The following is a 72089-nucleotide window of genomic DNA, read 5'->3' as shown; positions in this document are numbered from 1 at the left end:
CAGCCTGGTGAGAGTGGAAGTCTGGGCTCTCTTCTTGGTCTTTGCTGGCACAAATGGGATGAGGTAGAATTTTATTTTTGTGGGGCTTAGCTGGAGTAGAGCAGTTATTACTTAGTTTTTAGTCTTGCTAGGCTACTCTTTTCATAGTCTCATTTGCTTGAGCTATTTTGTTTATACCCATTATTATTTTCAAGTTGTTGACTTCTCTAGCTCCAAGTCTAGGATATATAGTATAGTATAAAAGGAAAACCCAGGGAATGTATCCAAAAGTGTATCTTGAATTAGTATAATTGTCTTATGTGTTTTATGGGTTTTTTCACCTTATTGTCTGGCTGTTAATCTGTATTTATGATAAGTAACTTGATACGGATTTATAAAATAAATGAGGGCTAGACAGGGTGGCACATGCCTATAATGCCAGTCTGGAGGCTGAGGCAGGAGGATCACCAGGCATTTGAGGCCAACCTGGACTGCATAGTGAGACCCTGTCCCAAAAAATAAACAAATAAAAATAAACTAAATGAAAGAAAGAATGAATGAATCTGATGCTGGTAAAACAATTTTTTAAAAAAGGAGTGGAGGAGAAGGGAGAAAAGATTTGAGGTGTGTTATGTACGTGTACCAATTCCCCACAATGAATATAATCATCATGTACTGCAAACATAATCATATGTAGGTATGAAGATTTTAAAATTTTTTAATCAAAAAGAAAAATAAAACCCAGGGAACTCACCACTCTGTCATTATTTGAGTCTTGAGGTCCCTAGCTGATCTGTCATACTTAGAGAGAGGAATAGGGAAAATTATATCTACTCTGTTTTGTTGAAAGTGAGAATTAAGTACTGATCTTACAAATTTTAAGACATCTTGAATCATTAGGAATTCTCTAGCCCATTACTGAGTTCTTTCTTCCCCTACTCCTACCGGTTCAGTGATGCCCAAAAGACTCCTTGTGTATCTTTTTTTATGAGTACATTTCATCCCTGGCATAATTCTCACAGACTAACTGACCATGAGTAAGAGGATGCGGGGGGGGGGGGCAGCACAAACAATGAAAGGGAAGCACAAGTGTGCTTTTATGCTTTTCTGGGAGTGAAAACTTTTTTCCAGAATATATAAGGAACTTCAAAGCCTTAACAGAAAATCAAGTAATCCAATATTTAAATAGATAAGTGATCTGAGTAGACACTACTCAAAAGAAAAAAATATAAATGGTCTACAAATACATGAAAAAAAAATTATTTCCTATCAGGGAATTGCACATCAAAAATACAATGAGATACCATGTCTCAGCAGCAGAATGGCTATTATATTTTTTTAAATGCTGGCAAGAATGTAGAGTAGCTAGCCTCTTTCCTTGCAGGACCCCATGAGTAAGCTGTGGTGGCATGGAAGCACCTCTGGGGCTATGGAGACCCTCTAACCAGGGGAAGCCCTGGAGTTGAGCCTGGCCAGTGCCCACAGCCACGGAGTGCACAAGAAAAAGCAGAAGAAGCACAAAAAGAAACACAAGAAGAAACACCATCAGGAAGAGGAAACCGGGCCAACACAGCCATCTCCTGCCAAGCCCCAGCTCAAACTCAAAATCAAGCTGGGTGGGCAGGTCCTAGGCACCAAGAGTGTCCCTACCTTCACTGTGATTCCTGAGGGCCCTCGCTCACCCTCTCCCCTGATGGTTGTGGATAATGAAGAGGATCCTATGGAAGGAGTTCCCCTGGAGCAGTACCGGGCCTGGCTGGATGAAGACAGTAATCTCTCCCCTTCCCCACTTCGGGACCTGTCAGGGGGGATAGGGGACCAGGAGGAAGAGAAGGAACAGAGATGGCTAGATGCGCTGGAGAAAGGGGAGCTACATGACAATGGAGACCTCAAGGAGATCAATGAGCGGCTACTCACTGCTCGACAGCAAGCCCCGCTCCAGAAGACAAGGAGTCGGCCTTCCCCCATGCTGCCTCTCCCTGTCCCTGCGGGCTGCCTGGCCCCAGCCCTCACAGAGGAGATGCTGCTAAAGCTCGAGGAGCGGGCGCGGAAGCAGCGGCTGCAGGCAGCGAGGCGGGCAGAAGAACACAAGAACCAAATTATGGAGCGCCTTACCAAGTCTGCTGCGCCCAGTGGGCGCGGGGGCTGGGAAGCTGCGCGGGGCGAGCGGAGGGGAGGGCGGCCCGCGGCTCCGACCCCCATGGTGCACTACTGCAGTGGGGCACAAGGTTCCGCTCTTTCTTTCCCACCCGGCGTCCCCGCCCCCTCAGCAGTGTCGCAGAGGCCAGCCCCATCAGGTCCTCCCCGGCACTGCTCTGTCGGGGGGGCCCCCACCCGCGCTGCTACGCCTGCTCCCGCACGGGCCAGGCACTCTGCAGCCTTCAGTGTTACCGCATCGACCTGCAGGTGCGGCTAGGGGGCCCTGAGGGCCCTGGATCCCCGCTTTTAGCAACTTAAGCCCCTTATTAAACCTGGACACTTGTGTTCAAAAAAAAAAAAAAAAAAAGAATGTAGAGTAAAAGGAACTTTTATACACCATTGTCAGGAATGTAAATTAATGCAGCCATGATGGAGAACAGTATAATGGTACTTCAAAAAGTAAATATCGAATTACCATGTAATCCAGCTATCCCTCTTCTGAGTATATATCCTAATGAATTAAAACAACAGACCAAAGAGAAGCCTGCACCCGTATTTACTGCAGCACTATTCACAATAGCTAACATATGGAATCAACCCAGATGCCCATCAACAAATGAACAGATAAAGAAAGTGTGATGTATAGATGTAATACAATATTATTCAACCACAAAGAAGACTGAAATCTCGTCATTTGCAGCAAAATGGATGAGGACATTATATTAAGTGAAATTAACCAGACGCGGAAAAGTACCACAGGTTCTCCCTCATATGTGGAAGCTAAAACGTGTTTACCTGAAAGTAAAATAGTGGTTACTAAATATTGGGAAGGCTATATCAGAAAGATGGTTAAAAAGAGAGTACATACTATATGCATGTATGGAAATATCATACTGAACTCAATACATATAAATAAAAATTCATTAAAAGTCAATATCACAGTAAGGCAAGTCACATGATTTTTTGTTTTCCAATGCATATAAAAGTCATGTTTATACTATATGTACTATATTTAATGTGCATTATGTCTAAAAAAATGTATACATCTTTATTTAAAAATACTTTCTGTGTTGGCCAGGCTGACTCAAGCAATGCTACTTCTTCAGCCTCCTGAGTTTCTGAGACTTCCTGCATGTGCCAACATATCCAGCTGGAGTTAGTATTTTTTAAAGGTACTTTCATCTCTTACCTGAAATAAATAACTCTTTACAGCAAATCATGCACTAGGTATTCTCATCATTTTACTTTGCAAAGGCAGGTGGCCAAAGACATCAAACTTCTACAGGCTAAGAGAAGGCATTAAAGGGCCAGCTGTTTGTCCTCTTTTTTAGTTAAGCAGAGATTTTCCCAGAACTTCCCACCAACAGACATCTACGTGCAAATCACTGCCACAACAACAATATCACAAAGCATTTGTGCCACTGTAAGGAAATATGAAAAGCTAGTGAGTAAAATGGATGACAATAAGTAGAAGTTTGGAACTAGGTGCTGGGTCCACCATCCTGCAGGCTAGCCACAATCCATGACTATAATCCTGGTACCTCTTTCCTATACTGGATGATCCAAAATCCAGGGAGCCTACTTCATTTTTTAAAGTCATATTCAATATGCTTTGGTATTTGGAGACTTTATAAATGAATAATAAGTTTAAAGAAAATTAAGCTTAACCTCTTCTTAGGGTCTCAGAATCTGCAAAAGATGTAATGTTCTTTCATAGACTATGGTGTAAAGAAGGCATACGTTTCAAGATGTTAAAAAAACCACTGTATTAAGAAGTTAAGCAATATTGAGATATGCTACCCAATACCCTGAATGTTACAAGAAGCTCAAGGGCTGCATACAAAGATGAGCTGATTTCCTCTTTGTGAACTTTGTCTTATTTACTGAAGTGAGTTCTCTGGGTCTGTCTAGAGTCAAGCTGCAAGGAATCAGAGATTGTTTGGTGGTGGTGTTATCTGTTCAAAAATAAAGGGAGGGCTTGGGATGTAGCTCAGTGGTAGAGTGCTTGCCTAGAATGTGTGAGGTCCTGGGTTTGATCCCCAGAACAGAAAGAAAGAAAAAAAAGTAAAGGGAGACACACAGGGTAGGGAGAAAGAAGATACATACTGCCAACCACAGCCAGGGCTAAGTGCCTCAGTTAGCAGTGTTTTCCTTCAGGGTCACCTGGCACACAGAGTAGCCAAGCTCATGTAGTTTCAGGAAAAGATGCTCTACTCCACATGATTGCTAATTGCCCAAGGAGCAAAGCACAATAGAAATAGCAGGCAGATATGAAACTCCAAATGTTGATGATAACTATATTTAACCTTTCCTAAAGGAACATAAAAGAAGCTTTAATACTTCGGTGGAGGGAACCCCAATATGTGAAAAAGAAACAGTAATTGCTGACAGAGTCATTTTCCAACTAAAGGAACAGTGCCAGAATCAATTTCTAATAGGAGGGAAGGATAATGAGAGTGTATTGTGGATTACAGTCACATTCTACATCTTTAAGAGCTTCTCTGGACAGACTGTAAATTACCCTGACCTTAAAGAAAATGTTCACACCAAGGCTTTGGTTTTTATGAACATTCCACCTGGATGGTCTGACTCGGCTTTAGATAAAATAAGGAATGAGCCAAAAAACCAACTGAGCCACTCAGAGCCAAGGGTCAGGCCTGGTTTGATGATTGATTCTGACTGTTTTCTTGCTGCCCATATACCTAGAGAGAAAAGAGCATTATTTCTATAAATGATAACCAAACCTAGGGCCAATTTGGAATAACTACTTGCTTCCCTGCCCTCACTTTGGCTATCATTAAAGTCAATGTGACCTTTAGGGCTTTCCTTTACATTTCGAAGTCACTGTTAAGAGCACCATAGGGCCTTTCTGTGTGTAGACAGGTTATTGGAAGCTAGGACGAGCTCTAGGTTGAAAGCAATGGACAACTTAAACCTAAACGTGTGTGTCAGAAGTATGTTGGTTGGTGAACAAGGCACAGCCATGATCCTGCCACAGGATCTATTTGCTCTGCATAGCACCTTGGCAGGTGAGTATAAGTGCCCCGGGGTTCTCTCCACTGGCAGTGCTGCACTTCACTGCCATGGCATAACCTCCATGCTGTGACTGTGATGGAAATTCTCACCAGGTGACCACCTCTCCAGATTCAGCTCAGATATGAGCACATCATAGGTTGTATTGAGACCTCATAGCCACACTCAAGTCACTGGGGGGTTGAAGAGCCCTCCAAAACAGGTAGGGTATGTTGGACAGCCAAAGCAACACAATGCACTCTAGTAAGTTAGAATGTCAGTATCCCTTTGACATCCAAATTTCTAGATACATAATACTATGTATATATTTGAAGAGAAATTAGTGCTTCCTGAAAATCAGTCAATAAATATTTATAGTCAGGGTTCCCATGAATAGGTTTTAGTCATGGTAAAGTCTTTACTTTTTTACTGGGCATGGTGAAAAGACTCATTTTCACTGGGCCCACACGTGTAATCCCAGCACTCTGGGAGGCTGAGCCAGAAGGATTGCAAGTTCGAGCTTAGCCAGGGCAACCTAGAAACTTAGTGATATCTCATCTCAAAATAAAAAATAAAAAATGTCAGGAAATATACCTCAGTGCTAAAGCCTTGGGTTCAATGCCCAGTACCACAAAAAAGGAGCTTATTTTCAATTGCTTGGTAATAGAAGACAGACTAAAAATCCTCACATAGGGTTTGCACTGGGTGCTCTTCCAGCCTGCCAGACCACAGGGATCTTTACCACTTTCCTGCCCTTGGGACTTCAATCTCACCCTCTAGCCCACTTTTTAACCTTTTTTGTTAGACACTTACTGCTGAGTTGGGTACTATAAGAGTTGGAACACAGAAAGAGAAAGGAGGTGAAATTTTCTGAGGGCTCTTTTATGGCGTATTTTAGGACTTACTTGGCTAAACACTGTCCTTATGAGAGTAAGGGCTGTAACCCTACAACATCCATCTGGGTTTATGTCCAGTTCTATCACATACTGTGGCCTTGGAAAAATTATGTAACTTTGTGTCTACCAGATTTCTTATCTATAAGATAAGGCTACTTTCGGGCTGGGGATTAGCTCAGTGGTTCCACTGCCTGCCTCGCAAGCACAAGGACCCAAAAAAAAAAAAAAAAAAAAGATAAGGCTACTTTCAAGGTTGTTGAGCAAAAAGCATCAAATTCTTAGGAACACTCTAGTCAAATGCCATTATCTCTGTCTTCCAAAATTTGGCCCATTCCTTAAGCGACTTCTCCTTTATGAAGCTTTTCTCATTCTTCTAAGGAAAATGGCATCCCTCCTTTCTCTGGGCTCCTTTTGTCTTTAATTCACACCTGTATAGTGCTCAATACAGGCAGTGAAGGCTTCTGGATGGTAGGAAACTTTGCATAGTCCCAGCATCACCTAACAGTGCCCTGCTATAGAATAGGTCTTCCACTAAAAGTCATAGAATAGAAATACCCAAATTAAATTTTTCAAGGTGAATTAACTATTTAACATCCTAAATTTGCCAGTTGTCTAGATTGCTCTTTCTTGTCTTTGTTCTGTTTTCTTTTCTTTTTGTGGTACTGGGGATTGAACCTCAGCCCTTCACATTGGGCTACATCTCCAGTGCCCCCTCCTTTAATTTTTCATTTTGAGACAGGGCCTTGCTAAATCATTAAGTTGTCTATGCTGGACTTGAACTTTTGATAAAAAATACATTGTGTGTTTATTACATAGTCATACAATCAAGATTTGGGTGGCATATTTAGGATATTAGTGTAAAATTATAACAAAATTGTCTTCAAGATGTCCTTAGGAAGGAGCCATGCTGGAGACTGGTCTACAATGGACTTTTCATATGTCCAATGTAGGCATTTTCACCTTTATTGTTTTCCACGTTAAACACTAGATGATACATGTTTTGCATTTTAGGGCATATGATAGGAAAATGAGCTATTTAAACCTCAAAATCCCATTCATTGAGTCAATAGGTTCACATTATGGGAAGCACAAAGGAGCTAAACAATTCTGAGAAAATAAGTTCATGCCTTATGCTCATTCTGTTAATGTTTATTTTTCTTCATTTTTGAGCTAAATTTGTGTAAATGTAAGTGTATGATGCAATTCTTTATAGTCTTAGGCTAAGGAACTCAGTGTCATTGGTGAATTTTACTCAGAGTTTTGCTGTACATACTTTTTAACAAATTGCAAATGGGAGTAGTAGAAAATGAGATGGAAAACATACTTGATCTGTAAAAACGAAGTTCCAAAGCTACATCCGGGGCCCGTTTTGTTATAGTTGTAACTATTGGAAGATTGGCTAAACTTTTGTCTTTCTGCCTTTTCCCCTAATGCCAATAGCAAGAACGATACTTCCCCTTATCCAAGGCTTTTAAATAGCAGTGGGCAGCTCCTGTTTCTCTTTGGTGTCCCATGGATATTCTCCCTGTGGCAGCATACCTACCAATCATGTACACGGGAAAGCCATCTTGTGCAACTAACCACTGATGTTCCTGCAGGGTGGCCACTGCCATCCTTTGTTTTTCACTTGTCTGCCTATGTCTAAGTTACTTCCCTTGTTGCTGGGACATAATACCCAACACCCACAAATTAAAGGAGGAAATGTTTATTTTGGCTTACAGTTTATAGAAATTTCAGTCCATAGTCGGTTGGCTCTAAGGCAAGGTGACATGACAAAGGGGCATAGAAAAGGAAAATGACAGGTCATGCACCAATCACCCCTCCTCCATCCAGGCTTCACTTCCCAACATCACATTTAGCTATAAACTCACCAGTGGACTCTCAAGACCCTCATGATTCAATCACCTCCCCAAAGCCCCACATAACAGCACCTGGGGCTTTGGAGAATTTGGTCCATGGGTCACTAAAATCTGTAGCTAGCTCTGTGCTCTTTCTGTTATAATTGGAATGCAGGTCATATAATCTTCTTGCCTTTTGTAGACAGGTAGAATGATTTTATAAAGACTTTTCAAAATGGAACCACCAGGAACCTTCTGGATCACCTTACCACTGCCCCCAGCACTGAGGAGCAGAGCTGTCACAGCACCAAGGAGGTGAGCTGAGCAGGCACCAGCAGCACCTCCCCCCGCATTGAAATGAGAAGATGCATAAGGAAGTCTCAAAACAAGACTTCCAGATCACCTAAAGCAACCCCAAAGGGAAACAAGATGGAAGAATCTGATACTCAACCACCTGGACTCCCTGAACTGGCACAAAAGAAGATCTGGAAATAATGAAATCAGAAATAATTTCTCACATAACAGCAGAGATTGTGCCCATAGTGCAAGACATGATTAATAAATCTAGACAGGACACAGATTAAAAAAATTAGAGGAGCCGAGGAACATGATGGAATCCCAACATAGGAAACAAATGGAATCCATAACACAGATACAAAGTGATTTCCAGGAGATTAAAAACTCCATTGAAGGTTTATGCAGCAGAATGAGCCAATGTGAGGACAGAATTTCAGATGTAGAAGACAAGATTGCAATTAGTGACCAGAGAAAGAAAAATTTCTTTAAAATTGTAAGTGACCATGAGAAATCAATCCAGTAGCTGCTAGACGATGCAAAGAAGAATAACATAAGACTGATTGGAGTCAATGAAGAAACAGGAGAGAGTGCAGATGACATAAAAAAAAAAAAAAACTGTTCACAAAAGTGATGGCGGAAAACTTCCCAAGCAGGGGAAAAGAACTTCACATACAGATAAGTGAGGCATATAGGATTCCAACTAGCCTTGATCAAAAAAAGTCTACACATAGGCATGTAATTGTTAAGATTTCAGAAACCCAACAAAAGAACAAAATTCTACAAACAGTGAGAGAAAAGAAACAAATCACATGCAAAGGAAACTCAATCAGAATCACAGCAGACTTCTCAACGCAAACACTCAAGGCAAGAAGAGCTTGGAGTGATGTATTTCAAGCCCTAAAGGAAAACAGCCTCCAACCCAGATTGATGTACTCTCCAAAACTATCTTTCAAAGTTGATGGAGAACTAAGACACGTTCATGACAAAGAGCACCTTAGGAACTTCATGAATTCCAAACTAGCACTCCAAAAAATTTTAGACAATATCCTAGGAACAGACATTGAGGATCACAACCCCAGGAAGCCCAGCAGAATGAACCCATTGGGCACGACAAGAAATTAACCACAAAGGGAGAGAATCCAATAAAAAGAAAAAGTCATGACAATGATGTCAATACGTATTAGTTATAACCATCAATGTTAATGGTCTCAATTCACCAATCAAAAGAAATAGACTGGCAGAATGGGTCAAGAAGCAAGATTCAACAATATGCTGCATACAAGAAACACACTTAATTCAAAAAGAAACTCATAGACTGAAAGTTAAAGGGTGGAAAACAATACTCCATGCAACAGGAACCCCCGCAAAAAGCAGGAATAGCTATCCTCTGCAGATCAAGTGGATTTCAAACTAACACTGCTTAAGAGAGACAAAGAAGGACATGAAGAAGGACCTTGTAAAGGGACCAATCCAAGAGGAAGAGATGACAATCATAAACATATGCACCAAACACTAGTGCACCCAAATATAAAAAACAAATACTAGCAGATGTGAAAAAATCAAATAAGCACTAATACAATAGTAGTGAGGGACCTCAATACCCCACTGTCACAAATAGATAGATCAACTAGACAAAAAAATAAGCAACAAAATACTAGAACTCAATCAAACTCGAACAAATGAACTTAACAGATGTTTACAGTGTTCCACCCCACAAAATCAGAATACACATTCTTTTCAGCTGCACATGGGTTGTTCTCCAAAATAGACCACATACTCACTCATAGAACATGTTTAAGAAAGTGAAAAGGAATTGAAGTTATCCCGTGTATATTATCAGAGCATAGTGCAATGAAATTGGAAATCAATAGCAAAAGAAATTTCAAGAATTTCATAAACACATGGAAATTGAACAATACACTTCTGAATAACGAATGGGTCACAGAGGAAATTAAAGAAGAAATCAGACAGTTCCTTCAATTAAATGACAATGGCAAAACAACATATTGGAATCTATGGGACAAAATGAAAGCAGTCTTACGAGGGAAATTCATAGCAGTGAATATGCATATTAGGAAAACAGAGTGAGTGAGCCCAATTTAACAACCTGATGCTGAACCTCAAGCTTCTAGAAGAAAAAGAGCAGGACAAACCCAAAGCTCATACAGGGGAGGAAATTATAAAGATCAGAGGAGAAATCAATGCAATGGACACTAAGAGAACGATATAAAAAATCAATGAAGCTAAGAGTTGGTTCTTTGAAAGTATAAACAAAATTGACAAACCCTTAGCTAACCTTATCAGAAAAAGGAAAAAAAGGGCCAAATCCCTGAAATTAGGAATGAAAAGGATGAAACTAAAATGGACCCAGTAGAAATCCAGAGGATCAATACCTACTTCCAGAACCTATAGGCCAATAAGATGGAAAACACAGAAGAAATGGATAGATTCCTAGATACATATGAATTACCAAAGTTGAATGAAGAAGACCTAAAAATTCTAAACAACCCAATATCAATCAATGAAATAGCATATGTAATTAAAAGCTTACCAACTAAGAAAAGCCTGGGTCCTGATAGCTACATTGATGAATTCTACAAGACATGTAGAGAGGAACTACTGCCACTGCTGTTTAAACTCTTCAATGAAATTGAAAGGGAAAAATACTCCCAAATTCATTCCTGGAAGCAAGCATCACCTTGCATCATCCCCAAAGCAGAGAAAGACCCAACCGAAAAAGAGAACTATAGGCCAATTTCACTAATGAACATAGACGCAAAAATCCTTAATAAAATACTGGCAAATAGAATGCAGAAGATCATCAAGAAGATCATACACCCTGATCAAGTGGGATTTATCCCAGGGATGCAGGGATGGTTCAACATATGCAAATAAATCAATATAATGCACTATATCAATAGAGCCAAGGACAAAAACCATATGATTATCTCAATAGATGCAGAAAAAGCATTTGACAAAATCCAACATACACTTATGATAAAAACCCTACAAAAAATTGGAATAGACAGTCTCCACCTCAATCTAATAAAAGCCATCTATGAAAAACCAGCAGCCAATATCATACTAAATGGTCAAAAACTGAAATCCTTCACACTCAAATCAGGAACAAGACAAGGATGTCCACTATCTTCACTTTTGTTCAATATAGTTTTGGAAAGATTAGCCACGGCAATTAGACAAGAGAAAGAAAGAAAAGGAATAAAGATAGGAAATGAAGAAGTCAAATTGTCATTATTTGCAGATGACATGATACTGTATATAGAAGACCCCAAGAACTCCACCAAAAGTCTTCTAGACTTAATAACCAAATTCAGTCAAGTAGCTGGTTACAAGGTCAACACACAAAAATCAATAGCTTTCCTCTACATGAATGACAGACTCACTGAGAGAGAAATAGGGCAAAGAATTCCTTTCACAATAGCATCCAAAAAACTGAAATACCTAGGAATCATCCTAATGAAAAATCAAAGGCCTCTTCTCTGAAAACTATGGCACTCTGAAAAGAGAGATTGAAGATGATATCAGAAAATGGACAGACATCCCCTGCTCCTGGGTAGGAAGGATTAATATAGTGAAAATGGCCATATTTCCAAAACTGCTATATAGATTTAATGCAATTCCAATTGGGATCCCAGCAGCATACTTCATGGACCTTGAGAAAACAATCCAAAAATTCATTTGGAACAAGAAGAGACCCAGAATAGCAAAAGCAATTCTAGGTAACAGAGACATGGCAGGGGGTATCACAATCCCCAACCTGCAACTATACTACAAAGCTACTGTGATAAAAAACAGCATGGTACTGGCAAAGAAACAGACCTGAGGACCAGTGGAACAGATTAGAAGATGCAGAAACAACGCCAGACACACTCAGCCATCTCATCTTCGATAAAGGAGCCAAACATCCTCACTGGAGGAAACATAGCCTCTTTAATAAATGGTGCTGGAAAAATTGGGCTTCAACTTGCCAAAGATTAAAACTAGACCTATATCTCTCACCATGCACTAAACTAAAATCAAAATGGATTAAAGATCTAAATATTAAAATAGAAACGCTGAACCAGTTGGAACAGAAGTTAGGTAGAACCCTTGAAGACATCAGTGTAGGAAAAGATTTTATGAACAAAACCTCAGTTGCCAATGAAATAGCACAAACAATCAACAAGTGGGATCTCTTCTTATTAAAAGGCTTCTGCACAGCAAGAGAAACCACCAGCAGTGTGAAGAGACAACCCACAATATGGGAAAAAATCTTCACCTGCTCTTCCTCAGACAAAGGTCTACTATCTTGAATCTATAAAGAACTTATAAAGATCAGACCTCCCAAATTTAAAGACCCAATCCCAAAATGGGCATGGGTCAGACATTTCACGTTCATGGGCATGAACAGACATTTCTCCGACAAAGAAGTAGAAATAGCAAATAAATACTTGAAAAAATGTTCAACATCACTGGTCATTGGAGAGATGCAAATGAAAACAATGCTGAGATTCCACTTCACTCCAGAAAGAATGGCTGCTATCATGAAATCAACCAATAACAAATGCTGGCATGGCTGTGGGGAAAGAGGAACCCTGTTCCACTGCTGGTGGGAGTGTAGACTGGTGCAAGTACTGCGGAAATCAGTATGGAGATACCTCAAAGAACTAGGACTGGAAGTCCCATTTGACCCCGCTATTCCACTGCTGGGAATCTTCCCCAAAGAATTAAAAGAATCATACCACAGTGATATATGTGCGCCCATGTTCATAGCAGCACAGTTTGTGATAGCTAAAACTTGCAAACAGCCCAAATGCCCATCAACTGGAGACTGGATAAAGAAAATGTGTTTTTTTAATAAAATGGAGTACTACTCAGCCATAAAAAATGAGAAATTAGAGACATTTATAGCTAAGTGGATGCACATTGAGGCGATACTCTTAAGTGAAATAAATAGGACACACATGTATAAATACCTAATAGTTTCTCTGGTGTGAGAAACTGAAAGTGTAAATAAGGACTAAATGTATAATAGGTAATGTGAAATAGGAAGAAAAGGGGTAAAGGGGAAGGAAGTGGGAGAGCTAGGGGAAAGGATAGAAGGGAATGGGATTAATATGAGAAAGTGGAAAAATAGGAACAAAATCTTTGTAAATAGGGAGGAATGGAGGGGTTGAAAGGAGGGCTGGGCAAGGGTGAAAAAGAAGAACCAAGAGAGGCTATGTAAAGGTGCAAATTTCCAAGGATGAATGTCATTATATTGTATACCTACAATGTACCAATGATTAGAATGAATAATTGATAATGTAAAATAGGAAGAAAAGGTCCAAAGGGGTAGGGGCAGTGGGAGGGGCAGGGGAAAGGAAAGAAGGGAAAGGAAAAATGATGAGAAATGGAAATAAAGTCTTTGTAGATAGGGAAGGGTGGAGGGGGTGAAGGGAGGGCTAGGAATGGGGAAAAAAAAGGATTGAAACTAGACATATATCTCTCACCATACACTAAACTAAAATCAAAATGGATTAACAATCTAAATATTAAAACAGAAACACCAAACTGGCTGGAAGAAGGGTTAGGTAGAACTCTTGAAGACATTGGTGTAGGAAAAGATTTTATGAACAAAACCTCAGTTGCCCATGAACTAGCACAAAAAATCAATTCACAAGCACAAATCCTCTTCTTATTAAAAAGCTTCTGCACGGCAAGAGAAACCACCAACAGTATAAAGAGACAACCCACAATGTGGGAAAAAATCTTCACCTGCTGTTCCTCAGACAAAGGACTACTATCTAGAATCTATAAAGAACTTTAAAAAAAAATCAGACCTTCCAAATTTAAAGATCCAATCCACAAATGGGCATTTGAAATGAACAGGTATTTCTCAGACAAAGAAGTAGAAAAAGCAAATCAACATATGAAAAAATGTTCAACATCACTGGTCCTTTGAGAGATGCAAATGAAAACAATGCTGGGATTCTACCTCACCCCAGAAAGAATGGCTGCTATCATGAAGTCAACCAATAACAAATGCTGGCATGGCTGTGGGGGAAAGAGGAGCCCTGCTCCACTGCTAGTGGGAGTGTAGACTGGTGCAACCACTGTAGAAATCAGTACAGAGATACCTCAAAGAACTAGGACTGAAAGTCCCATTTGACCAAACTGTTCCCCTGTTGGGTATCTTCCCCAAAGAATTAAAAGAATCATACCACAGTGATATATGTGCACCCATGTTCACAGCAGCACAATTTGCAATAGCTAAAACTTGGAAGCAGCCTAATTGCCCATCAACTGAAGACTAGATAAAGAAAATGTGGTTTTTTAATAAAATGGAGTACTGCTCAGCTATAAAGAATGAGAAATTAGAGACATTTATAGCAATACTCTTAAGTGAAATTAGTAGGACACACATGTGTAAATACCAAATAGTTTCTCTAGTGTGAGAACCTGAAAGTGTAAATAAGGACTAAAAGGTATAATAGATAATGTGAAATAGGAAGAAAAGGGACAAAGGAGAAGGGGAAGTGGGAGGGGTAGGGGAAAGAAAAGAAGGGAATGGAATTAATATGAGAAAATGAAAAAATGGAAACAAAGTCTTTGTAAATAGGAAGGGATGGAGGGGCTGAAGGTAGGGCAAGGGAATGGGGAAAAAATAAGAACCAAGAGAGATTATGTGAAGGTGCAAATTTCCAATGATGAATGTCATTATATTGCATAGCTAAAATGTACCAATGAAATAAAAAAGGAACCATCATAGATAATGTTTGTAAAGTTAAACTTTATGTTCTTGTAATATTTTTATCATCATAATAAATTCAGGCACCTTCAGGACAAAGTGTATTTAAAAAAATCTATTTGTAGAACTTCACATTACTCATAGCACACAGAACATCACCTGGAAATATTTACTGAATTGGTGTAGCCTATGTCATTGGCTTGGTGCTTGAGTTTACTGTGGGCTTGACAAAGCTTTGAAATTATGAATAAATATGTGCATGTATTTTGCCCCTTGGGACCACAGCCAGCTCTAACCTGGGAATACTGGTGACTCCCCTCACATTCTAATCTGGTGCAAGAGTTAGAGAGAAAGGAGGACTTGAGACAGATGAATGAACAGTTTTCAAAGAGTTAGGGCTGAGAAATGCTGGCAGAAAGTAAGCATCTAAAGAAAAATGAGAAAATTTTTACCAAATGTGTAAAAATGTTACCCTGCCACATCACCTACAGATGGGTTCAATTTTCAGAGGCATTGGCCTCCCTATAATTACCTGTAGAAATGTGACTTTGGTGTGTGCTACAATTCCACTATGTACTTCTTATCAGTTGAACCAGGACCTCTTTTCTCCATTGTAAGTCAAAAAACTTACCAACATTATCATCTTTCATCCCTAAAACACATTTATTAAGACTCAATTATAAACTCTCTCAGATGCTTATGCTTTCTGGTACCAGCAGGCTACGTTATGCAGATCAACACTCTTGCTGAACACAGTAACAATAACAGAAAAACAGATAAATTATAATTACTACTACTTTAAAGTAGCAAATGTTTGACACACACACACACACACACACACACACACACACACACACAACTTCCAAGAGACAATTAAATGACCAAAACTGGTATGGACATCTGTCAATACTGCTGCAGTCACCAGGAGGGCTTGGTGGGTACTAGTCAAGACTTGGGGAACACGGGAGCTGGAAATGTTGCAAGACACCATCCCCAAAATAGCAGACATGCAAACTAAGGAAAAGTAGAATCTAAATCAGTCTTCTCTGCCCCTCAATCCCAAGGGACTGCAAGAGACTCTGCCTTGGCACTGAGCAAAGCAGAATAAAAAAGAAAAGGAACAAAAGAAGTTGTGACCATAGGCCAATTTTGGGTAGATTTGTATCCTGGGTACACTTAGGTAAGACATGAGACTTTCAAGCCATGTATGGAATACAAGGAGATCTCAGATGGTGGTGTCCTCAGGTGCCTGGTAAAAACAAAATAAATCCTCTCTGAAGGACAGAACATCCAAACCAGGCTTCAGAATACCTTGCAACTAATTTCAGAACAATGACCAGTTATCCAAGCAAAGAACAGAATCAAGAGAACAAGAATCAGAGAGGAGAGAAAGAGAGAGAGAGCCCTGCAGAATTTAGTTATAAAACATAGGTTTAGATATAGCTATGCTAAAGGTGTTAATAGAAATAAATGAAAACCTTAAAAATAGCTACAGAAGACTATACAAAGTTACATATTATATGTGAAAAGGAATCAAAGTAAAAATAAAAAGATAGTAACAGAATATTACTCTATTACTAAGATAGTAACAGAGATTGAGAGTTTTTCAGAACTGATGAAAGACGCCAATTTACAGATTCAAAGAAACAGTGAATTTCAAACAGAATAGAATGAAAGTCATGCTTAAACAATTTATCATGAAACTTCAGAAACCTAAGACAAAGAGGAAAATTGTAAAACTGCCTAAGAAAAAATGACCGATTCTTGCTTTTTGACAACAAGTCAAAAGAGGCAGACTGATAGGGCTTTAATATACACACACAAAAATTAGTGCTAGGCTAAAATGCTATGTACAAATAATAAATATACCATTCTGAGAACAACTGTGGCTCCTTTTCCTAGTCTGCAGTCCCCTATAAAATTCTGGACACTCTGGAAGAAGCTTGAAAGATTGTACTTTAAGAGTGATGAGCTAGGTAATGAATTCATCAGAAACATTTTGGAGAAAGTTACAGAACAAGGCCCTGCCATGACACAGAGTTATTGAAAAAAAAAGCATATGGGGCTGCTGGGGGTGGGGGACACTGCAAGACTGGAGGTAGTTACCAAAGACCACCAAGCCTTCTTAAAAACTTGTCCTACTATGAATATACCTTGTTGGTAGTTAACACTTGACTTCTTTTTTCATTAACTCTCACCTCTTAAGGGATCAGGGGGCCAGTTCTTTATCCTTACCTTACAGCATGGTTGACATTCAAAATAACTGGCACTCGTCCATCAAGAAAGAATCGCAGTATCAGTCCAGATGCTGGCTACTGCCCACAGTAACCCTGTGGAATGATCTGTTATCTCTGGAGGGTTGGAATGTGATGTGCTCAGCTGAGGAACTGTTCAGCTTGGGTGGTAAGCACATTTAAGGCAAAGGCAACTTAAAAACAAATATTTTCAATAGTATTTGGCAATACTGGTATATACCGGCCAAATATAAGCCTGCTTACAGTCCTCTTCATCAAACTTTATCCTTCCTCTGGTCCCTGATCAAGTACCTCTTGCAACTTTAAATCTAACAAAGTTGCTTATTTGTCTAGTTCTACCAGAAATACCCCTTAACATAAAATCTATTTCTTTCTTAAAACCTGGTTCATGGTTCACTTGAAACATTCAGCCAGGGATTACATATTCTTTTGACAAAGTGGTTTTTTTTTTCTGGTTATGACTATATTTTAGTGCACCTTATGTGGGTTTTATAAAATGAAACTAAGAGGTATTTCTTTGCTATACTCAGATTCAATACAGATTTCCTTCAAAATGGCAGGATCTTATGGCACATTTTATGTTTGCTTACAATAACATTTTTATTATGCAGTATAGATTTATGATAGAAAAAGTAGAGAATGAAAATAAGTAAAATCACTTAAAATGCCCTTTTACCTCCCCCAGATAATTTACTTTACCTATGTCTGTTTGTATGAGCGTATATAAAGTGAAATGTAACATGCATTTCATATATAAACGTTTTCAGGCTAAAGTTATATATGTATTCATTGTCAATGTTAAGTGCACAAAAGTTTGGCCATGTTTAGCAAAAGAAACAATTTCTTCTTCCTAAAGGCAATAGCTTTATTTGGATTTTGGTGACTGGATCAGGCACTATCAATGCAAAGTTGCTTTGATATCAAATGAAAAAACCAATAGTGGTGCAGCTCAACATATATTGGATTATCATCTTCAGGTACCAAAGCATATCAAAGCCCAAGGACTTCATTTTTAAACCTTTTGGTTTGAACTATATTTGAATTCAAATTCAGTAATGTCTTTAGATCACTTGAGCTGACAAATTTTTTAGAAAAAAGTGGAAGAAAGCAATTTGATGGAAATTATACTGTGCAGTGCCTTGTCATTCTAGATATTTCACTTTTACATTACATTTTTTTCAATTAATTTGAAGGTAACTACTATATGCCAGGTATTCAGGCTATTTGTCATTGTTATTCATTTATTTTTTATGTAGCACTGTCATTTACAAGGACATAATTCTTAAAGAAACATAATTGCCCTAAACTTATCTACTCAGTTATTTAAATTTTTGTGAAATCATTTCCCTCTGAAACTCCACCTGGGACCTTTTCATACAATGCACTCTTGGGCCTCTATTCCTATTCCCTCAAGCATACCAGGCCCCTTTTCCTGAGCCCCAGGACCCTTAGGTTTTATATCTTATTCTAAGCACAAGGAAGTCTCAACAAGAAACTCACTGATGGATGGTGGTTTTCAGAGAAAGAGTAATGCATGCTGTAAAATACGTGGAAAGAGAGAGGAATTAGCATATGATGGAAAAAAATCCAATAATATATCCTGCAGCACTCTCCTCATCCAATTAAGTTGACAAGAATACAGAATCACAGACCCAAAAGTCTAAAAAAAAGGTTGGAGTAAGAGAGACTTTAGAGCTGATGCCATCCAATATTATTTTGTTTTTGAACTAATTTTTTTTCCAGTACCGGGGATCGAACTCAGGACCTTGTGCTTGCCAGGCAGGCATGGTACCACTAAGCTAAATCCCTGGCATCCAATATTATTTTGTACATCATGAAACCAAGATCCAGAGCAGTCACTCCACAAAGACCTCCCTAGAACAAAAAAGTTCCGAGAGCCTGCTTGTCATGAACTACCATGGAATGGTTTTAGTACTGCATGTGTGAAGAGCAGGGTACAGAATGCTTGGTTAGGTGGAACACTATGGAAGTCACAAAATGACCAACTTCTAAAACACTACCACCATAATTAGCATATTAAGCAATTCCCATCTATGAAATCACCTTCTTCATTTCATTGAAAACTAACTTTAAACTCTGACTCCTCTAAAAAAATTTATTAAAGAAACATGAAGTTAATGTAAATTTTTAAAAGATAAAATTATCTAGATTTTTCATACCTTTTGGTAAATGAAATTTAACGTTCTCTCCACCCCAAATCTTATATCAAACTGGCACTGAGAAAATTTAACAAATTTTAAATTCTTAAAAGATGATCGGAAATGCACAGCACTCTGTGGTCAATCAAAGCTTCAACAGTCTGTCAGACCTTCTCTTCTAATTTTTAGACAACCACATCTCCCTTCTTCTTGGAAGACAGTTCAGTAGTTCTTCAACTCACTTTAGTCTGTTGATGGTTGGTATATGACCAGGTGGTCTTTTCCTTTCAGTCACTTTATGCAGAAATGAAGCTGATAATCTTAAAATTTTCTTTAATAAGGAAAGTAACTACCATGCAGAAATGAATCAGTAATGAAACATAAAGATTACCCTACTTAACATTCTTCCATGGATTCCCAAAGCCTTCAGGATAAAGTCTAGACTCCTTAAACTGACAATCATGGAACTTTAGAAGATGAGCCTCATCTGTCTTTCTGATTTTTTTTCAGTCCTTCCCCCTTATTCTAGCTCAGACAGGTTAAACTATTCTTAGTTCTCTGGGAAAAACAAATTTCCTTTATTTATAGTACTCTCTTGATATGTGCCTGGTTAGCTCCTGCTCACACCACTGTAAGACCGAGGGCCTTACCAGCTCTGAGGAGCTGACTGCAGTGAGGATCACCCGGGAGGAAACACACTGGACAGATTGAGATAGTAAAAAAACCAGACCTTTATTAGTCTGGCCAGACGGCACCCTCCAAGAAAACAAGCTTAGAGAGGCCCCAAGCTCAGGGGGTTGGAAAGTTTTATAGGGGCTGAAGGGGAGCTTGGCAAGCAGAACTACAGAAGTGGAATTTTTGCGGTTAGGGGACGGTTAGGGGAGTTTAGATGTTCTTTAGTTATCTAACAGGATGTTCTTTACACAGAAACAATGGTACATTCCAGGGTGTCTTAACAGATAAACAGGTACATTCCAGGAACTCTGTGTCCTTTAGTGAACCCGAAACCCACAGGGACAAGATGGAGGGCCTATAACAAGATGGCGTTACTTGTGCTACGTCTCACCTGGGTCTTATACCACAAAGGTGCATTTAGTTGCCTTTATCTATTAGGACTATTATCGCCGGGGATTTAGCTCAGTAGTTCCGCTGCCTGCCTCGAAAGTGCAAGGACCCGAGTTCAATCCCCAGTACCAAAAAAAAAAGAAAGAAAGAAGGAGTATTATTATAAAGTAATTAATGTCAACTACATCCTATATGCAGGAATAGTTAACCCATTTTCAGTGCTACATGTATCACATCAATATTTGCTTTTTATCACTAACTTCTTGGTAAATGTTTATATTCACAACTTCTACCTCTTTATCATCCAATTATGTCTTAATCCCTTGCAAACTTGCTTTAGCATTAGTCAACTGAAAATGCTTTTTTTGAAATTACTAATGTCTTTACAATCACAGTTCCTTGGCAATAGTTTATGTAAATTCTAAGCCTTTTTAAGGTCTTTAAAGATACCAAAACTACTAATCACCCTGTTTCATCTTCCCTCAATTTCCTTCTGTACTATGCAATTTTCTTGGGTGACTTTTACACTTTTCTTTCACCAGTTCATTTTTTTTCTCATTTTTTCTTCTTCTAGGTCTCTTTTCTGATTGTTCTTTCATTACTTCAAAGGCCATTTACTGGCTCTACATGTTTTTAAATTAAAGATATTCCTCTGCATTCATTAGATTCAAAACACCAGCATTAGGATCATTCCCACTGCCTTAGCAACAAAATCATTTGTACATCCAGTTGATTCTAGCTTCTCAAGGAAAAAGGAAGTCCAGTAAAAAGGGTATTATGATTCTTAGGTACAACTTAGGTTTGTGTCTTAGTTCTGTCACTCATTCTTGAGTAGTGTGGCATGGAGCATTTGGGCCTCAGTTTTTCACCTATAAATTGGACGAAATAATGCTTTTTAGTATTCTTATATTAATTACAGTACACAAAGTACATATTCCAATAGGGGGTAAATAGTAAGGACTCAAAAAAAGTTATTATGTTGTTCCCAACCCACTTCCCCCTCTTATAGTCCTGTCCCAATTCATTTCTTCCAGTGTGTTATACACATCAAGAAAATGTAAATCTTCTAGAGTACAGATGTGAACAGATTTCTTTTCTAGAACAATGGTTTCCTCTTGCTTACTGAATCAAAGCCCAATTCCTCCCCATTTAAAAATCTTTGGGTTTAGGGGGCGGGGATTTAGCTCAGTGGTGCTGTGCCTGCCTTGCAAGCACAAGGTCCTGAATTCAATCCCCAGTACTGGAAAGAAAAAAAAGAACTAATAAAAAACACAAACTTTGGATTCTACCTCCAACATCCCTCTTTTCCTTCTCCTTCTCTGCAATTCTAAATGAATACTATTCTCTGAGTCAACTGGACATAGTCTGGACCTCAAATATACCATGCACTTCTCACCTCAAGGTCTGCCTCAAATTCTATTTGCCTTCTTTATGAAACTGAAATTCTCCTTGGCTGGATATTTTATCCTGAGTATTTTACTGGTATGTCTGACGGTACTCATATTCTGCCTGGTATTCAATTATTTGTGCATAACACAAATAATTGGCTGCTTTGAGACTTTAACTCCTTTGAAGGAGAAACTAGGTTCTTATTCATGCTCCTATTACCACTCTGCTAAGTGATAAAGTATGTATATTCAAAAGCAAACACTGGGCCAGGGATTTAGCTCAGTGGTTCTGCCGCCTGCCTTGAAAGCGCAAGGTCCTGAGTTCAATCTCTGGTATGCGTCCCCCCTGCCAAGGCAAACACAAAACTAGACATTAGCTGAAGGAATTATTTTCATTTCTTCAATTTCTCACGAAGGATTAGAGTCAGGATGCAGAGGGAAGGGTATATTAGGATACTGCACTGCTGGCAGAATTCCTACTTGAAATTCTCTTAGCAACAGGAAAAAAAGAAAAGCCAAGCTTGACAGAGCCATCATAGAAATTGACCAGGTAAGACTTTAAGATCTGTTGATCAATTGCAACCAACCTCTTGGGAAATCCTTAACCAGTTTGTTAAGCATGTCCATATTTCTTTTCATCCCTGAAGCTATTTCCTAACTTCATAGACTCCTCTAAACCAAAGAGTAAACAAAGATTTTATTGAAAGCCCACTGTTGAACACAGTGACTATACATCCATATATTTAATGTTGGTTTATATATTAGTGAATATTTGAGATTTTATTTCTTTAAAATTAAATTTCTTTCAACCGAAGTCAACTACTGAAATTTTAGGGATATTATCTTCAGGCAGCATGCCATAGAGTGCTTTTTAATAGCACAAATTCACTGTGTAATGACTGAAAGAATGAATTTATAGTACATAATTACAGAACTTAACGTTGGCTAACTGCAGCATAAATTTTTGAAGATATAAAGTGAGCATGACACTTGCAGGCCTAGGCCTTCATCAAAACCAGCCAGATAAGTCTTTGTGTGCCTAGTAGTGTATAAGGATGTAAGAATCCCTAACAAAGTCCTTTAAGAAAAAAGGATCAAGATGCCTTATGTGTATGTACCAACATCCCATGGTGAATAAATTCATTATGTATCAAAAATATACACTACTAAAAATTTTATTAAAGTAATATAAATGATGTATCATTTTATTTTATATTAGTTGGTACTGCATCAAACCTCAAAATACTCTCAAGTGCAAGAGAATTCAGAAATCAGAAATAACAAAAGCCCCATTACTCAAGCAAATTAGGTATAGTTCATATTTGTAAAATTTTCATTCAATTCTTGTGATCCTCATTCACTGTAATAAGCAAAGAATGCAATCATTAGTCTCAATTATGTATAATGAGACCACACTACTGGCACTAAAATTCAGTTGAAGACCCACTCTTTTTTCTATTAAATGTTACTGAAACACAGGATAGTAAAAATGGAAGGATCTTAGAAATTATGCAGCCTGATTTTTTTAAGATGAGGAAAACAGCCTACAAAGAAGTCACATTAGAAGGCTCCCACTAAAAGCCAAATTACTTGAAGACTCCATAGGTTTCTCTGTGAATATCTGTCTACACATGCATTGCCCTTCTGGAAATCTAGGGGTTTTAAAAAGACCCCAAGTCTTCTCTCAGCTCAGAGGTACACGTTTATATGTAGTCAGAAGGTAAGTTTTATTTGCCTCATGATGTTTTATTTAAAGAAAAAGGAAGGAACAAAGGGAGGAAGGAAAGGAGGGAAGGAGTGAGGGAGACAAAGGGAAGAATGTAGGAAATGTGAAGGCCATCAGGCAAGTGCTCTTGCAGTTCGCTTTGTAACTCCTACCGCATAGGCCCTTCTTCTACAGTTCAACTAATTAAATTTACCAAGATATCCTGACTTAGTAGATAGAGCTGGTGCTCTCAAGTCATACTCATCTGAGTTCAAACTCTGACACTATTCTGTCTTGGCCAGAGCTCTTAAATTTTTTTGAACCCTGTGGCGCCACGCCTTCCTGGCAAGCTCAAGGTCCTGAGTTCAATTCCTAATACTGGGGGAAAAAGAAATTTCTTTGAACCTTAGCTTCTTCATCAGCAAACTGGAACTAATTCAGGTTTGATGCAAAGATTTGAGAGGAAAGCATGTCTGGCACATGGCTGAAGACTGATAAATGTGTGCTGAGAGATCAGGAGGGCAGGGCAGGGCAGGGCCAATGCTTAGTGAAAGGCAACTCAAGGAGGCTAGGTAGTCCTGACTCCCGGAGGCTCCGGACCTGAAAGTTCTTAAGCCTCAAATGACCTCAGAGGCCCAGAGTCCGGCCCACGTCTTCCTGGGCTCGGTCAGCGCCTTCCAAGGCCCACAGAGAGCTAGCTCTCTTGGCCCTGCTTTCTCGCCCACCAGAACACGCTACTTTTAGGACCTAGTTTCGCTATTTCTCTCCCCTTTCTCTCTCAGAGTCCCGGAAGATCCGACAGCGTTTCTCCGCCTCCGCGACGCCGCCATTAGCCTTCAGAGGAAATTCAATATTTCGCGTTTCTCATCTCTTATTCTCTCGGCTTTGTCATCCAGGCCCACGCTCAACAGCCCCACGGAGCGCTCGGCCTCACCCCTCCTCCCAACCAAGCCAAGTCAATCCCAGGACCTTTAGAAGGCCTCGTTGCCTCGGAAACCGGGGCGAGGCCTGAGAAAGGACAGCCCTGCATGATGTTTGCGCAGGCGCCTGAGGCCTGGCCTTCGACTATCGCGAGAAGCGCCTCCCGGAAGTTCCACGTCAGTCAGCCGGTGGATCAGTGGGTCGGTGGGTCTTTTAGGGCCTGCGTCGCCGTCGCCGGGAGCAAGTGAAGCCCTCCGGGCTCAGACCGACGGAGCCATGGTAAGTCCAGACTTCTCTGGAGAAGCGGAGACCTGTCGGCTGTGGCTGATTCCTGGGGCTCCTGGACTGCGGGCCCGATAGCAGCGGTCTATGATCCCACCGTGGCCGCCGCCTTTGGCCCTGCGGAGTCAGGGTCGTTGTTTGAGTCCTGGTGGGGAGGAGGTGATAGGAACCTGCAGACTCGGGTGCTTTGCGAGCGAGGGGTTCTGGCTCCGCTGGCGCTTACCAGAACACCTGCGCTCTACATTGGGGTCAGCGGTATAGGGAAATGTTAAGGGGAAGAAAACGTTGAACTCTGAAGTCAGCTGTGGCAAAACGCCTTCCTTCTATCCTTAAAACGGCCACAGCCAATCTTGCTCTCCTGTTGGACTCGTTTCTAGAGTAGTGTGCTAACCACAAACTACGAACTTAAACAGAAGCAAAAAAAAAAAAAAAAAGTAGTGTACGAAGTGGAACTTTTAACGTATTTGGAGCCCGCTCCCAGGTTTTTAGGGGAGAAAAAAATTGGGGAGCGTTTAAAAACTGGCTGATGTGCTTTTCTCCACTGCAAATATAGTTGGTAAGAATAGCAGGTGGAACAGTACATTTTCATTATCATTCTCAAACATGCCATACAAATGCTTTTGCACATAAGTATTATAGGGAAAAATGCAATATTGTGAGAATTTTTTTTCTGAAAAATTGTAAGAAAATCAGTATTTTTATTTTTAAACATTGTCGTGCCTTTTAAAAAGCTTGCTATGAAGCACATAACCAAAGATTTTGGAGCTTGAAGATTGTAGAGATTCATTATTTCAAGTCTCTTACCGTTAAAAAAAATTAAGTCTATAAAAGGCAGATAGTGATGGAGTTGGGACAACAGAGGTTGATCTCTTGGGTAAACTGGTGAAAGCTGTGGATACTCTCAGAAAAATGATTAGAGGAAGAAAATTTTGCATAAAATTTATTGTGTTGCCTCATTAGATACCTCTCCCAACACCATTCTGATCTGTAGTCTTTCATGAGTCCCCCTAAACAAGACATACAAACAGTCTTTGCTGATTTGAGTCTGCTGTGTTTCCTATAATGAAAAATTTTGAAAAAGGCTCTTGCATTCGTCTAATTTCAAGAATCAAGTATTTTTAACCTGAAATATTGCCTTCATTCTTTAATATATAGTGCTACATCCATTGGTTCCACATCCATAGATTCAGCCAACTGCAAGTTGAAAATATTTAGGGGAAAATTGAATATAATCAAAGCTTTTCTTCTTGTCATTATTTCCTAAACAATACAATATAACAGCTATACAACATTTACATCACATTAGATATTACAAGTAATCTGGAAATGATTTAAAGTATGTAGGAGGTTATGTGTAGGTTATATGCAAATACTGTAATTTGACTTGAGCATCCATAGATTTTTCCTATCCATAAAGTGTGGGCTGAAGTGCTGGAGCAATTCTTCCATAGATACTAAGGGATCACTGTGTTGTAAATCATCTGTAGAATGTACAAAACATAAATTTGTTTATTTATTCCAAAATTTTTACTCTGTGCTGTACACTTTGCTAAACATTTGCCATCTGATAACTCATAATAGCTGGCAGATAAGAATTATAATGTTTATGGGGTGATTACCATAGGCCAAGCACTGCTGTAACTGATCTCTAAATTTAATTCTAACATCAAGAGGTACACATAAGTATTATTTCTGGTTTAAAGTCAAACCAGAGAGAAGCTAAGTAAACTTACTCCATATTACATATCTAAAATGAGTGGTAGATCTTAAATTTAAATCCAGCATGACTGCAGACTTGGATGATACTGTCTGTCCTTAACTCCTCACCTCACTATTCCCAAATATACAAGACGTTATGGAGATAAAGTCATGCATAAGCAATGACCCTACCCTTAAGGAGTGTCTATTCTAGAAATCAAAAAGAGATGTGTGTACAAATGTACCATGAGTGGTTAAAATGAAATCTAAAGGGTCCCCTAAGAAAGAATATTTCAGACTAGGATAATCAGAAAGGTCTATTGGTGGCAGTAGCTTTTAAGTTGAGTCCTAAGTCTTCTAGCTTTTGCAAGATGGAGGGAGACATTTGGAATTGAGGATTCAGTGTAAGCATCTTAATCATCTTTGTCCCAGAGTGCCTAGTACAGTGTCTTATTATTTAAAACTGTTGCTGAAATGTTGAAGGAAATATCAAAACAGTTCTTGCCTGTGCTTTTTAAACTGGGATTTGTGCTTTGGGAATATATAGAGGTATATTGGGGTTGTTCAGAGTTCCTTGGCTCACTCTCTGAATATCACTTTTTCTCAATTATCAATTACGACATTGTTCCAATACAACACATGGTTTATAGGTATCCAATTTCTATAAGTATTAAATGTTTCATCTTATGTGAAAGTCCCCACCGTGGTTCCTGGCACAAGGACCCTTCATGTTTGTTGACTCTGAGGAGACAAGAAACAAGTTAAAATTTGTGATAGCAATTAGTGGGGCAAAATCCAGAAATGATTGACATAAAAAGTTCTACTTCCCTGAAACTAGAATGAAATTCAAAGCTGATTGTTTAAAGTACAGAGTTTGAGAAGAAGAGGAAGATACAACAGTAGAAACATTTTCAAGGCAATTGAAGAGGCAGGGAGCTCAGATCCTGTAAAGTGAGAGATAAAGGTGGTCTATATTTGTGTAGAAGTAAGAAGAGTTGGAGGTAGTCATTGACCCAGTTTTGATCCAGAGATAAGAGGCTTGTGCAGTATTTACTTTGTTTCAGGAAATTCTCTCCGCTAGATCTTCATTTTATATTGAAAAGTAAATTTCTGTGCCACTCATGATAGTTGTGGAAGATGACAGCAATGAAGATGTACCTCAGCTTGCCAAGAACTTTGAGGTTGTGTGTAAGACCTGTTGAAGAGGAAATAATATTTTAAATCAGTCTTTCTCAACCTACTTACAAGGAGGAATTAAACCTGCTGCCCTAGAATATCATTGTGAATAGTGAATTAACTTTTCTTCTAAAATGGGATCCTTGGGATAATTGAGAAATAATAACTATCATTTTCTTTTCATAGTTCAGATGAGGAATCTGGCTGAGAAAAAGAAAAACTTTTAAAATACTATTTTTTTTTTGGTACCGAGGATTGAACTTGGGTCCTTGCACTTTCAAGGCAGACGGCGGAATCACTGAGCTAAATCCCCGGCCCAATATTACTATTCTTTGACTCAAAATATATTTTTATTTTTATTTATATTTTATTTAAAACTGCTCTGATTTTTCAATAGGTTTGTGTAACTTAAATTCACGAAAATACTGCAGACATTCCCATTTGACTCCAGAGGTCTTCATCAGTCTGGATATAACTCTTACTTCACCTTACTTGCATTTACTAATTTTTTGACAAAATAAAATCTGCTTTTCTCTGAAGAACTCATTTAATACTGTGGCTTAAAGTTATTAGAATTGCATAAATAACACTTCTTCAGAATATTTTCTGGTATGATGCTAATGATATGGGCACAGTATTGTGAGTTAATAGATATTATACACTTATTAACTAGATAGTATAAACCAAGGCTTCTCAAAGTGTGGTCTGTATTTCCTTACATGTCCCCATTACTCTTTCAGGAGGTCCACAGATTAAAATGATTTCCTTTTTTAAAAAAAAAAAATGATTTTCTTAGTAGTAAAAAGCTATTGGCTCTTTTCACTGTGTTAATATTTGCACTTATGGTATAAAAGTAGTGAAACGTACACCTACTGGCACAGTGGCTAACAGTATATTCTTCATTGCCGCGTAGTTTTAAAAGGCCAGCTTCATTTAAGAATGTCATTAGTAAGACAGTAAACGCTACTGTTACTACATCTCAACACTTTAAAAAAAAATACTCTGTATGATGAAATGGGGAGAATGAATAAAACACTTCTGTTGCATACTGAAGTATGGTGGTTATCTTGTGAAAAACACTTGGCATTAGTTAAAAGTTTAAGATGTGAGTTTTACTTGAAACAGTGGCTGAGAAACTGTGGTTATTCAACCTTATCTGGTAGGCATATTCTAAAAACTAGAAGTTAGCTGGTCCCTGGAGTATTTGTTGCTAATGATAGCACTGGAGCTTTCAAGTGAAAATTAGAATTTTAGAGAACATTTATCATGAACTTGAAGGATATCTGATAAAGACTTATCAGTTGAGGTAGTAGGTAGTGATATTAATAAATGTAATCCTTTGATAGAGTAAAATGAAATGTGCCAATATTTGGAAGATCTTCATTACTGAATAAGCCAGTACCTTCAGATGACTAAAGTGTGATATAAAATCATACGTGACTGAAATACCCAAAGGACTGACCAGTAGATTTTAATTTAACAAAGTATAAATAGTTCATTGATACAGTTTCAGATTCCAAATTACAAGTATCATTTAAGAAACTCACATCTAGAGTTTTAATGTGGTGTCAAAGAAAAATATCCCGTTATTTCAATGATTATTAAAATATTTCAGCTACATATCTGTGAGTGGATTATCACTGCTTTTGGTATACATGAATCAAAACTATATCACAACATACTGAAAGCATAAACATGAGAAAACAACTGTCTTCTATTAAGTCAGAATTTAAGAGTTTTTACAAAATACGCACTATTGCCACTCTTATTAATTTTCTTTTGAAAATAGAACTTCTTTTGCTTCTCAGCCTTTTGGCTTAGTACAAAAAATATAACTTTCTAAGTATGTAAAGGGGTACTGAGAACTAAAAGAACTACTGCTATAAATAAAAAAATTTTTTAATTCTCATTTTCTTCTATGTATGATTGAAGAAGTGTTTTAGACTTAAAACTATGTGCACAGTTTTGCAAAGTAAAGGAATTACTTTTTAGGCCTTCTTAATATACTATTTGCAATTGAGATATCAAAAATGTTTTATTTGGCTTAGAAATTTAACTATTTTAAATATTTTTTCACCTTAGCCTCTTCGACTTGATATCAAGAGAAAGCTAACTGCTAGATCTGATCGGGTTAAGAGTGTGGATTTGCATCCTACAGAGCCATGGATGTTGGCAAGTCTTTACAATGGCAGTGTATGTGTTTGGAATCATGAAACACAGGTAGAATTTTTTAAAAGACTTTATTAAAAATAAAATACTGTATTAGGACAAACAAACAAAAATACTGTATTAGACTATTTGTATAATGAATAAGAAAAACTATCATAAGAGTCCAGTAGCTATATGCACACTGCTTTCTCAAATTGATACAAATTATTTTAAATGGCAACTACATTTATGAGGGTATTTCTTGGAGATATGTTATTTGTGATATTTAAATTTAGTAACTCTGATGTAGTAGTATTAGCTTTTCTTTGAAATTGGGGAAACTGAAGCTAAAATGTAAGGCAATTTGCTAGATAAAGCATTTCATTGTCAATACTTAATTTCCCATTCTAACTATCTTTTTAAAAAAATTAATTAAGTTTATTGGAACACTTTAGGTATACATCATGATCACATTCATCACAGGGAATTTGTACCTGTACATGATATATCTTGATTCTTATTTTTTCCCATTCCCCTTCCCTCCCTTCAACCCTACTTCCCCTCCTTATTTACAAAAGCTTTGTTTCCATTTTTTCCTTCTTTTCTCATTTTTTTCTCCCCCCCCCCCCCGCCCCGTTCCCCTACCCATTTGAACATTTTCTTCCTATTTCATTTTATCTATTATACATTTTGGTCCTTATTTACACTTCAGTTTTTCATACCAGAGAAACAATGCAGTATTTATACATGTGTGTCCAATTTATTTCACTTAAGACTGTGGCCTCAAGGTGCATCCATTTAACTATAAATGTCTCAAGCTCAACCTTTTTTATGGCAGAATAGTACTCCATTGTATTTTTTAAAAACCCACATCTTCTTTATCCATTCATCCATTGATGGGCATTTGGGCTGTTTCCAAGATTTAGATATTACACCCTGTGTTGCTGTGAACATGGGTGTGCATATATCGCTGTGGTATGATGCTTTTAATTCTTTTGGGAAGAATCCAAGAAGCGCAATACCTGGGTCAAATAGAACTTCTAGTTTTAGTTTTTTGAGGAATATCCTTACTGATTTCCTCAGTGGTTGCACCAGTCTACACTCCCACCAACAGAGGAAAAGGGTTCCTTTTTTCCCCACACCCTCACCAGCATTTGTTGTTGGTTGATTTCTTGAGAGCCATTCTTTCTGGAGTGAGATGAAATCTCAGCATTGTTTCAGTTTGCATCTCATGAAAGACTAGTGATGTTGAATATTTTTTCATATATTTATTTGCTGTTTCTACTTCTTTATCTGAGAAGTGTCTATTCATTTCAGATGCCCATTTTTGGATTGGGTCTTTAAATTTGGGGGGTCTGATTTTTTTCAATTCTTCATATATTCCAGATAAAGTCCTTTGTCTGAGGAACAGCTGGTAAAAATTTTTTCCCACACTGAAGGTTGTCCCTTTGTTCTGTTGGTGGTTTCTCTTGCTGTGCAAGAGCTTTTTAACTAGATGAGATCCCAGTTGTTGATCCTTTGTGATAGTTCCTGTGTGATTGGTGTTTTGTTCATAAAGTCTTTGGCTACACCAGTGTCTTCAAGAATTCTACCTATTTATCCCCAGATATGTAATGTAATGATATACAGGTAATTTTCAAGAAGCCATATAGAAATAATTGTAGTTAGCTTTTGACTACAAGTATGATTATGCCTGTTATAAATTTCCATAATGTGTATCTCATTCTCTTAATGTTCCAGTCTTTTTGGACTGTATTTAGTATTTCCTAGATGCGAAAGTATCATTAGCACTCTGCCATACAGCTATGGGTCTACTTATGTAGTATTTATCTTCAAAGTTAAGTTCTTGAAATCCATATAAAATTTGCAATTGAGGAATTTAAGATGACAAAAATAAGATTAGAGAGCTAAGGTTGGGAATAAACCTAAAAATACCCTGACGCTATTATACTCACTATAGTGCACACTAAACTATGACCCTCATCAGTGGCATTTTGTACATATTAACATTTTGTTCTCTACTGTATCCTAGTACCTGTGTCATTATCTCATACATAGTTAAGTGCTTAATACTTATTTGCTGAACTAAAGAATAAAAAGCATTCCTTTCTCACTAATTTAAAATTGCTGTTCTTTGCAGTTTCAGGTCTTTATTGGTCTTCCTCCTCCTCTTTCTCTGCCTCTCCGTTCCTCCTCCTCCTCATTCTCTCTCTCTCTCTCTCTGTCTTTCTGTCTCTGTCCTCCAATCTGCCTTTCTCTGTCCTCCCAACTATTTAAAGTATTTCTACTTTATGCCTAACAGGTTGGCGTCTCACCACCCTAATTCTTCCCGGAGAGTCCTTCTGTTGGCTCACTTTATACATCTGTTAGTATTGTCATTTCACTGTCAAATGTTCTTAAACCCAGGTTTACTTCCCGTAGTTTTCTCTAGGCTTTGATATATCTCTGTTTTATCTGGATATCTACTTTGCCTCCTTTTTCTCTTGTTCCCTTTTCTGCCCTCCTACAGCCTGTCTGCTTCCCCTTTTGTCATTAATCTCATTGGTAATTTTATGTTTAATGTTCTTCTTTGCTCTAAGAATGGAGATTCTGTGAGGACAGGAATCTCCTAGTCTTATTTCCCACTGTTGCTTCAGTGAATAGGACACTACATAGTATGAGGCTCATGGTAGTTAACAGTCTTTATTAAATGATTGATCTTTGGTTCTGCCTGTATTTTCCCCTCTATCACCAACAAGAGTTATTTGTCATTCATACATATCAAAAGCAACATTTTTGAGAGAGCCAAAAGGCTTTTGGAAGTAAATTCAAATGTGCCTCAATTTAAATAATGAGATAATTTACAATATTTTATGATTTGAAGCCTTTTAACCATGTTAATCCTTAGTGTATTTTATATAAATTGAAGATGATATTATTATGAGCTTTATATCACAAGATTGTTAAAAGGATCAAATATTAGATAACATTATATATGAGACCTATAAAGGGCTATGTAAGTATTAGTCCTGACTTTCCTAATTCACATGGGACATATGTATATTTGAGGGTATAGCTTTTCTTCCCCCTTAGATTGTTTAGCCCCAGAATGTGGAGACCATTTCATGTGTCATTTGTACCAGCCACAGCACCCAACATGGTAGGGAGCCATGATTGTTCTGCAGCTGATTTATTTTTATTGTTCTGCATATCCTGGGATTGGGTGGCTCCTCCTCAGTTTTCATGGATTTTTTTGCCATTTTATAGATTGCATATTCTGCTAATATCATAGTCAACTAGTAGCATTTGTGTAGGTGTGCACTGCTGTCTTCATTTGTTGAAGCATTGACATCTGGCCTAGAAAGCCAGAGTGGGCTCAACAGTTTTTGTGAACCAGTTCCTAATGATTCTCTCAGTGCACATGGTTAATAAACCAAAAGATTGTATTATATTTTTTAAATACTTCATTATTGTTTTCTAGTACAAAGAAAGGGATTGAAAAAAGATAGTTTGATTTCTAGAATTTTAAGAACATGCATCAAAGTGGGAACACAAAGAGGTACATTCATCTCTGCTCTTTCTAGGGGTTCTCCGATTTTTCTGCCTTTATCCTGTATAGCTAATACACTTGGAGCAGCTCAAAAACACATCTAAATCACTTAAGTTTTCATACTTACTGAGGAAGGAAAAGCATTTGTATGGGAGTCTATTGCTAAAGCATGCAAAAGAATTGTATCTTGTTTATGAGTCACAGCTGTGGGTTCAGTTTTAAAAAGAAGAAACCAAGAGTTAAGAGTGAATTCATTTAGTAAGTGCCAGCCACTGTTTTAGGTTCTGGCCATATAGTGGAGAAAATGATTCCCACTCATAGGACAGAACATAGCAGGGAATATTGAAATTAAACATGCAATTACGAGGTGCTGTTATAAAAGGAAAGTATAGGTTTCTATAGCAGGGCTTCTAAGCAGAGGGAATGGGAGCAAAGATCGGGCTGAGAGCTGCAAGGTAAAGCTAGATTGTGAGAAAAGGGCCAGAGAATAGGGAATCTGGAATATCATCTTGTGGACATTTGCTTTCCCCTTTAAAGACATTTTAATTATGAATCTATTAAGGAAAAGGTAATCAGGTTATTTTTTTCATTTTAATATTGAACTTTCATATTTTAATCTGAGAATATTTTTAAATTAGAAATGATCTAAGAGTTTGGATATTTTAAATAAAATAGAATTTTCAGTTACTTTTTCATAGTTCAATGTGTATATTGTTAAATTTTAAAGACACTGGTGAAGACATTTGAAGTATGTGATCTTCCTGTTCGAGCTGCAAAGTTTGTTGCAAGGAAGAACTGGGTTGTGACAGGAGCGGTAAGTTATTCTTTCAGTCTCTAATCCCATTTTCTGATTTGGTCAACATTATGTAAACTAGTTACAGAATTTTGATTCCTGATTTGTTTTGTTAATGCAGTGTTTTTTGTTTTGTTTCGTTTTGTTTTTTTGCGACAGGGTTCTGCTATGTAGTTTAGGCTGGCCTTAAACTCACTGTATAGTCCAGGCTGGCCTCAAACTCATGGAGATCCTCCTGCCTTAGGCTCCCAAATGCTGGTTGCACCACCACACCCAGATCAATTAATGCAGTGTTTTGAAGCATGGACGTTGTTTCTTGAGTCTGTAATACCGTGTTTTATGAAATTTACTTCATAAAAATGATGATGGTTTGTGCATTTCCATTGCTAGGATGACATGCAGATCAGAGTGTTCAATTACAATACCCTGGAAAGAGTTCATATGTTTGAAGCACACTCTGACTACATTCGCTGTATAGCTGTTCATCCAACCCAGCCTTTCATTCTGACTAGCAGTGGTAAGAGATGACCTCTTTTGGTCATATGCATCTCTTTGGGCAATTAATTTTCATTCAGTGAGATACACTATTCTTTACCTGCTGTTACCAGTAGAGTTTTAATTCTAAGCAGCTCTTAAGCCATTTAAATCCATTATTGTGCTATTGATGCTGCTTGCTTTTGTATTTCAATGAAATATCAGCTGTACTTAGGATTATATAGCAATTGCTCTGATTCCTGTCAAGGAAGACCTGAAGGTCTAGCTGTTTAAGCATCTGCTAAGCAGAAAGCTCATTTACATGCTGAGGAGTTGTTCGCAGATTGCCATAGACCCTACTCAGTTTTATCTTTGTATTCAGACTAGTTTGTTCCTATACAGTGAACCTTTGGGAGGGCAATTAAAATGAATAGCACTGAATTGGCATTACTGCTGAGTTTCTTTTAGTTTCTAAATTAAATATTGAGAACTTCTTAAAAACCAATCTTACAAGAGCAAATGCTTATTCTCAATTATCATTACTATCATTATTCAATCACGTGTAGACTCTAATCACACTTATATTATTCTTTTCATTCTTTGAAGCCCAGTGAGTTCTTTATAATAATTTTTTCACAACTTTTTATATTTGCTGTTAGTAGGCTATTTTATATGGACTCTTCTGTCTAGTTATGTTTATCCTTAGGATAAATGAGGATTTGGGAACATCTTTTTCAGTATGATTTTGTTTCTTTAAATCACAAAATGTGTGATTTGTATTGTTTGCTGCCTTAAAAGACACAAAGATTTTGTGTCTTAGTTCTGAAATAGAAAAAGGAAGTAGAAATTGTAACTAATTTGAGGCTTTTCTTTTGGCCTAGATGACATGCTTATTAAGCTCTGGGACTGGGATAAAAAATGGTCCTGTTCACAAGTGTTTGAAGGACATACCCATTATGTTATGCAGATTGTGATCAACCCCAAAGATAATAATCAGTTTGCCAGTGCATCTTTGGACAGGACCATCAAGGTAGGGGGCCGCTCTGTGTGTACATTACCATTGCTAACGAAGTACAGTTATGTGGGTGTTTCACTATTGACTATCCAGAAAGCTACTTCTGCCTTAGAAGTTTCTTTCACAAGTTCATTTTGAAGTCAAAATAGTCTCATTTTGATCCAGAAGGGCATGTTCTATTTAGAATATTGTAGCAGTCCTCTTACAGAAGGAGCATTTTTCCATGTGGAAGCAACACATTGTTAAGCTTTTTTTGCCTTCAGGAACCCGGAATAAGAAAAATGATGTGATCTTCTTTAGGCTATTACTTTACTCTCCTTAGTATATTCGTTGTTGACCTCAACTCATTATTAATCAATTTCACACTGGAATTCTTTGCTTCCATTTTCCCTTTCTTACTCTGTTACCCATACTGCAACCAGTATTTTTCCCAACAATAGATTTCGTCTTACCAGTTCTCAATGTGAGTGTAAAGTCCAAGTGCCTTAGGAGTGCCAAGGCTAACCTGCACTAATGTTATAAGACATCTGTAACCCTTGTCTCCTCACCATTCTGGAACCTTCCCTTAACCAACTCTTCCCCTCACCTTGAAGTTTCTTTACTCTCCCTTTTTGATTTATATTCCTCTAGACAACACAGATTTCAAGGCTTGCCACAAATACTTAACTCTGAGAAGCTCTTGTAAAGGCATCCACTTCAGCTGTGGATGCTCATTCCATTCCTTTTGCTTCTATTAATACCTTTCTCACATAGAGTCATAATTAATGTTTTTGGAACTCTTTATCCTCTGAAATACTAGACACTTGGGGAAGGAACTGCATGTTTTCCCCTTCTCCCAAATAGGCATTCAACAGCAAACAACACAATGTTTTGCTTGCACTAGATGCTTAATGCACATTGCAGTGAGTATAGTCATTCTTTTGCCATTATATTTAAAATCTCCATAAGCATAGATATAAAATCAGATTAATCTTTGCTTACGCATTTAATTTCATATAACATATTTACTGGTTTTCCTTTAATTTATATAAACTGTACACATCTGAATATTTTAGGGTTTAACTTTACTTTTTTTTACCCTTTTGGTGGAACAAAAATTACCTTTGGCTTAAGTAAAGTTTGTCACATACAAGTAAGTGGTAAATATTTGTTTACATAGCTTTAAACTCTCCTCAGGGCCTTCCATACAGTAGACAACCAGTAAAATATTTATAAAGATAAAGCTCAGTCCTGTAACTTTTGACTAATTTTCTGTACTTTAAATTTTTTAATCAGTAATTTTTTCCTTTCAGTACACTTTACTAAATCCACTTTCATTAGCTTTGTATTAAATCTCCCACAGAATCATTATCTGCCCTTAGAGTAATGTTTCTCAGTGTTAAACATCTAGATCCTTGGGCTTCACTGTAGATCAACTGTACGTATTCATAATCTCAGGATAAAGCCTGGAGATTGCCGTTTTCAGAGAACTTCACAGTGATTCTGCCTTGATTATTGGAAAGTCAAGTAAAATGAGAAGGAACTAAAACAGATAGGTGGGGAAAAAAATGAAAGCTTCTTAGCTTTTCTCTCCTGGGCTTTGGCATTGTATGTTGCATGTCAGAAGTGTGATGGATCTGCCTTCTGAAAACGAAGCTCTCTACTAAACTGGCTGTTGCTCTCTGAAGGTGTGGCAGCTGGGCTCTTCATCACCAAACTTCACTCTGGAGGGACACGAAAAAGGTGTGAATTGCATTGATTACTACAGTGGTGGTGACAAACCATACCTCATTTCAGGTGCAGATGACCGTCTTGTTAAAATATGGGATTATCAGGTACACTTTTTTCATTATCTTACTCAACATATATTAGATACATTTTTTCACTGTTTCTTACAGGGCAGTTAAAATTTGGTTGCTAAGCTCTGTTCATAGTGTAAAAATTGTGGTCTCAGAATTGTATAAAAATGAACACAGAGCTAGGGATGTAGCTCACCAGGAGAGTACGTGCCTCACATGTGCAGAGGCCTGGCTTCAATCTTCAGTAATGTTAAAAAAAAAAAACAAACACAAATGCATGTCAAGATTTTAAAAATAAAATGCTAGCATTTTTTTTTCATTTAATAATTGTATTGAGAACTTTGAACATTTTAATGTTATACATCTTGAGGATTCTCACTGGCAGACTTCTATTTTATATTTGAAAATAAGCAGGTCAGTGATTAATTTCATGACATAGCTATGGTACAAGCATTTTTCCACACAGAACTCTCATAAACCTAGTTATGAACTCTGTTACTATACTTTTTCTTACATTTGTTTTTTGTCTCTCACATCAAAAGTTTTTATGAGCAGTAGAGTCTAGAAAGCCAGGTTTACTTTGAAACTTTAAAAAATTTATACATGAATACAGAAGAAACTCATTATGCTAAGAATTTGAAGAAATAACATTCATATGAAAACTTAGATGTTTTAGTGGGTTTTTCTTTAAATACAATAGCTACATTTATCTGTTCTATGAAACAAGAAAACATCATGGATACTAGGTAATTGTTTTAAAATTTTCTACATTGGATCTATTTAGATTGTCAAACCACTATCATCATAATGTATCTATGCATTGAGAAAATTAAGGATAAATTACTTATTTTTCGCTACTAAAAATGTTTTCTGTGTCTTAATTACAGAATAAAACATGTGTGCAGACACTGGAGGGACATGCCCAGAATGTGTCTTGTGCCAGTTTTCATCCTGAGTTGCCAATCATCATCACAGGTTCAGAAGATGGTAAGTTAGAGTATGTATTTATTCCTATGCTTGTAATTATTCAATGAATATTTAAACTGTGTAGTATTTCCACATTGTAATAGGAAGTTTCTAGTTATTTTGATATTGCTATTAGAGTACTAGTCTTAAGTTACCAAAGAATAAAGGGGCTTTATCATCATTATCATTCTAATGTACTGTATTTTGATTCTATCACTTAAGAGGACAGCCAGATATTCTAGAGAAAAACAGAAAAAGCATGTGCTTTAGAGTTAAGTCTAGGTTCAAATTCAGTCTCTGCTACTTCACAAATGTGTGGTATAGACAGATTATGAAATTGGAAAATAATGTCTACTTCCTGGGATTATAGTGTGAGGGTGAGCAGAAATCATACATAGAAAGCATCTGACACATAGCACTCTACCCAGGAAATGCTATTATTATCTCACACTTAAAAATCACAATTCCTAAGGTTAGTTTCTTTTATAAGTTTCTGTGATTATGTTTGTTACTTTGTAAAAATCAGTTAACAATTATAGATCAAAAAAATTGGTCATTAAAGTTGGCCATAAAATTAGAAGTATTTTCTTTTTTTGGTACTGGGGATGAACTCGGGCCCTTGTGCCTTTGAGGCAGGCAGCGGAACCACTGAGCTAAATCCCCGGCCCAAGTCAGAAGTATTTTCTGTTGGAATAGAAAGACTTCATGTGGTTTATTCACTTCATTTTTTATTTTTAATGTTCATATCAAAAGGTAATATTCACAATTTTCTTTTTAGGAACAGTGCGTATCTGGCATTCAAGCACCTACCGGCTTGAAAGCACATTGAATTACGGAATGGAGAGGGTGTGGTGTGTGGCCAGTCTGAGAGGGTCTAACAATGTCGCTCTGGGCTATGATGAAGGGAGCATCATTGTTAAGGTAATTCTACTATCTAAATAAATGGACAGAGACAAAGCCACTTTCCTTATATTTCAGTACTGTCACTTTCCAAGATAATCAATATGGTTAGTTGGCACTTCTTTCATTAAGCACTAGAGGTTAAGCAGTGATGATTTAAAGTGAAGAAAGGAAGTAGACCTCTCTATTAAAAGAAAAAAATATCTGTTTTGTTGTGGTTTTGTTTACCTTTTCATTTCGTTTGTCACTCTTCCAGCTTGGGCGGGAGGAACCTGCCATGTCCATGGATGCCAATGGAAAGATAATTTGGGCCAAGCACTCAGAAGTCCAGCAGGCCAACCTAAAAGCAATGGGAGATGCTGAAATTAAAGATGGAGAAAGATTGCCACTGGCAGTAAAGGATATGGGCAGTTGTGAAATATACCCTCAGACAATTCAGCACAACCCTAATGGGCGGTAAGCCATCATCAAAATCTCTCTGAGCTTTTGTGTAAGTTAGAGCAGGGGCTGGCCTTTCTGGCCTACAGCATGTTCCTATGGTAGGCATCTCCAGTCACTGCTCATTGAGCTTTTGCCCTCCCTACAATCCCCAGCACAGCTGCACATAGCCATGCCAGTTTGTCCGGTCATTATGGAAGGTGCAGCAGCTGAATAATATTGTGCTTACTTTTACTTCACATGTGTTGCATTTAAGCTCTTGTCTGCCCCTTTGGGGGCAAGGATCATGTCTTATCTTAAGACTTAGTATGTGCTAAGTACTTGCTGATTCATTGCTCTTCAGAAGAAAAACTGAGGTATGTGTCCTTTGAGAACATTTGGGGATTGCTAATAATTCTTTTTTTCATAATCTGAACTGTTAGTTATTTCCCTTAACATTTATAAATCACCAAACATTTTTGAGAGAAGAGTTCCTAAAATGATAAATTTAAACCTACAGAACTTTAAAAAGCTCTAAAAAATTATTTTATAATAGGTCTGGGCATTTTATAATGCTGTCTTGAATAGTAATAAAGACAGTGTGCTTCGAGAGTTCAATAAATGATGAATTTAACATTTGTAATATAATTATCTTAAGGTTAAGAATGCATTATAATATATATTTCTCTTCTGTCATAAAACATCCTCTGTTGTTAGGTTTCGTTTTACCTTTGGCAGTGGTTAGATAGCAGGCAAGAGGTTCTAATTGCTCACTTGAAGAGAATTATTTTATGTCTATTGGAAAATTTTCATTGATTATTCAACATTCTATTTTTATTTAAATCCCTTTTATAAATTTAAGTCACTAAAAACTAGAATGATATGTTTTTCTTCATTTGAACGATCAGCTTCAATGAAGATAATCTTTCATTAATGAGAAAGTGCTTTCCTATGGTGTAAATGTCTTGAGCACAGTGCTAATACCAGGTACTCAGCAGATATGTGGTGAATAATTGAGATTCTCCTGCATTTTCAGCCATGCTTACCTTCCTTAGATTATAAGAGAAGGCCATGTGATAACATTTTTAGCAATAACCTCATATTCATAATTTGTTTTTGGATTTGTTGCCCTGAGTATTTTTGTCTAACTCTATTTTTAAAGAACTATATAACTTCAAAAGATTTTAAGTTGTAATAATTGACTGAAATAACATTTGTTATTAGAATTATTTTACCGAAAGAATGAGTATTGTTTCTCGACTTCTATATGTCGTTGGCCTGTGATTCTCTCCCTGACTTCTATAATTTCCAGGTTTGTTGTGGTATGTGGTGATGGGGAGTATATCATCTACACTGCAATGGCCTTGAGAAACAAGAGCTTTGGGTCTGCCCAGGAATTTGCATGGGCCCATGATTCTTCAGAGTAAGTTTTGGTTATATGATAACTAGATTGCCCGAACTGGTAGGTGCGTGTGCTACTCCAAAAAGATATTCGCAAGGCTCAGTGTGGTCTGTGTTTCTCTATGTAGTTAGTATCAAACTGGGTCAGTCAGGCTGGTCTATTCCATTAAACTGAGGACACAGCAGCCATTTTCTATGGCAGTACCTGGTCCTTATGAGCTTAAGGCAAAATGGGCCCTCAAATCTAGTCCTTTTGCAGGCCCTTCATAAGACATGGTCTCTTAAGATGCTGCTGGTCTTTCATGAGCTAGTTGGGAGAGATGCTGTGCTGTGATGTTATCTTAATGAGAACTTTATTGTGTCTTTTAAAAAACTTATTTTCTTGGGCTGGGGATTTAGCTCAGTGGTGCCACTACCTGCCTCGCGTGTGCAAGGTCCTGAGTTCGATCCCTGGTACCAAAAAAAAAAAAAAAAAATCAACTGATTTTCTTGAGGTTTCCCATCTCCATTCCATTCTTCACAAATTTTTGTCTGAATTCAGAGTATTCATAAAATATTCACAGTAAGAGCAGGAGTGATCATGTAACTGAATTGTTTTACTATGTGGTCACTGACTGGTTCCTTTTTAATTTTTGTTTGTGCATGTAACAAATATTAGGGCTTTCATGTTTTCAGACCACAGCTGAATTACCTCCTCACTGTTTTGTTGCCCCAAATTTCCTAAATATACATACATAGTTCTTTATACTCAGAAGTAGTTATTAACTTCAGTAAAATTATGGTTTGTGGATTGCCTTACATCTCTGTATACTTCTTCCTCTATTTTGATAGTTCCCTCTTTTGAGGTGTATCCAGTCAGGAACCTGCTCAGCATCTTAGTTTTCCTAAGCAAAGCACTCTGTAGGTCACTTCTCACACAACGTTAATATCCAGTCGTAGTCATGGCTCCTGTTATAGAAAGAAGCCTGGATTAATTTTCTGTTAATCAACAAACACAGCTGACTAATGATCTACTTGTCACAGTTTTTCTTAAGTTTTTTTTTTTTTTTTTGCAGTACAGGGGATCGAACTCAGGACCTTGTGCTTGCAAGGCTGGCACAGCGCCACTGAGCTAAATCCCTGGCCCAGTTTTTCTTAAGTTTTAAAAATCAGCTTTACTGAGTTATAATTGATACAGAGCAACATGTACATAACCCTACATTCAGTGGATTTGGACAAATATGTGTAATCTCACCACCAACACAGTCAAGTTATAGAATATCATTTCTACTCCCTACAATTCTTATTTCTCTTTAATAGTCAGACCACCTCCCACCTACCCAGGCAAACACAGGTCTGCTTTTTGTCAACATACAGATTTAATTGTCTTCCATGGAATTTTATATAAATGGAATCATATAGTATACGCTCTTGTGTCTGGCTTATTTTGCTCAGCATATTGTTATTGAGATTCATTCATGTTGCTTGTATCAGTGATTGTTTCCATTATTTGCAGAGTAATATTCCATCATATGACTAGACCACAGTTTGTCTAATCATTCACCTATTGTTTTTTTTTTTTTGGTACCGGGGATTGAACTTGGGTCCTTGGCTTGCGAGGCAGGCGGTGGAACCACTGAGCTAAATCCCCGGCCCATCATTCACCTATTGATGAACACATTTGTGTCATTTCCAATTTTTAAAGTTAGTTTGTAACCCCTAATTGTGTAATACATAGTATATCCCATTCCTTATATTTTTCCAACTGTAAAGAGTTCTCTTTACATTTCTCTGATACCCTAGGAAAAATTACATCCATGAATCTTCAAATATTCCTTTAATATTTTTGTATGATTAATTACTCAAAAATATTTGAAGATTTTTCTAATATTTGGTGGAATTGTGGTTTATTATATAATATGCTATATTTGCCTTTTCTTTTTTCCTCTCAGATATGCCATAAGAGAGAGCAACAGTGTTGTAAAGATATTTAAGAACTTTAAGGAAAAAAAATCATTTAAACCAGACTTTGGAGCAGAAAGTGAGTGCCATTTACGTATATTTATAGAACCTTTGTAATGGCTCAAAAATATCTAAGCAAGATCTTTTTATATTCTTTTAAGGTATCTATGGAGGCTTCTTGTTGGGTGTCAGATCTGTAAATGGCTTAGCCTTCTATGACTGGGACAACACAGAACTCATACGCAGAATTGAAATTCAGCCCAAACATGTGAGTTTTTTTCCCTCCACTGTTTTTGCAGTGAGTGATGAGTTCTGGGTCCCTGAAGCCAAGTTGTGTCCTTATACTCTGCTGTCTATTTCGTTGTGTTGAACACAGTGCCATTTACCTTAACATTGCTGAGAAAATCAGAATTGTGTTAGTTGAATGAAGCAGTAAACAGATATTTGACAGGTATAAAAATGTATACAAATTTCAAGTGACATATTTTAAGTGGCTTTTGACAGAAGAAGAAAGCATGCTTTAAAGACAAGAAGCAGTCAAGGTATTCTTGACTTGGAAAGGCCTGAAAAACTCCCCCCTCATTCAGAAAGCCTTTTCACACTTACTTGATGAAGGCTACTCAAGGCTCAGGGAGCTATCCAGTAACAAACCCACCTTTGAAGTGCCTGCTGCTTTGACAGCTTTCATGGTCAGGAAACTTTGCTTTCAGACAGGCAAACTAGCCTCCCTGTGGTCCTGGTTTTGTCTTATAGTGTATGGTGATAGTGGCCCTAAGAGGGGAAAAAAAATTGGTGGTGGGGAGCTTTACTCTATGTATGAAACATAGATTTGTGTATATACATACCATATATATTTGCATTATATGTATGTTTTAAAAGATATACACTGTATCTCTGATGAAATTTCTTTAGGGTAAGTGATTAGGGAAAAAAAAAAAAAGGCTCCAAATAGACTGTTGCTGCTCTCTAAATTACACATATCCAGTGATTCTGGCCACTCCCCTCTGTTTCCCACTCCTCTTCCCATTGTTAGGACAAATAGAATATCCCTGTCCTGTCCGCCCTCCCGAATGTATGTAGAAGTATGCTACATAAAATTGTTAAGTGCATAGTTAAAACTACCTTACTATAAGATTATTCTTGTAAGAAACAAAATATCTGCAGTTTGTCGTATCCGCTTAGAAATTCAAATCAGTTGTCTGTGTTTGTTGTGTTACAGATTTTCTGGTCTGATTCTGGAGAACTAGTCTGTATTGCCACTGAGGAATCATTTTTTATCCTTAAGTATCTGTCAGAAAAAGTTTTGGCTGCACAGGAAACACATGAAGGAGTTACTGAAGATGGCATTGAAGATGCCTTTGAGGTGATTGCTTCAGTACAACTTTAGCTTTGTTTTTAAATAATCTATAGTCTTACAATGGACCACAGATTTTAACATTTTATTATAAATTAGATTTGGGGAGCAAGTATTTAAGGGGTTCTGATGAAATGTGAAAAATTAAAATCTTGGTTCAAAAGACAGAATCTGAAAGTAAATATGTTTAAAAAATTTCTTCTTTAATCTTAGGAAATCTTTAGACTTATTCTGATATCTTCTAGTGAGGCAATTTGAAGTTATTTTGGTTCTAAGACTGTTTAGTCAGAGAGTTTTAAATTAGTTCCAAAATGGTAACAGTAAATCATCCATTGTGGAGATGTCCTATAAGAGCTTATGAAATACTTACTATTTAGTTTTATGTGTATTAGGAGATTTAAGTTAATATTTTTTTAACTCATAGTTTTGAACCTCATGACATTCAACTAGGAATCTATTCTTGAAGAAAAAAGATACAAATTCTAAGGAAATAATTTCTTTATTGAAATACAATTTTACTTTACATCCATTATTTTTTATCTTATCACTCTTGAATATATTCTCTTGTTATTGTCAGATTTCTAAAGTTGGATAAGTTAATAATATTATGTCTTTATTTTATTTTTACAGGTTCTTGGTGAAATTCAGGAAATTGTAAAAACAGGGCTATGGGTGGGCGACTGTTTCATTTACACAAGTTCTGTGAACAGATTAAATTACTATGTTGGAGGAGAAATAGTCACCATTGCTCACTTGGACAGGTAGCTGAGTATTGTTTTGTTTTTGTCATAAGTATCCTAAATTTTAAAGTGTGCTTTTAAAGCACATTGGCTTGTAGCAGTAATAGGTTGATTTTTCCAAGTTCTGGTTTTAGTAGGTTGCCTGTCATTAACCAAAATTGCATTAATCAAATGGAAAGATTTAGAACTAGAACCAAGGGGCATGCGTGTGCATGCTTATGCTTATGCTTGAGCTTACGCACATAGATTTGGGCTTCTGATTTAATATCTACTTTTCTCGTAGGACAATGTATCTCCTGGGCTATATTCCTAAAGATAATAGGCTTTATCTGGGTGATAAAGAATTAAACATCGTAAGTTACTCCCTGCTGGTTTCAGTTCTGGAATACCAGACAGCTGTCATGCGGAGGGATTTTAGCATGGCTGACAAGGTCCTTCCTACCATTCCAAAAGAACAAAGGACGAGAGTTGCACACTTTTTGGAAAAGCAGGTAAGAGGCTTTTTTTCTTCCTTGATTTTTAAAACCATCAATTTAAAAGAATATTAGTATGGATTTGAAAAATGTTATTTTATAATCACCATTTCTTATGGTGGTATAATTTCTCTTGTCATTTTAAGGCACCTGTACAGCATATGGTATGATCTCCTTATAGTCTTCCTGCTCCTTTCTCAGTGTCCTTAGTATCCCCTTAAATGTTGGTAGTGATTTCTTAGTCTTATCTGTGTATCTCTTTTCCAGTCTCTTTAATATTTTTATTTCTGTATGTCATTATTCTATCTCATTTGCCTTTTTTTCATTTTCAAATTGTAGCAAAATGCACATAACATGAAATTTACCACTATCAACATGCCTTTTTCTTTCTTTTTTTTTCTTTCCTTTTTCTGGTAACAGGGGATTGAACTCAGGACCTTATACTTGCAAGGCAGGTGTGGTGCCACTGAGCTAAATCTCAGGCCCAATATGCCTTTTTTTTTTAACATAAAAATTTTTAAGTCAAAGCATACTGTATAGAGTAATTCTGCAAAGGTTAAGAAAAACCAGGCTTCTCTTGTTTCCCCTGTCCCCTTTCTATTCCCAGAAGTAATTGCTTTTAATTCTTTTGGTACATTACTGATTTCTACATCTCTAAATAACATGCCGGCGCAATAAGCAATTTCTTCATTTTTCAGCTTTAGGCATTTCATATAACTTTCCATTCTATAGGAGATGAGGGTTTAGCCTTCTTCCTTCTCCTCCTCCATCTACCACATATATACCACTCTCTTACCACTTATCCTCCTAGAATAGTTGTATCATAATTTCAATTATTGGCATTTGATATTTATATTATGGCTGTAAATACCCTGTTCACATCTGAGCCATATTGTGTACTATGACTTCCTTTCCTGTAATCACTTGTTTTCCCTGAAGTTCATAATTGCTGGCTTTTTTCTTTGCTTAACTTTCTATATACTTACAATAAATCGTCAGTAGACTGCTGGCTCTCCAGATTTTGTTTAGTCTGCCTCAGACTGAACTGTATATCCCCTCACCATCATGTTGGGGCTTTTGCTTGCTTGAGGTGAATCTATTATTGTCTATATCTCATCTTCCCTGGTTTATTCCTGCATTTTGGTGGAATATGTTCTTCAGCAGTTTGCTTAGAAAATGTTTATTTATGGAGGTAAGTTTTTTGTAACATTCACTATCTGAAAATGCTGTTGTTCTACTGTAAACATATTTGACCATTCAACTGTGAAGAATTCTACAGGGAAAGTAATTTTCTCTCAGAATTTTGAAGGCCGTCTAGCTTCTAGTTATTGTTGAAGTTTAAAGGCGTTTTTATTCCTGATTGTTGGTACGTGATCTGTTTTTTCTCTGGAAGCTTTTCGGATCTTGTCCCTTTTATTCTAAAATGTTTTCTTTCATTCTTAGATAAGGTCTTTTAATAGAAAATGAATTCTTCATTTCTAAAGAGATTTTCGTAAATCATTCTGTGGTGACTTCTGTGTTTTGTGTATTCTTTCTGTACTAATCAAGTGTTGGACCTATCACACTGATGTTTTCTATCTTCCTGATCATCTGAAAAAAAAATTTTTTTTTAACTAGAGATTGAACCTAGGGCCTTTGTGCTGAGGTACATCCTGAGCACATTTATTTTTTGCGACAGGTTTCTCTAAGTTGTGTAAAGTTGTGTAGGCTCTTTGACTCTGTCTGACCCTCCAAGAGTGCTAGGATTACAGATGTGCTACTATGCCAGGCTGAATATTTTTGTTTGTAGTTCAGAAGTATCTTTTCCTCCTACATGTATGTTTCCTTCAACTTTTTTTTTTTTAATTGATTTGGGTTGATCTCTCTTTCCTGTTAAGAGATTTTCCTCAGGTGTCTGATGATCCTTGGACTCTGATTTAAGAGGGACATATAAGCAGTAGATCTGAAGGTCTAAGTTTGTAGTAGGATCTGTTGGATGTGGACTTCACAGTAAGTGAAGTAGTTGCCAGTTGACTAGAACCTCCATCTCAGTATCTTCATCTAATCACTTTTCATATATTCATTTAATGAGTTTAACAAACACGAGTATACCTGGCATTGTTCTAGGTAATGTATAACCTTTGTGGGATTGACATTTTAGTACTTTTCAGTCCTTCCTCCTTGGGCTGGTTAGGTTTTAAAGAGAAGCTCCCCAGTCACCATCATTCTGAGGGCTGAGTAGAAGACAGCTGGAAGTCTCAGAATTTAGGATTTCATTTAGTTTGCATATCCATTCTCATAACCTCCTGTTTTCCTTTGATATTCAATCCTCCTGCCTCCTGGGTTTTGCTGGGTATCCTCCAGGCCCTTTGGTTGAGTAAGTCTAAAGAATAGATCTGATTTCCTTGTGTGTTGGGATAGAAGGGACAGAAGTGATCTGGAATATCAAACAATTTAGGTAAGTTTTTTTGTTTTTTTACCACTGCCCTTCTCGATACACTGTTGGCAATTCTAAGTGTGAATCAGGTTATTTCTATGCTGTCTTCACCCCTGATGTAGGATTTTAGGATTCATTTGCTCTATTATCTTTACTCAACTAGCTTTCTATCTTCCAAAACTTTGTTACTCATGTTTCCCCTCCTTTTCTAGTATATCCTTGAGAGTTTATGCCTTTAAAAAACATTTTTTAAAAGTCCCTCTGTCATTTTAGTAATGATTTGAGGGAACACAAGTGTGTATTTAGTTCATCTTTTAATGTGGTCTGCCCTTGCCTATATATCTGACTAGTTCCACAGATCTTCTATCTTTGACTGTTTTTATGTTGTCCACATCAATGTTAGTGAAGTGATCCATTTTATTTAGAATGTCTGATCACATTGTACTCATGGATGGATATGGCAGCTTGATAATCTGAAGTTAAAGCATTTCAGATAGAATAAAACCATCCTGAAGATCTAGCTGAACAGAATTGAACTCTGAAAGCTCCCTGGCTTCTGTATCCTGGCCATCTCATACTGAGCATTCTCCAGTTTGAGGAAGAGGTTAATTAGCCCTGAGCTTTTCCTCTAACACACCACCACATCCCTAGAGCCAAATTACTTGACCTTTAGGGCTCCTCCCCCCGCCAACACACACCAATACTGTTGGTCTTGGAGAAGCTAATTTAGTAGTTGTTAGTTGATTTTAAAGCCTGTTCCTAATGGCTTATTAGAACATGGAAAGGAAATCTTAGGCTTTCTGTCCTTTGGGATACTTGCTGATAAATGAATCAGACAGGAGACCAACACTAAAGCCATAGGGAATGACACTTGATCAGTGTCTGGGCCTGAATACAAAATGTTTGCTAAATGGTCTACAGATGACAGGCACTTAGAACGTTCTTATATTTGCCTCCATTTTCTTTGCTTATTTGTTGCCATAATCTCATCTGTAAAATGAGGCCTAGACTAGATGATCCCGAAGGTCCAGCTTTGTTGAGATTACTAGAAACTGAGTTTATACTGCTATGCTTCGCTTCTTATGAAGTGACTCTTTAACTTTTCAAAAATCCCTCATCATTTCTATTTTTTAGTTTTACTTGAATTTATCTAAAATTAAGCCAGCTCCCATTATCTGAACAGTAGGCATTATGTGAATATTTTACCTTCAAGGTTTGTACTGTCCAATTAATCTAATGACTCCTAATTTTTGTCTTCTTATAGCAGGCTCTTAATCTGTTATTTTTAAGTTAATTCTGTCAGCAAGGTTTTGTTTTTTTTTCTGAAGGGGAAATGGATGATGTACTCTTAGGTACTTGCACTGTATTTTATAGACACATTTTTGAATGCACAAATCACAACATACATGTATTTTTTCTTTTTCTAAATCTGGTTAGGGCTTCAAGCAGCAGGCTCTCACAGTATCCACAGATCCTGAGCATCGTTTTGAGCTGGCTCTTCAGCTTGGAGAGTTAAAAATTGCATACCAGTTAGCAGTGGAGGCAGAGGTAAGTATTAATTCATGGCTTCTCAAAACTGGTGGAAAAGTCAGTAGTACTTCTGTGTATTTGTTGGAATGTTTTGGTAGTTAGGTTTTTCACATGGAAATTAGTGACTCATTTTGGTGATATTATTGTTTTTTGGTCTTTTTCAAAGATGCATTATTAATCTTTGCATAAATTAAATGGATTATATTCAAGATAGTCTTAGCACTGTGATTTCTGTAAGAAGTGTTTTCCCATCTTAGTGAGATTTATTTTGGAAAAGTAAGTAATTTAAGATAGTAAAGTAGCCTGGAAAGTCTAAGCAAACAATACAGTAATTTGCCAAAATCCCAAACTAGCAAGATACTGGTTTTTAAAGGGTTCTGACATTTTGAGACAGCTTCATGACAATACTTACACATATACTGCATGTTCCCAACTGTGTAAATCCAACATTTATGGTAAATTAATTTCAGATAGGTGAAATTAAATTTAGCTATGTTAAGATCATTTAAATGAGTAGCATTTTATTTGACAGATATTATGTAAAAATGTAATTTTCTTGGTTCCACTGCTTCTTGGTTCCGCTGCCTGCCTCTCAAGCACAAGGTCTAGAGTTTGATCCTCGGTACCAAAAAAAAAAAAATGTAATTTTCTACTCTTTCAGAAAAGTGGTATTAAATTTACACATTAAAATAACTGCAATCTAATTATCTTGAAACTTGTTAGATGGGTTACTTTTACTGTGATTAAAAAATAAAAATATTAGTTTTATTTTTCATGCATCATTAAAATTGTTTGAATTTTGTATTGTGAATAATTTTTACTTCCTTGGTATACATTTTGACTGATTGAGCTGACTTAATAAGCACAGTTCAATATCTATCTGTCTTTCATTCTGGCACAGTAATGTTCACATTAATAATTTTGAGGTTGGAAATGGTGAATATTTCCAAAGACATCTTAACTTGGAAACTCTTTCTTACAGTCAGAACAGAAGTGGAAACAACTTGCTGAGCTTGCCATCAGTAAATGTCAGTTTGGCCTAGCCCAAGAGTGCCTGCACCATGCCCAAGATTATGGGGGTCTGCTGCTTTTGGCTACAGCCTCTGGAAATGCTACTATGGTGAACAAGCTAGCAGAGGGTGCAGAGAAAGATGGCAAAAATAATGTAGCCTTCATGAGCTACTTTTTACAGGGCAAGTAAGTATTACTCCAAAGTCTACAAGACCTTGGTGACCAGTAATTAAAAGCAGTTATTTGTAGTGGAAGTGGTGGCACATACTTGTAATCCCACCACTTAGGAGGTGGAGCAGGGAATCACTGAGTTCAAGGCTAGCCTAAACTATATAGCAAGACAATGTCTCAAAAAAAATAAAACAAAAAGTACATTGACTTTGAAGATGCCTTTTGGAGAGAAATGTGAAAAATGAATTCTGGAGAGAGCTGTTGGTGTGAATAGTATGACGATGGGAAGAGGATACTGCTACCTTGCTGGCACTCACTTTTATCACAAGGGTGTTGTATGACATTTGGTCTAAATCTGTGAGCTAAATGAGGTGTTCAGGGTGGGAGAAATAATAAACCCCTTTCTCAGCAGCCACCAGGTGATGGCTGAGGCATTTTATTGTCTGGCAGCAGCAGGCCATTGAGCTGCTCCAGTAGGTACCTGAGTGCCAGGTAAATATCCTGGTCTTTGAAATTTGCTAATCCCACCTTAACTCTTCTTCAAAGCCCATTTAGGTTCTTCTTAAACAGTTGTTAAAAGTAAGTTAAGTAGGTTGAAAGTGGTTACAAGGCTGTCTTATCCCTCACACCCCTGAAGTCCACTGATTTTTGTAACATCATGTAAGACAAGTAAATGGCTCAGTAAAAATGAGACATTTATGTGAGGGCAGTTGAGGAAGGTTTGACTTTGCAGCACTACATCTATGTATCTTTCAGGTATTATGTATCGTTGTGACAGCCTTTATTCTTGTAACAGTACCTCTCCTTTTCATCTCTAGGCTTGATGCTTGCTTAGAGCTCTTGATTAGAACAGGACGACTGCCAGAAGCAGCCTTCCTAGCCCGAACTTACTTACCCAGTCAAGTTTCAAGGTACACCTTTAATTGTAGGAGAGTGTTTCAAATGAAAACAGAGCACACTTCCTTAGTCTTTCTTTGGTTCCCTGTTTATAATAGGGTAGTCAAACTGTGGAGAGAGAATCTCTCAAAAGTCAATCAGAAAGCAGCGGAATCCCTTGCTGACCCTACAGAGTATGAAAACCTTTTCCCTGGATTAAAAGAAGCCTTTGTTGTTGAAGAATGGGTGAAGAAAACACATGCTGATCTGTGGCCAGCCAAGCAATACCCACTTGTCACGGTGCGTAGCCAGTTGCCTAGCTTCACTCAGTGTGACCGCAGGGTGGAATTACATTTGTGACTTCAGGGTTTTGAACTGTGCTAAATAACACTATTGTTGGGTTGAGCTAATACCTGGGATTTAGACCAAATTACCTGATTAGTTATGATTTCAAAATATTTTATTTCATCTTTTATTCTTTGATAGCCAAATGAAGAGAGAAATGTTATGGAGGAGGCAAAAGGCTTCCAACCCTCAAGATCTGTAGCTCAGCAGGTCAGTAAGGGTGCCATGTGATAATCTGGCTGAGACTTGATTTTTAAGTACTGTCCTATACTTCCCAATCCTGATCTTCCTTGCCTCAGTGGGAAAAATTTAAATTTCTGGACAAATTCTTTTGTCTTCACATCTATCTGTACTTGTGGCTGCAGGAACTTGATGGGAAACCTGCTTCCCCTACTCCAGTTATTGTGGCTTCCCAAACAGCCAACAAAGAAGAAAAGGTAAGTCAGGCATCACCCCCCCCCCACCCCAAACCAGTAAACACATGCAGGCCTTGCTGGCCTCTGATTTAAGTGATGTAATCAGTGGGAGAGTTTGATAGTTGGGGCACTGAAATGGGAAGATGCTCTTTGACCATTAAGCAAATTTTGGTTCTTACTTTGGATGGTGAACCAGCTAACTTTTGACACAGTACTATGTAACTTCATCACTCTCTTTTGTTTTCAGAGCTTACTGGAGCTAGAAGTAGATTTGGATAATTTGGAATTAGAAGATATTGACACAACAGATATCAATCTGGATGAAGATATGCTGGATGACTGAACACAGTTTTCCATTTACTTGAGTGAACAGATCATTATTATATATGGATATTGATCATTACCCTGTCCACAATGCTTGCAACAGAGAAAACTTAAATTTTTATATGGAAATACTGTGGACCAATGGGAGAATGGCCTCCTCACCTTAAGAGGAGTTTATGTGTAAATTACTGTTTTCCTCATTAACTAAAACAGACATGGGCTTTTCTTTTTTTTTATATACTGATATTACACCATCTCTCATAAAATCTTTTGAATCAATGATAGTTTACTTTGTGAATAGTAAAAACAGACTTCTAGTTTTAAGAAGGCTGAGCAAAAACTATACCTTACACAGGAATCAGCCTCACATCCTTTCCTTGTATAGTGTAACTACATCTACATTTTTCACTTATCTATTACAGTTCTGAGAAGTGGATGTCCATGCTGTAATTATTTAAACCCTTTTAATCTCCTCATATTATCCTCAGTCTATATAGCTTGGCTAGGCTCATCCAGAGTTTGTCTAGTAGCTACGCATTTCTAGATTGAAAACCTGAAACCTATTCTGATCTCAGAAAGCCAGGCTGCATCTACATTACCAATAAGTGATACCTATTTGATACCACAGAAAAGCATGGTACTTCTTTTATTCTTTTTTTTAACTTTGCACTTGTCTTAACACCATCAGAGAAATTCATAGTCAGGCATTCAAATATATTGTTATTTGCTTGCACCCCAGAAAAGTGAGTGGGGTAACAAGTTTTTCTTTGTATTTTTGTCAGAGGCACCATCTGCCATTTTAAAAGCAAAACTTTTTTATAGAAAACTATAAATCAGTACCTTTTAATTATGACATTTTAAAACTTAAACATTCACCTTAATATTAAGGAGACAAGTAGGCAGTTTTTATAAAATGATACATAACTTTAAAGTATTTTCAGGAAGCCGCAGAATGGCTAATGAGTGCTTCTTGATAAGTTTGAAGTGTTAATTCTATATATGCGCCCCTCTGTGCTTCTGTTTTTGCAAAGACCTGTTTAAATTAAAAAAAATTTTTTTTAAAGCAATAGGACATACTATTTATAAAGTTCTTAGTTTTAAGACATTAACATTTCTATAACAGGAAACAATCCCAATTAATATCATGTTTCCCCTGCTTATAAAGCAATAATTATACATGTACAGGAAAACATCCCAGAGTTAAGCAATATTACTTTCTAAACACCAAATTAGCTGTTCTCTTTTAAGACACTGTACCTCCTGCTAGACTAAAGTGAAAGCATTAGGTTCAAGAGAAATGTGGAGAATTAGCACATTCATTTTTCACTTCAGTGTCCAAAAGCATTTTGCTTTATCTGGCTTATCCCTGAAAATCAGGATTAGTACCATAGTTTCTCTTCTTAGGGTGGTCACTGGTCATTTTTATCTTTAGTAAACTTTGTGATAGGTAAAGTATTACCACAATATAAGCCAGTTCAACAAGAGTATGTCTATTCTGCACATTAGAGGAGACTGAATTACACAATGACCTCCTCTTCCTCTCCTAGAAATATTAACTCAGCATTTGCAGAAAATTTATGTAAGCCCATGGTTTGGAGCAGTGTGTAGTCCCAAATGATAACAAATGAGGCTTGGTATAGCACCTCTGCCTTCTCTTCTTGGCACCTACCTCCCACCCCCATGTTCTGTCACCACAGGAAACTGCTTTTAGGGACATCCTCCAGCCCTTTACCTTGTCTTGCTGATGATTTGACCACTTCACATGCAGCTTGGCCCTTCATGTACTCCACAAAGAACAAGGGCCTTCTGCCTGCACTGTCTGAACCTCTCTAGACTCCAGCATACTAGTCCCTACCCAGAGCATTGTCCAGGATGGGGAAATATGGGGGCTGTGATCATACTGATGTTTTCAAGACCACAAATGTTTCATATTCACAAATCTGTCTGGTTACTATTGAATATGACCCACCTCTGAATCTTTTAAACTCAGTTACCACCACAGATCAGCCAGTATGAAAAAAAAAAGACTATTTACCTTAATTAAATTTATTCCCTCAGCAGCCTGCTCTCTGGCCTCTTGAGCTGATGGGCCATCTGGATGGAGCATGTGATACAGCTGGACCAAGCTGGTGGCATCATCAGTTCTAAGAATGAAAGAGCTTACTATTACCAAGGAGTTTTCTTCACTGGCTTCACAGTCCTATTAAAATATGTGCCAACTTCAAGATACAGTACATTTTGGACCGCTCAGGCCAGGAGGTGAAATAGGACAATGACAAAAACAACGGAAAGGAGACTCAGCTTTAGTCCAAAAGAATTTCAGAATTCTGACTACTCACATCAAGTCTGTGAGGCAGGTACAGCAAGAATCACTATAGGAAGTACCCAATTTGTGCAAATGAATCTACTCCGAATACAGCAATATTTTTGGAAACAACATCACTTTTCACAGAAACAACCTGCCTAGTAGCAGCCTGTTTTCAAGCTAGCCCACTTTACCAGCATGAAATAATGTGATCTAACACAGAGGGCAGAAGAACTATAGCTTCATCTCACAGAAGCAGGAGGCTAGTGGTTAGGTTCTCAAAGTCACCTGCCTTTAGTGGGATCCGCTAACCAGTTTTCACCGAGACTGGATTAACACATAAACACCTCTGGAAGAGGATCCCCAAAATTCCAAGAAAAGACACATTACTTGCATAGTCACAGGGACAAAGTTAAAAAATTAGCATCCTGGTAAAGCAAACTTGAATTAGGCACATCGGACTAAAGAAAAGCCAAATTCTCATACATCAACAGTACATCTAACTTTAGTGTCAAACCTAACTTTGATGAAGTGTGAATGACAATTTAATTCTGGGTTTGTGCTTACCTATTTAGAAATGCATACATTCTAACAACATTAAAACTTCCTAGTCTTCCCCAAACCAATCAATCACTGTCTTCTCACACTGTGAACACTTTGCTACCATTTTCCAGCTGGAGGGAGAAGAATGCATAAAAACTGGGGAGGAAGGTGGTGAGGATACCCTAATTCAGTGCTACCCTCAACTATCACTCTTTGATCTCCCTCACTTTGACATTACCTGAACAGGAAGATAGAGAGTAGGGTGACAATGAGTGACACTGAATTCCTTAACCCATGATTACATTAGCGAAATACTCTAGGCTAATCCCAATTCCCACCTACCCTAAAGGCCACCATGTGGGAAAACTGAAAATCCAGAGATGCTTGTATTAGGCTTTTCAGAGGCAGAAAACAAAAATGATCATTACACATCTACTGTGTTTGTTATAATCTAAAATATAAAAATAACTCCCTTTAGAGCTTAGGCATGTGGCCCTATGAAAAACAAATAGTGAGACTTAAGTCTGAAAGAAGTCCACATATGGAATCCTGTCTCCATTCAGTAAAGATGGTGCTCTCTACCGTTCAGCTGGGGATCTGCAGTCAGCTCAATGTCCCATTCAGTAATACTGCAGGAAGGGTTAAGTTCTCAAACTTCCCTTCCAATATACAGTAACTGCTTCACATGCCAAGGAGTAATATCACATATTAGTATGCCCAATAACTTAACTTTCAAACATTTCTGTGTTGCACTACTTTTTTACAAAAATAATGTTTTAGTTCAGAATGATCTGATTACATTTGAAAAAATTTTAAAGTAGAAAACTCATTTATGGGAGATGCACTGTTTCTGCACATAAAGGCATATCACTTTTTAGAATCATCACCACTCCTACATATAGGGGATGGAGGTATATTTCTGCCTTCTGAACTGAATGACACAGTGCGTGCTGAAGAGAGCTGGCCTGGAAATCCTCACCATTAGGAATACTGTTTCTAGAATTGATGCGGTTTCCAAATGTGGGCTTAGAAAAACTGAAACCTTTCAATTCTATATGCTTTATCTTAATGCCGTTATCAAAAATGTTATTGCTATAAATGCTAACTATCTGAAAAACAGCATCAATAAAATTGCTTTATGCAGGGTTGTCACTAACCTTCAGTTTGTTAAAAAAAAAATGCATAGAGTCATTTACAGCTAAATGGGTGCACAGTGAGGCCATATTCTTAAGTGAAATAAATAGGACACACCTGTAAATACCAAATAGATTCTCTGGTGTGAGAAACTGAAAGTGAAAGGATCAAAATGTATAAAAGATAATGTGAAATAGGAAGAAAAGGTCCAGAGGGACAGGGGAAGAGGGAGGGGTAGGGAGAAGGAAAGAAATAAACACGAGAAAAGGAAAAAATGGAAAAGTCTGTAAATAGGGAGGGGTGGAGGGGTTGAAGGGAGGGCAGGGGAAGGGAGAAAAAAAATAACCAAGATATATCATGTAAAGGTACAAATTCCCAGTGATGAATGTCATCACATTGTATACCTAAAATGTACCAAATAAAACTAATGAATTTTTAAAAATTACAATACCTGTAAAACACAATAGAAAGAGATGCTTATATGAGTCTCAGCTAGAAACCTGGGAGCACATCAGCTTGATGCTAACACACAATCTTTGTTTCACGCAACTTTGAAAAAAACACTTTTTGATGCCTTCAAAATCTTGTGAAAACAAGGGCTCTCAAACACAAAAGTACTTTTGTAAGTTAAGTGACTTTTACTGAAAACCCCTAGAAACAGTTCCACCACCAAACAAGCACCCATCAAAGCTTACATGTACTTCTGTGCAGTTTCTATTTCATCCCCTTTTGAAAAGCTGGAAAGTTCACTGCTCTTAAGAGCACTGGTGAGTGAGCCCAGGACAAGTCAATATTCAGATTCTACTATACAGATCCAAAGCTGAATTTCAAAGTATCTAGATGCTATGGCTGTGTCTTGATGTCCCCCCAAAGATTCATGAGGTCACAGGTGGAGCTTTTCAGAGGTGGCTGGATCTAGAGTGTGTGATGCTGAGCTTAAGGATATGTGATTACTAAATCAGTCCACTGATTAGTTTGCCACAGTTCTGGATGTAGATAATGGGAAGGCCTACCCTGGGTGTGGGTGGCACCACCTAAAAGACAAGTAGCCTAGACAGACAAAAAGGACAGAAAGAAGGCAGGCCTGCTGCTGATTCTTCACTACTTAGCTGCCTTGCTGCCTTCTGGCCATCATCAACTGTTTCTCCTCTGTGATGCCCCTCTGCCATGCCACCCTGCCTTGGAGCCAGCCAACTACAGATTGTGAGCTACAATAAACTTTTCCTCCTTTAACTTTGGGTACTAGGAATTTTTGTCTCAACAAGAAAAGTAACTAAGACACTAACCCTGTTTGTGAATATAAAAGCAAAGCCTGAGAAAACTGATTATGCTAGGAGAAACCCAGACAAAATGACGCAAGTGAAAGCTTCAATTTATCACTGAAAAAAGACCATACCTTAAATACAAACTTACTGTTAAGGCAATAAGAATGATTCCCAAGATCATACTTACAAATCTCTCTGAATCTGGTCAATCAGCAAACCATCAATCTTTTTCTTATTTACAAAATACCAAGCCATTCCACCAAAGTGTCTTGTTGAACGTAAAAGGTCATACTTTCCATGTTTATTGATATCTTCATAGGTCTGGTGATGAACCTATCCGAATAAAATGCAACTCTTCAGAAACAGGAAAATACAAAGGGAGCAAGCAGCATTACTCTACTTACTTTTGACTAGTAGAAGAGCTGGCCCAGGAAAGTATGAGTGAAACTAGGTTTACTTACAGCTGCCTCCACTATAATGAGCCATTTAGTAAGCTGTAGACAACTCCTGGTACACCCCCACCTTAGGTGGGAAGGAAGGTTTATCTGAAAAGAATTTGTTGAGTTGACAGCAAATCTGTGTCTTCCCCACTGCAGGAGTGTGTGGCAGCCTGAAGCAAGTCACACCAAACCTTTATAGCCTTATCAATACCCAAACTTTCAACACCCAAACACAAGCAATGATTTCATATATATAGACCCCTGGAAATAAATTATCACACCTTCTGGTCACTAGGGAAAAAAGAAACCACTTTTTTCACTTCTCCTTTTTCCCATCAACTACCCCATCCCATCAGCTCACCCATGCCATTCTACTGACATTTCTTCAGTTCTCCTTCCAGACTCATCTTCCTAAATGAGGGCTCTGGTGAGGGTATTACTCTGCTCAAAAGGCTTTCAAAGACCTACTGACTAAAGTACTGATTCCTCAGCCTAGCATCAAGGTCTCCAGTGATGTGGCCCCATCTACCTTTCCAGCTTAGTCTGGAACCCTCTCCTATATACACATTGGATGGTCAAGCAGACCAGATCACTGGCCATGTCTCAAGCACACTTGGGTTATTTTCTGCCTGTTGCTCTTTATTGTTCTACCTGAAACACCTCTCTCTCTTCAGGCAACTCCCCCTGCCACAGTGTTCCTAGCTCTTCCAGAATACTTTGTAAGACTTCTACAAAGCCTTTCCTGAAAGTACTCTATAACCTTTTAGCACCTAACATTTTAGATATAAGGTGATAATTACTGCCTACCTATCTAGCATCCTTCCACACAATCATTATTGGACTGTAGCCTTTGACACAGCACATCCTATCCTTGTTTGTGATATTACCTTACTACCTGTGATAATACCTTACACATAAAAGGTACTAATGAATATGTACTTACTGAGGTATTTAAGACACACACACTGCACTTTGACAAACTATAGTAGTAACTTTGTTCTAGTATGGTAAATTAAGAGAACAGGCTTTACCATTGTTTGGTCCAAACCCTACCACTTACTAGCAATGCACCTGTCAGTAAGCTACTTAATTCCCCAAGCTTAAATTTCCTCATCCTTAAAGGTTGTTGTGAGGATAAAATATGTGTCTCGTACACATCTGTATTCAATAAACTTTCAGGTATTTTCCTTCCCTTCTGCCTATATTGGTGGTGGTGAACCTATGGCATGAATGCCACAGCAGGCTATTTGCTATCATCGAAAGCTTTAAAAGGTCTGCCATCACTACTCTATACCAAAGTTTATAACCAAACTCAGTGTGCTACATTAAAAATCTTGCTCATAACTGTACTTTAACCTGTATTTCGGAAACTGTAAAATATACTTACCTTGATGTACTCAGTAGAATCTGGCTCAAACTGGGCAACACAAAGATTAAGGACATCAGCATGCCGGTCCTGGCTGTACATGGTCTAAAACCACACAGCAGAAATGGAATTAGATGAAAAGAACACAAAGTTTAGCTCCTGCCCTGACACTGTAACAGGGCTGCCTACCCACACACAGGGCACATGTGCGCCCATCAAGAGGCATACAGAAACAACATGGACTTTGCAATGGTTACACATGAATCCAAATCCCACCTAAGACAATTACAAGAAAAGAAACTCTAAGTCATGTAACCATTAGAAATACTTATCTGTATTTACCAAGGCAAAACACCAGGCAGCACCATACCCAAATGGTTCAACAAATAAATCACCATCACTGAGTCTAGAATATAAAACACAATTCACCTGACCTTAAGGTTTTCTTCCTTGAAAATTATTGGTGGTAAAACCCTACGACCTTCTTTGGGGAAATAAACTTGTATCACCCGGTCCCGTTCTTCCCAAGAAGCTTTGCGTAGTGTGCCACTTGGTTCTCTTACAACAATAAAACGCTCCTGAAAAACATAGTCAAGGATGAGTTGTGAAGACTTATGTTAATTTCTGCATTTCACTAAGTCCATTACAGAGGTCTCCAAACTCAGTTGCCAAACTTTTTGGCGCCAGAGACCAGTTTTGTGGAAGACAATTTTTCCATGCAATGAGGAGGTGGAGATGGTTTTGGGCTGAGTCTAGTGCATTACATTTATCATGCATTTTATTTCTATTATTATTAGATGAGATTCTCATAAGGAGCAGCAACCTAATGTCTTCTCTACATGTACGGTTCACAGTAGGGTTTGTGCTCCTATGAGAATTTAATGTTGCCACTAGTCTGACAGAGGCAGAGCCCAGGCAGTAAACACAAGTGATGGGGAACGGCTGTAAACATAAATGAAGTTTCTCTCACTTATCTACCACTCACCTCCTACTGTGTAGCCTGGCTAAGAGGTCATAGACCTGTACCAGTTGGTGGCTGAGGATTGGGGATCCCTGCTTAAAATAACAACTTGCAATCTGCAATATACAATGCAACTGGGAAACAAAATGCAATGATGTGTATGGGAGTTCAATGATAATTGTAAACCTTAAAAGACTTGGCAAGGTTTAATACTTCACTTCATTCACTATCATCCCTCTGATCATCAGAAACCTAAAATTTAGTGAGCACCAACTATGGTATTAATGTGGGTTTAATACATAAAATGATCAAACTAAAACTGATCTGAGATTCATCTGAATCCATTTTAGAAAACAGAAGATGGCTGTTTCAAGTTATTTCATTTCCCTAACCCATAGTCTCACTTAAACAGATCTTACCACTTTATGACCTACATTTTTCAGGATAACAGGAACACACTCAAGAATGTGCAGTCTTAATTCTGCACCTCTGTGATTTCTCATATTGACACTGGACATAAATCTATCAGACTGGCTGGTCCGGTCAGAGACCTCTGATCTCTTCACTCTTCCAAATGCCAAATCCCAGGCCACTGAAACACTTCTTCCTCTGAATTTAAACCAATATTTGTACCATTCATATGGCAATTTATTATGTGCAAGATTCTTAACATTTCTCACATGTTGTTATACAAGTGAAAAGGGGAAGGAAATGTGGATAATTCTTTTTAACACCTAGAGTTAGAAAGACATACACAGAACTTTGCACACTGCTGATAATTGATACACCCCTGATTAATTTATAAATTAAACAAATAGTATGTTCTACTTCAGAATTGTAAGAGTTCTGAGGAGAAAATAACTCAGCAACCACTGCAAACACACACACAAAAAAGATATAAAAATTCTTCCTCAAAAAGATTTTGGTGATTTGAGAAACCAGAATTCTAAGTTTCTTTCTCTTTCAAGCTACCAAAATGCTCCTATAATCGGCCTTTATAGCATCACAAATACAAAATAAAGCACAAAAATTAACTAAAATTCTACTTAAAGAAAACTTTCTAATTAAAATGAAAACTCTGTGATCCTTGTTCATGCCAGGTGTGCAGAGGACTGGTACAGGAATAGGCATAACTAAATTCATGTTTTCTAACTATAATCATATACGATTAGAGTGGTTAATATGGGGGTCACCCTTCTCCCACTCAGTATTCTGTAGTATTCTAATGCATTTTGTTGGCTGAACTTTAAATTACTCTTTTTATTCTTTATTTGTAAGGCTCATACATAAAACTGAAACATTCTTTAAATGCCAAAGTGTTCTTTAAAATTGGCAATCGGGGGCTGGGGATTTAGGTCAGTGGTTCCACCGCCTGCCTTGCAAGTGCAAGGTCCCGGGTTCGATCCCCAGTACCAAAAAAAAAAGGCAATCAAATCACTCTTACTGAAAATTCTGTAAAGTGAAAATCCACTAGGATGTCTGAATTTCTTGGCACCATCAAGGAATATACAGGATTAAACACCATCTTCTCAAAATATTTCAGCAAAGGAACCACTACAACTTAGGTAACAAGAATTTCCTCCTCCTGCTACCTTGTAGATTTTTGTCTATTTATGATTTGGGGAGTGGATTTCTGACTGGATATGCCTTGTTCTCTCTAAGCACATCTGTCTCCTTACAGCCAATCTAAAATACCCTGAGTTCACAATCTGTAGGGAAACGGTAATATCAAGATGTGAGGCTGGTATGCATCTCTCATCCTCCTTATACCGTATCTTCCAGAAGGATCTCGTGCAATCACAGGAATTCTGGTTTAGCAGCATCACACACAGCCAGGTCTTTCTGACCCCACTACAAAATCCCTCAGACTCATCTCCACATGAATTTCAAACACAGATCATTTTGCATTTAGACATATACTCACCCGGTGTGGTATGGCATATGATATATCAGTAAACACATATTTGGCTGTTTCTGTCCCTTCCAAAATCTTATCTTCTGCTAACACATCATTTATTGGTGCTCGTTCTTCCAGAACTGGTGGCATTTTTAATCGAACTTTAGCTGCTTCAACTGCCTTTCTGGTAGCCTAATAAAATAAAATATTTCTTAAACAAAGTCACAAGCTTATAGACCAAAAGAATCATTTGATAAAAACAGACATTCATCAAAAATGTCTTAAAGACTGCAAGGAAAAGAAGTTATAGCTAACAATCAGTGAGTGAGAAGCCAAACTTGGACTCGTGGGTCCCAGCCTTTGCCCGTGGTATGGCTGAGAACACCAGCTACAGGCTTAATCATTATCAAAACAACACTGGAGGGCCAGAGATTTAGTTCAGTGGCACCATGCCTGCCTTGCAAATGCAAGGTCCTGAGTTCGATTCCTGGTACCAAAAAAACCCCCCAAAAAACCTCTGGAATGCTGGGAGACAGTGTGAGACTACAAAATCTGCTTGAAATAAAGAATTGTATTTACTGGTTGGTTACTATGTGCTAGATATTGTTCAAATACTCTGAACAAACATATTTGCTCACTTAATACCCCTACCAACTTTATGAGGTAGGTGCCACTGTAATCTCCATTTCATGAAAGAGAAAACAGAAGCACACAGGTGTAAGAAAGTTGCTATGAAGCTGCAGCACTAGGATTTGAACCTCAGCAACCCAAATTCAGAGCCCACGCTCTTAACTACTGGCCACACTGACCCAAACCACATTACTACCAATGGCTACCTCTGATTGAAAAGGGAACTTTCATGCTTCACATGATATACTTGGCTACTTGATTTTTTCGCTATGACTATAAATTACTCTTGAATTAGAAAGACTGTTAATGTTTCACATATTCATACATCAAAGTGTAGACCACAAAAGACTCAGTACCCATGGCTCCAGGAAGTACTGGTGCCTGGAATAGGAAGCTGTTCAACATGATTTCATACTTTCACTAAAGTTTCAGCCCCCAAGGTAGCTCACAGTGGTGTTTCCATAGGAAAGAAGTTGGAACAGGCAAGAAAAAGGAAGGATGCTCAGGTAATTTGAGACCAGAGAGGAGCCTCTACTTTGAACATCCAGGCCAGGCTCATATACCCCAGTCAACTCAGTTCTGGTCATGCTCCTGGTCCCTAACTGCCTGCCTACTCACATTTCATTTCTCAGTTCTGTGCCATTAGTCTACCTCATAGGTGCCTGTAGAAGAAAGCTATAAGCATCTGCAGCAGCCTCTGCAAATCTTGTTTAAGCCTTTAATGAAAGATATTCTACCAATATTCCTGTGTTTATATACCTCTTCCAACTGTGCCTGAGTCATTAGCTTATAGGTTGGTGGCTTCAGCTCTTGTACAGCTGGCTTAAAAATCTTCTCCAAGTTCAATCCTGTCATCTTGATAAGGATGCTTTGGACTTCTTTATCTATAAATGTAGGTTTCTTCATCTCTGAGGTACCAGATTCTGCTAAAATAGATTTTAGTAAATAAGAAGCTAGCAAAAATGACAAGCCAACAAGACCTCTAAATAGAAAAGTAAGTTATCAGTTAAAACCATAAGTACAATGTCTACTTCAAACTGCATAATGCTAACACCTATGAGATTCATTCATTCAACTTCATTTAAAATTTACTGAACAAGCCAGGCATGGTGGTGCATGTCTGCTACCCAGTACTCTGGAGGCTGAGGCAGGAAGACTGCCATGAGTTCAAAGCCAGTCTGACCTACATAGCAAGGACTGTTTCAAAAAAATAATAATAAATAAATAATTAAATAAACAAAATATTTGAACATTCACTATGAGGACAGTCTCTGCCAAAAAGACAGTCTACTATTGGAAGCAACAGAAAAAACTAATGTAATAGTAATGACTGTTACCATTTACAGACTTGTCTCCTATTTTGTAGAGTTTGTTTTGTTTCTGTTTGTTTTGGGGGGACTGGCTGGTTGGTTCTACAGTGTGGGGTATGGAACCCTGGGCCTGTGCACAATAGGCAAGTGCTCTACTACTGAGCTACACCCTAAGCCCTCAAATTTAAGTCAGTATAACACACATTTTCAGGAATGCATATAATAAACTACAAAACAGGTATTGATACCCTAATTCTGTAAATGAGGATGCTAATGCTGACTCAAAGACAACCAGCTATTAAGGGACAGAGCTATGTTTAACAAGGTTTGTGTGGTTCTAAAGCCTCAATCACTTCCAATCTTATTTCAGTTCTGCCTCATACAATCTGCCTATTCCTTTAAATCATTTCTACCTCCACTTCCATTACGAAAAAAGAAAAAAAACAAACACATTTGCTTCCAGTCACCTCTTCCCTTGCTTGTCCTGTAAATATTGGTGTCTTACCGGATTCCAAACTATGTCCTTTTCTCTCTTTTCATGTTGTCACTGGATGATCCCTTTGCCTTCTATGACTTTAATTACCTGATATGCTGGAGACTGAAATCTGAACCTCCAGCTCAGACTATCTTTCACCCAATTAATGAACATCTCACTGTACTTCATTCAGTATGGCCAAATCAGAACTCATCAACTTTCTCTTGTCTCAAATCTCTTTCCTATTGTTCCCTATTTCAGCACCATCTACTAGGTCATGCAGGCCAGAAACCTTATAGTCATTCCTGACTTAACCTTACCCACCATGTCCAGCCAAGAGCAGGAGTAAAAATGACAATAGTGACAACCCTCAACATTTATTAGATATTTTCTACATGCCAGGACTTACTAAGCTAAGTACATACTGAGTACATTTCATGCTCACAACAACCCTATCAAGCAAATACTACCATGAGCCCCATATTACAAAAAGAAAAGGACAACACAGAACACACAACCTCCTATATCCCTCTAATCTTTGTAATCCTCCCTTTCCTACTGCCACTTCTCTAATCAAGACCACTCTTGCCTAGCTTCATTGCCTCCTTTCTGACCCCACTACAAAACATTCTCCACATAGATTACTTAAGAGTAATCTCTTTAAAAATGTAAACAAGATGATACCATGTTTAGAAGTCACCAATGACTTCCAACATCATTTAGAAAAATACTAAGGTGGTCTGCTTGCTTCACTGTGTTCCCCCACTAAATGATGTGGTCTCTAAATACCAGAACCCTGTCTCATCTCTGGCACCCAGGGTCTCTTAAGAGTGTCCAGCACATTGTAGGTGCTCAGGACTACTCTCTCCCCAATCTCATCTACTCACCCAACTTTAGTTACTATTTTTACTCTGATTTCCTCAATTTATATTTAACTGTATATGGAATACTACGCTCTTAAAGGCATTTAAATTTAGTATGTCTAAAACGGGTTTAATTCTGCCTCCCTTCCCATCTCCGCACTTCATCTACTCTGGCATCACCCCCACCCCCCACCCCACTGTTCCTACAATTTTCTCCAGTTTGGTACAAATGGGACTAGCCTCCATTCAACTGCTCAAGCCAGAGACTTGGGAAACAGGCCTTCATAATCATGCCTTATCAATCCTACCCCCAAAATAACTGTGTTCAGTCTTTTCCCGGACTCTTGCATATGTTATCCCCTCTACTCGGAATGACTCTTGTGTTCTCCTTTAGCCTAGTTAAGCCAGGGGTCAGCTTTGGTCTTGTCTTTCAGGAAGCCCCTCCCGCCCTTCCACCCTTCCTCTCATATGTGCGTCCCCCAACACTGCCAGAGTACCAATTAACTGCTGGTTCCCCTTGGGCTTCGCATTCCCTCAGAGGAGGATCCTTTTCAGCCTTAGCACACTGTACCCCCTAAGCTTAGCCCAGCGCTTTCCAAGGAACGGAGCTTAGAACCTGAGCGAACGCTTAAACGAGGGCGACGACACACTCTGCAGGTACAGACTGAAGCTGACTGGTTTTAGACTGCACAGAGGGGAGAGCAAGAGGGGCCGCCACGTGGTTTTCGCTAGCTAAAAAGAGCTTCTAGGCCTTCAAGGAGAACGACGCAGCGGCTGTCGGACAAGTCACTTACCGGTCCTGGAGCTGAGCCGACGGCGTGGCAGCCCTACAGCGAGGGGCAGAGGCAGCAGCTGGAACAGAGTATCCGGATGAAGCTGGGTTCGGGTCCAGATACAGACTGGCTCCATGCCTCGAGAACCTATCAAGAACCTCCACAGCAACTTCGGAGCTTTGAGGGCCGCCATGACCATTTGAGGCCGCTTGCGCCGGAAATGGACGTGATCAACCTCCGGTTCATGCTCAGTTTGTGTGGCATTCTGGGATATGTAGTCTGGTGAAGCGGAGAGCACCGGAAGCCTTCTAAACTCCGCCCTCCCTCTCCTTTTGAGGTTTTAAGTTTTTTTACTTTTGAGACAGGGTGTCCCAAAGTCGCTAAATTTCCCAGGCTGGGCTTAAACTTGTGATCCTCCTGCCTCAACTTCTCAGAGTCCTGGAACTGCAGGGTGCGCCAGCATGGACGGCCCCTTTTGTCCTTAGAGATTTTTTTCTAAACTGCTTATTCACGTGCAGCAGGTGTTTGTATTTCTGTGTGCACAGACTCAAAGTTCAGACCATTTCTTCCATCCCCAGGTTTAAATCCAGCTGCCTGTTGAACTTCTTCAAACTTTTACATACACACACACACGCACGCACGCACGCACGCACGCACGCACGCACGCCCCCGCTCCCCAGCCTAACTCCTGAGCCCACTGAGTGGCAGCCCCACAGCGAGGGGCAGAGGCGGGAGCTGGAACAGAGCACCTGGCGGAAGCCGAGTTACCAGATGATGGGTTCCATGTAAATTCTTTCCAGATTTTCGTGTCCTAAACAAAGAATTGGACAAACACAAAGAAAAGGTAGCAGGGATGTACATTTATTGAAGGTGGGGGGAAAAAAGTGTGCTCTGCAGAGAGTGGGCTGGTGAACAGACTCACGACGACGGCGAGGATAAGGGAAAGGGGTCTTCTGTGTCTGGAATTCCTGGGTTGGCTTCTCCCTCTTGCAAATATGACAATGGGACAGTTGTCCTATCAACAACTCAGTTGGCCTGCCACCAGGTTTAAACAGTCCTAACAAGGGCTCACTTGGCTTCACGTCAGATATAAATGAAAAATTGAAAAATAGCATTTTTCTGATTGGTTCTGTATACAGTGCTCAGGAACTGCAGTCTCCTGTATCCTCTGTTCTTCTAATGTGTCCTGGGTCTGCATGACTTTGACAGATTCCACCCGGTTGTTTGACTGGTTTTGTTCCATCCCTAATCTCCTACTTCACCAAGACTATCTAGTTGCAATACTGGTAACATTCATCAGATCGAATCTGCAGGGAGATCACCAGCTCTGTGGAACAGGAACAGTTTCCAGTTGTTTGTAATTCAAACACTTATTCAACTATCTGTGGTTTAACAGTAAAATTTTGTTTTCCTAAAAAGACTAGGATTTTGCCATGAACTTTTAGAATTCAATATAGGGGTTGGGTGTAGAAGTCAAGGGAAGGGATGGAGAAAGGAAGGACAAAGTTTACTGGAGAAAGGTGACAGTTTGGACAATCCAAGAACCCCTATGGTCTCCAGCAACATGCTTGCAAGTCTGTGTAGTCCTCAATACCTTATCCTTGAAGCCTTTCTAAGGCTCACACCTGTACCATTTTTGTGCTCCCCCAGAGTTTTTTCCCCTGCCCTGTTCAGAGTTCAAGCCCCCAACATGTTCCCACAGAGACACAAATCCATGGCCAAAGCTCTGTTGTGACCTAAGAAGGGACTATTAGCAAAGGGAAGAGTAAAGCTGCAGCAGTGAGAAAGGAGAAGTGATGAGGTGAGGTCCCTGATGAAGTCTCAGGGCATGAAGATCCTAAGTGGAGACATTGGCAGTTGCCAGGAAGGGGCCATTTTAATATGGCTACAGTGCAGATAAGCTATGGAGAGAGAATCAGAGGGCCTTCTTGACTCTCTGCCCCTTTTTCTGAGCAATGAGAAGCACAGTCATTGAGTAAGAAAGAGTAGGCTTGTTGGAACTAAAGGACTGAGAGGTTGATCTATCTGCTGGGGGATGAGCATGTGACTGAGAGCATGTGACTGAGATGCAGCCTGCCATGTGGTAGGACAGTTGGTAGCAGTGCATAAGGGAAGCCAGGATCTGGAAGCCAAGAAACTCTAGAGGGAGAGAGAAGACATTTGAAGACATGTCTGGGAGCCTGTGCAAGGCTATCCCTGATCAGTGAACAGTGGTAGAATGGTGAAAGATGTAACTAAGCCCAGAACCCTTGCCTCTCATTCAGAGCATACCACCTCCTCATTAGGCCTGTTGGTCTCCATAGCAAAAAAAAATGCATAAAGAGCAGGTACCAACATTCACATCTTTTATATGCTTAACTTGAGGCTTTTAACAGTTTTACCCAAGACCATATAATTTATTTAATGCAGAGCTAAGGATAAACTCTGGGGTCCCTGGCAACTGTTACAGTTGAAAAGCTGTTTTGCAGCCCAGAGGAAGGAGCTTCTGGGCCACCGTTCAACTGCTCCCAGCCCAGAGGAAGGGGCTTCCAGGCTGCCATTCCACCACTCCCAGCCCAGACAGAGGGGATTCTGGGCCAAGGTTCCACCGCTCCCAGTGCAGAAGAAGGGGCTTCTGGGCCTCCCTTCCACCACAGCCAGCCCAGAGGTAAGGGCTTTCAGGCTGCTGTTCCACTGCTCCCAGCTCATAGGAGGTGAGCCTCACAGGAGTCAACAGCACCCCCCCCATGAGAAGACACATTAACAAGTCTCAAAAATAGACTTCCAGATCACCTACAGCAACCTCAAAGGGAAATGAGATGGAACACTCTGATACTCAACCACCTGGACTCCCTGAACTGGCAACAAAAGAGGATCTGGAAAAAATGAAATCAGAAATAATTTCTCAGATAATGGCAGAGATTGTGCCCATAGTGCAAGACAAGAAGTGTCTTCTAGAGAAGACACAGATCAAAAAAATAGAGGAGCTGAGGAACACAATGGAATCCCAACACAGGAAACAAATGGAATCCATAAAACAGATACAAATAGATTTCCAGGAGATTAAAAACTGCATTGAAAGTCTATGCAGCAGAATGAGCCAAAGTGAGGACAGAATTTCATATATAGAAGATAAGATTGCAATTAGTGACCAGGAAAAGAAAAATTCCTATAGATTTTAAGGGAACATGAGAAATCAATCCAGCAGCTGCTAGACGATGCAAAGTAGAATAACATAAGACTGATTGGAGTCAATGAAACAGAGAGAGTGCAGACAACATAAAAAAAACTGTTCACAGAAGTAATGGCAGAAAACTTCCTAAGCAGGGGAAAAGAACTTGACATACAGATAAGTGAGGCATATAGGACTCCAAATAGCCTTGATCAAAAAAAAAATCTGCACACAGGCATATAATAGTTAAGATTCCAGAAACTCAACAGAAGAACAAAGTTCTACAAGCAGTTAGACAAAAGAAACAAATCACATACAAAGGAAAGCCCATCAGAATCACAGCAGACTTCTCAACACAAACCATCAAGGCAAGAAGAGCTTGGAGGGACATATTCCAAGCCCTAAAAGAAAACAGCCTCCAACCCAGATTGATGTACCCTGCAAAACTATCTTTCAAAATGGATGGAGAAATAAGATACTTTCATGACAAAGAGCACCTTAGGAACTTCACAAATAGCAAACCAGCACTCCAAAAAATTTTAGACAATATCCTAGGAAAAGACAATGAGGATCACAACCCCAGGAAGCACAACAGAATGAACCCATTGGGCGCAACAAGAAATTAAATGTAAAGGGGGATAATCCAACCAAATGAAAAAGTCATGACAATGATAAGTCAATACATATCAGTTATAACCATCAATGTTAATGGTCTCAATTCACCAATCAAAAGAAATAGACTGGCAGAATGGGTAAAGAACCAAAATCCAACAATATGCTGCATACAAGAAACACACTAATTCAAAAAATAATTCATAGATTGACAGTTAAAGGGTGGAAAACAATATTCCATGAGATGGGAACCCCCAAAAAAGCAGGAGTAGCTATCCTCTTTGAAGATCAAGTAGATTTCAAACCAACACTGATTAAGAGAGACAAAGAAGGACATTACATCCTTGTAAAGGAAACAATCCAACAGGAAGAGATGACCATCATAAATATCTATGCACCAAACACTAATGCACCCAACTATATAAAACAAATGCTAACAGACATGAAAAAATCAAAGAAGCACTAATACAATAGTAGTGGGGGACCTCAATACCCCACTGTCACAAATAGATGGATCAACTAGACAAAAAATAAGTAATGAGATACTACAACTCAATTGAATTCTTGAACAAATGAATTTCACAGATGTTTACAGAGTGTTCCACCCCACAAAATCAGAATGCACATTCTTTTCAGCTGCACTTGTGTCGTTCTCCAAAATAGACCACATACTCGCTCATAGAACATATTTAAGTAAGTGCAAAGGAACTGACGTTATCCCCTGTATATTATTAGACCATAGTGTGATGAAACTGGAGGTCAACAGCAAAAGAAATCACAAGAATTTCATAAACACATGGAAATTGAACAACATGCTTCTGCATAACCAATGGGTCACAGAGGAAATTAAAGAAGAAATGAGACAGTTCCTACAATTAAATGACAATGACAGGGCTGGGGATTTGGTTCAGTGGTTTCGCTGCCTGCTGTGCAAGTGCAAGGACCCAAGTTCGATCCCTGGTACCCCCCAAAAAATGACAATGACAATACAACATATCGGAATCTATGGGACACAATGAAAGCAGTCTTACGAGGGAAATTCATAGCAGTGAATACACATATTAGGAAAACAGAGCGAGCCCAATTAAACAACCTGATGCTGAACCTCTCAAGCTTCTAGAAGAAGAAGAGGAGGACAAACCCAAAGCTCATACAAGAGAGGAAATTATAAAGATAAGAGCAGAAATCAATACAATGGAGACTAAGAGAATGATACAAAAATCCAATGAAGCCAAGAGTTGGTTCTTTGAAAGAATCAACAAAATTGACAAACCCTTAGCCAACATTATCAGAAAAAGGAAAGAAAAGGCCCAAATCCATCCAAGTAGGATTGAAAAGGGTGAAATTACAACAAACCCAGCAGAAATCCAGAGGATCATCAATAGCTACTTTGAGAACCTATATGCCTATAAGATGGAAAACACCGAAGAAATGGACAGATTCCTAGACACGCATAAATTACCAAAGTTGAATGAAGAAGACCTAAAAACTCTAAACAACCCAATATCAATCAATGAAATTGAATATGTAATTAAAAGCTTACCAACTAAGAAAAGCCTGGGTCGTGATGGCTTCATTGCTGAATTCTACAAGACATTTAGAGAGGAACTGCTGCCACTACTGTTTAAACTCTTCAATGAAATTGAAAGGGAAGCAATACTCCCAAATTCATTCCTGGAAGCAAGCATCACCTTGATCCCCAAACCAGAGAAAGAACCAACCAAAAAAGAGAACTACAGGCCAATCTCACTAATGAACATAGATGCAAAAATCCTTACCAAGATACTGGCAAATAGAATGCAGAAG

At 38.3% G+C, this 72089-nt stretch overlaps 2 protein-coding genes, 1 long non-coding RNA gene and 1 pseudogene across 6 annotated transcripts; 2 read left to right on the top strand and 2 right to left on the bottom strand.

The window, feature by feature from the left end:
- The first annotated feature begins 1267 nt into the window (after positions 1–1267).
- Positions 1268–2436, top strand: LOC101718130 (INO80 complex subunit B pseudogene; annotated as a pseudogene).
- Positions 2437–24510: 22074 nt separating this feature from the next.
- Copb2 (coat protein complex I subunit beta 2) lies at positions 24511–52837 on the top strand. Its single transcript, XM_004834337.4, has 22 exons — positions 24511–24663; positions 29623–29760; positions 33945–34031; positions 34401–34527; positions 35366–35514; positions 37167–37313; positions 38165–38264; positions 39022–39164; positions 39400–39599; positions 40873–40983; positions 42893–42981; positions 43064–43170; positions 44122–44265; positions 44887–45017; positions 45280–45487; positions 49323–49433; positions 50398–50612; positions 51416–51508; positions 51593–51773; positions 51960–52028; positions 52184–52255; positions 52482–52837. The coding sequence occupies exons 1-22, from the start codon at positions 24661–24663 to the stop codon at positions 52575–52577; spliced, it is 2721 nt and encodes a 906-aa protein (XP_004834394.1). The 5' UTR covers positions 24511–24660; the 3' UTR covers positions 52578–52837.
- On the bottom strand, positions 26965–49480 carry LOC110347135 (uncharacterized). Of its 3 annotated transcripts, XR_002391568.2 has the most exons (6): positions 43558–43736; positions 41761–41909; positions 39372–39483; positions 37063–37202; positions 27419–27559; positions 26965–27105 (listed from the first exon to the last, which is right to left on the bottom strand). It is a non-coding gene; the product is annotated as an uncharacterized LOC110347135 (long non-coding RNA). The 3 variants fall into 3 exon arrangements; XR_015440830.1 differs by lacking the exons at positions 26965–27105; positions 27419–27559 and adding an exon at positions 49292–49480 and having other exon boundaries at positions 37015–37202; positions 43558–43673; XR_015440829.1 differs by lacking the exons at positions 26965–27105; positions 27419–27559 and having other exon boundaries at positions 37015–37202.
- Positions 52838–53173: 336 nt separating the features above from the next.
- Positions 53174–66756, bottom strand: Mrps22 (mitochondrial ribosomal protein S22). 2 transcript variants are annotated; one of them, XM_021250007.2, is made up of 8 exons: positions 66542–66756; positions 63859–64022; positions 62497–62661; positions 60046–60189; positions 59633–59716; positions 57993–58138; positions 54594–54702; positions 53174–53591 (listed from the first exon to the last, which is right to left on the bottom strand). In XM_021250007.2, exons 1-8 carry the CDS (start codon positions 66717–66719, stop codon positions 53496–53498), a joined length of 1086 nt encoding a protein of 361 aa, XP_021105666.1. In that variant the 5' UTR covers positions 66720–66756; the 3' UTR covers positions 53174–53495. The 2 variants fall into 2 exon arrangements, with proteins under 2 accessions (XP_021105666.1, XP_004834390.1); XM_004834333.4 differs by having other exon boundaries at positions 63859–64025; positions 66542–66755.
- Between the last annotated feature and the right edge of the window lie 5333 nt (positions 66757–72089).

The sequence above is a fragment of the Heterocephalus glaber genome, unplaced genomic scaffold, assembly GCF_053883595.1.
Source record: "Heterocephalus glaber isolate CG9 unplaced genomic scaffold, H.glaber_assembly_v1.0 deba00001504, whole genome shotgun sequence".
Lineage (NCBI taxonomy): Eukaryota > Metazoa > Chordata > Mammalia > Rodentia > Bathyergidae > Heterocephalus > Heterocephalus glaber.
Note: the sequence above shows the minus strand (reverse complement) of the source record. Positions and strands in the feature narration are given on the sequence as shown.

Excerpts from the sequence above, each read along its gene's own strand:
- Copb2 (XM_004834337.4), top strand. Across the intron at positions 29,761-33,944 it reads TTTGGAATCATGAAACACAG|ACACTGGTGAAGACATTTGA; the intron begins GTAGAATTTTTT and ends TAAATTTTAAAG. Across the intron at positions 45,018-45,279 it reads ACCATTGCTCACTTGGACAG|GACAATGTATCTCCTGGGCT; the intron begins GTAGCTGAGTAT and ends CTTTTCTCGTAG.
- Mrps22 (XM_004834333.4), bottom strand. The coding sequence starts at position 66,719 with ATGGTCATGGCGGCCCTCAAAGCTCCGAAGTTGCTGTGGAGGTTCTTG. Across the intron at positions 59,717-60,045 it reads TCAAGGAAGAAAACCTTAAG|ACCATGTACAGCCAGGACCG; the intron begins GTCAGGTGAATT and ends GTGTGGTTTTAG. Across the intron at positions 58,139-59,632 it reads ATTCTACTGAGTACATCAAG|GTTCATCACCAGACCTATGA; the intron begins GTAAGTATATTT and ends TTATTCGGATAG.